Source organism: Carlito syrichta, unplaced genomic scaffold (assembly GCF_000164805.1).
Source record: "Carlito syrichta isolate Samal-C Ts95f unplaced genomic scaffold, Tarsius_syrichta-2.0.1 Scaffold54480, whole genome shotgun sequence".
Lineage (NCBI taxonomy): Eukaryota > Metazoa > Chordata > Mammalia > Primates > Tarsiidae > Carlito > Carlito syrichta.
Genome location: NW_006998576.1, coordinates 53,946 through 126,034, shown reverse-complemented (window position 1 = coordinate 126,034; position 72,089 = coordinate 53,946). Strand labels below are relative to the sequence as shown.

The 72,089-nt window shown below is 40.3% G+C and overlaps 1 pseudogene; it reads left to right on the top strand.

Annotated features, from left to right (window-relative positions):
- Positions 1-26,616: 26,616 nt before the first annotated feature.
- LOC103250923 lies at positions 26,617-68,008 on the top strand (annotated as a pseudogene).
- Positions 68,009-72,089: the final 4,081 nt, after the last annotated feature.

The following is a 72,089-nucleotide window of genomic DNA, read 5'->3' as shown; positions in this document are numbered from 1 at the left end:
AAGCACTGCTAAGAGGGAAGTTTATAATATTGTACAACATATCAAGAAAATAGATGTACTCAAGTAAACAGCTTAATGTCTCATGTAAGGGAGATGAAAAGACAAGAGCAATCCACTTCTAGAATTAATGGAAAAGTAGAAATTATTAAAATAAAATTACAGTTGAATAAAATAGAGACAAAAAATCATACAAAGTATTAACAAGAAGAAAAGCAGCTTCTTTGAAAGGATAAGTAAGATTGACAGACACCTGGCCAGATTAACAGAGAGAGAGAAAGAGAGAGAATTTGAAGTAACACAAATAGAAATGAAAAAGTGACATCACATCTGACCCTGAAGAAATACAAACAATGATCAAAGATTGCTACAAACACCTGTATGTAAATACAGTGGAAAATCTAGAAGAAATGGAGTTCCTGGTATCACATAAACTCCCAAGATAGAAACAGGAAACCCTAAACAGACTAATAACAATCTAAAAGATTGACTCAGTAATAAGAAACCTCCCTGCTGAAAAAAAGCCCTGGACCAGATAGTTTCTCAGCTGAATTCTATTAATACTATTTCTATTAATATCAGACTTACAAGAGAGAACTGATACCAATCCTATTGAAAGCATTCAATAAAACTCAACATCCTTTCTTGATAAAAACCCTCAAATACCTAGGGATTGAAGGAACATTTTTCAAAATAATAAGAGTAATCCATGACAAACCTGTAGCCAAGGTTATGCTTAACAAGTAAAGCTGAAAATATTCCCCCTAAGAACTGGAACAGTAAGGATGCCTACTCTCATTCTTCCCATTGAACATAGTACTGGAAGTTCTAGCTGGAGCAATCAGGCAGGAGAAAAAAATTAGGGGTATCCAAATAGGAAAAGAGGAAGTCAAAATATCCCTTTTTGCTGATTATATAATTCTGTGCCTAGAAATTGCTAGAGAGTCTGTTAAAAACCTCCTTCTACTGATTAAATGACTTCAGTCAAGTCTTAAAATACAAAATCAACATGCAAAAAACAGGTGCATTTCTATATACCAACAATAAACAAGCTGAGAATAAAGTAAGAAAACACAATCCTATTCATAATAGTATCAAAAAAAAAAAATACCTTGGCATCCATCTTACCAAAGAAGTGAAAGATCTTTACAGCAATAACTGCAAAACACTGCTCAGAGAAATCAAGGGCAACCCAAACAAATGGAAGACCATCTCATGTTCATGGATTGGAAGAATCAATAGCATCAAGATGCCCATTCTACGCAAGGCAATCCACAGATTCACAATCTCTATCAAACTACCAGCATCATTTTTTTTTTTTACTGACCTAGAAGAGACAATGCAGAAATTCATATGGGAGCAAAAAAAAAAAAAAAAAGGCCTGCATATCTAAAGCACTCCTTAGCAAAAAGAAAAGGCTGGAGACATCACAGTTCTAGATCTCAAACTTTACTACAAGGCCACAGTACCCAAGGCAGCATTGTACTTGTATGAAAATAAACAGACCAATGGAACAAGACAGAAAATTGGGGGGCGGGGGGGAACCACAGACCTTCAACCAACACATCTTTGACAAAGTGGACAAAAACAAACATTGGAGAAAAGATACCATATTTGGCAAATGGCGCTGAAAAAACTGGCTAACCACATGCAGAAGAATGAAACTAGTACCCTACCTATCACCATATACAAAAATTAACTCAAATGGATCAAGAACTTTAATGTGAAACCCCAAACTATAAGAATCTTAGAAGAAAACTTAAGGAATATCCTCCTGGACGTTGGAGTAGGAAATGAATTCATGGCCAAGTCCTCAAAAGCAAATGCAACAAAAGTTAAGATTGACACGTGGTACTTTATGAAGCTAAAAAGTTTTTGCACAGCAAAATAAACTATTAAGAGAGTAAATAAACAGTCCACAGAACAGGAAAAATATTTGCAAGCTATGCATCTGACAAAGGTCTAACATCCAGGATCTACAAGGAACTCAAATGAATCAACAAGAAAACAAATAATCCCATTTAAAAAGTGGGGAAAGAGCCGGGCTCGGTGGCTCAGCCTGTAATCACGCGCCTTTGGGAGGCTGAGGTGAGTGGATTGCCTGAGCCCGCGGGTTCGAGACCCACCTGGGCAGTGAGACCTCATCTCTACGATAAATCAAAAAACCAGCCCGGCATGGTAGCGCATGCCTGTAATTCCGGCTACTCGGAAGGCTGAGGCAGAAGGATTGCCGGAGCCCAGCAGGCGAGGCTGCGGTGGCTGGGAGCGGCCACTGCACTCCAGTCTGGGTGACCAAGTAAGACTCCAACTCAAAAAAAAAAAAAAAAGTGGGCAAAGGACAAGAATAAAGACTTCTCAAAAGAAGACATCCTAGCAGCCAACAAACATGAAAAAATGCTCAGCTTCACTAATGATCAGAGAACTGCATATGAAAACTATACTGAGATACCACCTCACACTGGTCAGGATGGCTATCATTAAAGTAAAAAGCAACAGGTGTTGGTGTGAATGAGGAGAAAAGGGAATGCTTCACTATTGGTGGGAATGTAAGCTAATTCAACCTGTGTGGAAAGCAGTGTGGAGTTTTCTCAAAGAACTAAAAATTGAGCTACCATGCAATCTAGCAATTTCACTTCTCAGAATACAACCAGAGGAACATAATTCGCTCTATCAAAAAGACATCTGCACACATATGTTCATTGCAGCATTATTTACAATAGCCAAGAACATAGAATCAACTCAGACGCCCATCAAAAGTGGACTGAATAAAGAAACCATAAAGAAGAACATATCATGGATGCAGCTGGACATCATCATTCAAAGTGAACTATCACGGAAATAAAAAACTGAAAACCACATGTTCTCACTCATTAGTGGGCCCTAAACACTGAGCACATGAGCACAAATGCAGGAACAACTGACATTGGGCACAGCTAATGAAGGAAGAGAGGGAGGGGGAATAAGGGTCACACAACCACACACTGGATACCATGTCCACTGCCAGGGAGAGAGAGGACTCACTAGAAGCCCAGACCTCACCTGCACACAATTTACTTATGTAGAAAATTCTCACATGTACCCTACAAAAGTAAAAATTGTTTAAAAAAAAAAAAATTGAGCTTAAGTTGTTAAAGAAAGAATATTTGTGTCAATCAGAAAAAGAATGAAATCTATAATCCTCAGTAGTGCCTTCATGCTTGCTCTAGCATGATCTAGCTCCTATCTACTTCTAAGTTCATTTTCTTTTCTTTCCAATATTCCTGCTGTTGTTGAAATAGGGTCTTTCTCTCTGTTGCCCAGGCTGACCTCAAACTACTGGCCTCAAGTGATTCTCCCACCTCAGCCTCCCAAAGCACTGGGATTACTTGCTCTCATCCACTTGGTCCGGCACAGTCCTAATTGCTGTGCCCAAAGCATACACAATGCTTGCTTCTGGCTCCGGATCCTTGCACCTCCATAAAGATAATTACAGGTCTTTTTTTTTTTTGGTCCTTTTGTCCCCTCTCATATGTTCTACGGGTTGGGACAAATGTATACTGTCATATGTGCACCATTTTAGTATCAAGCAGAGTATTTTCTTTTTTTTTTTTGAGTTGGAGTCTCACTCTGTTGGAGTCTCACTCACTCACAGACTGGAGTGCAGTGGCCACTCCCGGCCACCGCAGCCTCGACCTGCTGGGCTCCGGCGATCCTTCCACCTCAGCCTTCCAAGTAGCTGGAATTACAGGCGTGCGCTACCACAGCCAGCTAATTTTTTTTGATTTATTGTAGAGATGAAGTCTCGCCAAATTGCCCAGGCGGGTCTCGAACCCGCAGGCTCAGGCAATCCACTCACCTCAGCCTCCCAAGGCACGGGATTACAGGCTGAGTCACCCAGCCCGGCTGCAGAGTATTTTCATTGCCCTAAAAATTCCCTGTCATCTGCCTATTCATTTCTCCCTCTCCACCAACCTCTAGCAATCACCAATTTTTTATTGTTTCTATAGTTCTGCCTTTTAAAGAATTTCACATAATTCCAATAATACAGTTTGTAGCCTTTTCAGATTGACTTCTTTCACTTAGTGATATGCATTTAAGTTTTCTCCATGTCTTTTCATGACCTGATAGCTCATTTCTTTTTAGAGCTAAGGAATACTCCATTGTTTGGATGCACTACAGTGTATTTATCATTTACCTACTGAAGACGTCTTGGTTGCCTCCAAGTTTTAGGACATGTAATATATTTTGCTATTTTTTTATTCATTTGGTCTTTGTTTTATCCCCCAAGCATAAGGACTATACTTATTTGTTTACATCTCCAATGCCTAGAATACTGGCTGCACATAATAGGTGGTTAATAGATATTTTATTAAATAATTAGTAAAGTCAAAAATACAGAAAAAAATAAATTAATGAGCAGCAGAAATAACTGCAATGTACTCTACCAGGAAAAGTTGGTCCCTTGTCAAAGATGACTCCTGTCTAGTCTCAGGGGCAAGAACAGAGCCTAAAGAGGCCACTTCATTTAATGACTAAGTATGCAGGCAGGATTTCTGTTTAAAGAGGGACGCCATGTTCCAAGACAGAAAACAGCGGAAGAGAAGTATTTGCAATGTCTAAAATTAAGAATCAATGTCTAGAATAGCTAGGACTTTTGAATCAACAAGTTAAAAATAGTAACTACAATAGAAAAAAAAATGAACAAAGGGTATGAGCAAGCAATTTACAGAATAAGAATCTCAAAAGTCTAGAAAGTATGCAACATGTTTAAAACTACTACTAATCAGAGAAATGCAGATAAATCTATAGTGAAGTATCAATTTACAAGATTAGGCTTGAATAAATAAGCAGTGAGATGATGAGGTCTTGAAGGTAAATAAACCTTTATCTGGTGCTGGTGACAGGATAGATGGATACAGCATACACTGCATCCCAACAGGGACAGAGACAGGAGAATTTACCTCTGTGGGGAGGAGGTGAAGCAGCCCTGCAGCCATCAACAGAGATGAGGATAGGAGAAGTCTGGGGAAGCTTACTATGGATGATGTGCACAGACAGCCCTGCATCAATCTGAAAGGCAGTACTTGCTGAAAAAAAATAAGAAAAAGATTGAGATCTAAACCATAACACAAGTTTTATAAGAAATAGCATGTGGGTTTGGCCAATGGGAAGCTAAAAAGTAAAAATAAAAAAGAAATAGCATACCTGACCCATTTAATACCCAAAGCAGATCATTTTTAACATCTCTTCCCTCTGTAAAACTAAAATTATTTTCATTAATAATAGAAAAATAAAATGAATGCCAATGACCAGGAAAGAAACATAGATGGTAAATTTTTTCTTTTGCTGAATTTTACATAATCATGCAAATTGAAAATTAAAATATTATAGTACAAACAGGAAATATTAATAGATTAAGACATTTAAATTATTTTTTAAAAATTGAAACGTATCTGCATATTAGTCTATTACAATAATATATAATAACATTACAGTTTCTGTTTTTGAGTCAAAGCTTCTATCAACTTTTCATTGATTTCATCAAAATAGCAGTATTAGCAAGATTCACTCATGAAAGAACAATTTTTATTAATTTTATTTTTGAAAGTTTCTCTCACATGAAAACAGGTATATGCATAGATACGAAAGGTCTTAATCATGAGAATAAATTTAGCAATGAATAATAAACATTTCATTTCACAATAAATTCCACAAAGTTCAAAGGCAAATGGAACCTGTAAATGGTCACATAATAGAAGCAACTCCATTTTGTCTCTTCATTTTTACAATCACTGTGCTATTCTTGGTTAATTCAAATCTAGTGTCTGAACCTTTATGAATTTACTTTCTAAAGTATCGTGTGTAGCTAAATCTGTGTATGACGAGGGCTGCCTATAATAAGTTCTCCAAATTAACTTCAATGTATAATAAAATGTCTATTCAAGGATCAGTAATAGAAATGTGCTAATTTAAACTTGTAAGTACATTCTCAAATTCAACAGTCACTTCAGCAAGTGATAAGAACTTGGACCCAAAAAAGGTGTCTTTTATCAGGAGTATATCATCTCTGGTATTGCTTAGAGTTACCAAATGGTGATTTTAAAAAGCAAATCATCGTTTAGTGTCATTATTGTTTTAAAATTCTCCATGGGCAAGTTACTCCCTATTGCCTGCATCTGAGGCAGGTTGCTGCCATGGCTCCTCCCTAGATACAGGCTGTTTATGAGTAAAAAATAATCCACACAAGAACCACAAAGAAGCCAGCAGGGAGGGGTAGTGAGAAACAAAGTTGGGGAGAAGGCTGGGCCAGACAGACTAGGGGTGCAGTGGGTCTCAGCAACTGTCCTCCACTCCAATGCTATTAATTGTGAACAGTTGTGGAGTGCCAGCTTTGGCCAAGGCCTGTTCTACGGGCCTTTAAGTCAGTGAATAAGACAGCAACCACAACAGAAAACTGTTGGCAAAGGACATAAACGGAATTTTCAGAAGAGGAATCCCAAAAGGCTAGCAAATATGTAATTTGCTTAAAATCATTAGTAATCAGAAAAATGCAAAATAAATGTATAATGTGATGTCACTTTACAAGGTTAGACCTGGAAAAATTAAGAGGAGATCATGGGGCTTGAAGGTGACAGACGCATTTTCATTATGGCCATCTCTTCTTCCCACAACAAACCTGCAGAATGAGTACTCTACCTTATTCCACCTACAGGCAGGTCTGTTGAGGCACATATGCATTCTGCGAAAACAATTATACAAAGAAACACATTAAGCACGTTAAAATGGTTGCCTCTGGAGTGAGAAAAGAGTTGGATGGACTGGGACTCCAGGAAACGAAGGAACAAATGACACAAAGGGCCTGGCAGGGACCAGAAGTTCAGCTGAGCCTGAACTAAGGAGTGTTTAGGCCAGCCTGGAGTCTCCAAGAAAGAGAAAGAAAGGGGAGGAAAGAGGGAAGGAAAGAGGGAGGGAGGAAGGGAGGGACAGAAGAGAAACAAGGAAAGGGAGGAGAAGAAGGAGAAAAACAGAGGAGAAAAAGTCTGCAGACTCTAGAATTAGACTGCCCTGAAAAATCCAGGCTCTGCGACTCACAAGCTGGATCACCTAGAATAAGCTGATTGATGTATCTATGCCACAATTTGCCTGTCTATAGAGTAGTATCAGTAACTACTTCATGCTGCACAAAGCACATGGAACAATGATGTCTCAGTCAGTTTAGGCTGAGAAAAATTACCACAGACTGGGTGGTTTAAACAACAAACAGTTATTTTTCACAGTGCTGGAGGCTGGGAATTCCAAGTCAAGACACTGGCAGATCCTGTGTCTCGTGAGGGCCCACTTCCTGGTTGGCAGATGGCCTTCTTCTCACTTTTTCTCACTTGGCCATGAGAAAGGATGAAATCTCTCTAGTATTTTTTAATAAGGGCACTAATCCCATTAATGGGGCCTCCACCCTCATGACCAAAGTCTCCATCTCCTAATGCCATCACATTCGGGATTAAGATTTCAACAAATGAATTTGAGGGGGACACAGACATTCGGCCCAAAGCAAGTGCCTGGGCCTAAGTTGGCACTCTGTAATGGTTGGCTGACCCTCTTCCTGGCATGGACTAAGGGCGCTCAGGTTGTGGGGTCTCATCTAGCTGTAAGGACCCTGTCGATAGCAGGCACCAAACCCAGAGGCAAGGAGGCTGCAGGGCTTCCAGGAACCTCAAAGACTATCAGAAGGAGGAGTAGTGTCTTGAATTATTTTTAAAAATATTCCTGCCACTGTGTGGTATTTATTATTATCCCTATATTACATATGAGAAAATCAGAGAGTTAGTGGTGGTGGAACAGAAATGTGAATGTTGTACTTCAAAGCCACTACCTTTTAACTAGCATGACCAAGCCCCTAACAGATCATCTTTGGGATTTTGGAATTTCCTGATTTGTGTTATGCTTAAAATAATTTCAACACTCTTTATTCATTATTACAAGTATCTAAAAACTTGTCTCATAAAGAAACCATGTTTAGTTGTATTTGCAAAGAGTTGTCACCTATAGACTACCACAGTCCAGTACACATGTAATGTAAGACATGCGTGCAATTTAAATGTCCCTGTAGCCATGCTAAAAAAGTAAACAGAAAGAGTTGAAATTGGTTTTAGTAACATATTTTATTCAGAACAATGTAACTAAAATGTTATTTCAACATAAAGTTAACATAAAAACTATTAATGGTATACTTTTATACTCATTCTACAAAACCTAGCAAATTTCACTTTGAACTAACCAAATTTCAAGTATTCAGTAGATATGCATGACCATATCTATATATACTGGATATACTGGATTGTGTCTGTATAGAGAATATTCAAACACTGAAAACACTAGCAACCACTGGGTAACATTTGAATGATGCAACACTTGAATTTCCTAGCAAGGTTAATCATACTACACATAGTTGCTTTTGAAATTGCCAAAGAACTAATTTTACTCCTGAAGCTTATTTCTTGGAATGCCACTCCTAGAATTTTTATAAAGTATACAAAAGTTTCAGTATTTATTTTACCTACAAGAGTGACTCACCACAAGCAGCAGTCGAGCCATGAACACACACAACAGGCAACAGCTACAGGACGTTCTGACTGATGAGACCAGTGACCACTGTTCCTGTTTCAGTTTCCAGAAACGTCACCCTTAACCTTGGCCTCTCAAATCAGCCTTGCTTGACGTCAGTGGACTTCTTTGAACAAACACCATCATTAATGGATTGTTAAGTTTAATTATTGTGGGAGAAGTATAACACTTTTTTCCAGTTTTCCCAATTTCTTGACTGTTTTTTCTTGGGATTTGGAAATATATATACATTTCCCAAAAAATACCAAGAAGGAATTCCTAAACGGAAGCACCACCCTTATTTATCTTCTAGGTTTTCTATTATAGTGGTGACAACAAAGATGATTTATATCCGTGGATGGCTGTGCTGATGTGGACAAGATGTTGAAGACTATCAATATCTTCATCTTGCCTATCTTTGACAGAGTTGAAGTTTTTCTTTCCTTTCAGTTCAGCCTAGTAATGCTATCCCAAATACACTACACTTGTGTTAATAACTTAACTCCTTGAATATGGTGATAATTTAATAGGAAGGGGTGAAGAGAATTCTCCCACTAATAAGGGTAGAATATTGGAAAATTAAATCAATAACTAACCTTATTGCTGTTGTCCCATCCTTCTTGCATAGCAGCAAAGGCACTAAACTTGGAATCAACTTTAGGTGGTGTTCACGCACACACACCTGTCTTCTTGAATTGTATTATGTCTTATTCATGAAATCAATTTAAATCAGATATATATTGTGTATACCTATAATCCAAGTTTCTCTATCATAAGATGAAGGGTAAGATGTAGCAAAATAGTGTTGAGAAACTGTGTTCCAAAATAAAGATATCTCACGTAAATAGACTGTGAGTTTGATCGTTTACCAAAGTAAATAACTATAGTAAAAGGTTTCATAAAATTCTTATTCAATGACATCATGACCTGAGTTAAATGGTTTATCAAAATTTGTAGGGAATTATTAAAAAAAGATGGGAATACCCTATTTTAACTTAATATATAAACATGTATTCAGCAATCTTTTGATTCCTGAAGATCCTTTCTTCTTGTATGTTCTGTTGAATAGAGTCCCTCATTATTTTTCTTGAAGGAAACATTCCCATAATGTGTTTTTCATGATTATTTAAGTGTCTTTCAAGTGGAACTAGAGCTAAAAGTTGTTTCAAAAGAATGTGAATGGAGAAACTTTCTAGATTTGTAAGATTTAATATTTTTCTCTAATCTTTTATAGTTGGCTTGGCCACACATAATTTTTTTAAATATATTTTATTTAATTTAAAGATGTGGGGTACAATTCAGGATTAGGTACACAAATGGTCACTGTACAGGTAAAGTTTGGGCCTGACATTGGTCCCCACTTTGTCTGGTTTGAGGTCAGGTACCCTTACTGATGAAGTGTGTCCCTGTCTCCAGCGTTTTCCCACCTCTACTAGTCCCTTTCTTATAGTATAATTTTAAAAGTTTACTTTTAAATTATCATACAGTAAATTAGATTTTTGGTTTTGGCATACAGTTCTATAAATTTTAACATATGCATAGATTAATATACTCACCACCATAATCAGGATACAAAACAGTTCCTTCACCTTCCAAAATTCTCCCATGCTATTTCTTTATAGTGAGTCCTTCACTCCAACCCTTAACACTTAGCCACCTCTGATCTGATCTCCATCAGTATAGTTTTGTCTTTTCAAGAATGTTATAGAATAGAATTATAGAGTATGTAAACTTTGAGCATGATTTCTTTCACTCAGCACAATAATTTTGAGATTCATCCAAAATTATTACATGTGTCAGTAGTTCATTTCTTTTTACTGCTGGTTAATATTCCATTGCATAAGTGTATCATGGTTTAGTCATACATTCACCTAATGAAGGGTACTTAGGTTATTTCCTGTTTTGTCTATTGTGAGTAGAGTAGAGCTTCTATAGTGCTCATGAACAAACAATGAATCAATGAAGAAATTAAGAAAAAAAAATTTAAAAATTTCTTGAAACAAATGAAAATAGAGACACAACACACTAAAACCTATGGGATACAGCAAAAGCAATATTAAGAAGGAAGTGTATAGCAATAAATACCTAGGTTGAAAGAGTAGAAATATTTCAAATAACAAGCTAACAATCATTCCAAGAACCTAGAAAAGTAAGAACAAACCAAACACAAAATCAGTAGAAAAAAAGAAACAAAGACCAGAACAGAAACAAAATTGAAACCAAAAAAACACAAAAGATAAACAAAATAAAAAATTATTTTTTAAAAAGATAAAATGAATACGATTTTAGTCTAATTTAAAAGAGAGTGAGGATACCTGAATAAATAAAATCAGAAATGAAAAAGAGACATTACAACAGATACCACAGTAATACAAAGAAACATTAAAGACTGCTATGGAAAACTATATACAAACAATGGAAAAACACAGAAGAATTGAATACATTCCTGAACACACAGGACTTATTATGATAGAACTAAGAAGAAATAGAAAATCTAAAGATGCCAATAATGAGTAATTAGGTTAAATCAGTAATAAAAAGTCTCCCAACAACAAAAAAGTACAGAACCAGCTGCCTTCACTGCTAAATTCTACCAAAATTTTAAAGAACTAATACCAAATCTCAAACACTTCCAAAAAAATCAAAGAAAAGGGAATTCTTCAAAAAAGTATTCTATGAAACTAGCATTACTCTGATACCAAACTAGAAAAGGACAAAACAATAACAAAAAAGAAACCTACAGGCACAGTATATATATTCTTCTTATGAATGATGAATAAAACTAGATGCCTCTCTCTCACTATATACAAAAATCAGCTATGAATGGATTAATACATAAGTGTAAGAATCAAACTATGAAACTTCTAGGAGAAAATATTGAGGGAAATGCTCCAGACATTTAGTCTGGACAAAGATTTTGTGGATAAGACCTCAAAGCACAGGCAACAAAAGCAAAAATAGACAAATGGGGCTATATAAAACTAACAAATCTGTGCAGCAAAGAAAAAATTAACAAAGTGAAGAGACAATTAGTAGAATAAAAAATTGCAAACTGTTCATTTGACAAGAAAGTAACAACAAAAAATAACCAAACTTAAAAATGGGCAAATGATTTGAATAGACATCTCTCAAAACAGGAAATACAAATAGCCAACAAGAATATGAAAAAGTGCTTAACATTACCAATCATCAGGAAAATGCAAATTAAAACCACAATGAACTATTATCTCATTTGGTAATAGTTAGAATGGCTATTACCAAAAAGTTAAATAGATAAACAAAATAAATGCTAGTGAGAATACAGAAGAAGGAAACTTTTATACACTGTTGGTGGGAATCTACATGACAGCATTTTATTCTTTTTGATGGTAGAATAACTTTTCATTGTATGTGTACCACATTTTTTACCCATTCATTCATTCTTGGGCACTTAGATTAATTCCATATCTTGGCTATTGTGAATAGTTCTGCAATAAACATGGAAGCACAGATATCTCTTTTACTTACTGATTTCCTTTTATCTGGTGGTTTTCTGTCTAAATGATCTGTTACTGAGAGTTGGCTGTTTAAGTTCCCTCCTGTTATTGTAATGCAGTCTCTCTCTTCCATTATATCTACCAATGTTTTCTATATATATTTGGGAGTTCTGGTGCTGGAAGCATAGATATTTATAATTCTTATATCCTCTTGCTGAACTGACTCCTTTGTCATTATATATGACAATTTTTGTCTTTTTTTTTTACAATCTTTTATTTGTAGTTTATTCTATCTGATATAAGTATACCTATTCCTGCTTTTGTCTGTTTGAGTTCTTTTGGTTTCCAATTGCATGGAATTTTTTTTTCACCTCTTTACTTTCAGTCTATCCATATTTCAATAGGTGAAATGGGTTTCTTGTAGGCAGCATATAGTTGGATCTTGTTTCTTTATTCACTCAGTTACTCTATGCCTTTTAATTGGAGGATTCAGTACATTTATGTTCATTGTTTTTATTAATAAATAAGGACTTGTTTCTGTCATTGTATTACTTGTTTTCTGATTGTTTTGTAACTCTTCTTTTCCTTTTATTTCTGACTGTCTTCCTTTGTGGCTAAGTGATTTATCTCTGATAATATGATTTAATCTGTTGCTTTTTATTTTTAACAAATCTACTATAGGTTTTTTCATTTTTGTTATCACGAAGCTTACAAAAAATCTTATAATAGGTTATTTTGAAACTACGACAACTTACAAAGAGAAGAATAGAAACAACGAAAAACTGAAAACACTCTATACTTAATTCCATCTCCTCCACATTTTGACTTCATGTTGTGTCAATTTACATATTTTTATTTTTCCTATTACTTAACAGGTTGATGTAGAAATAATTATTTTGGATAGATTAGTATTTTGGGCTTTATATTAGAGTTATAAGTAAATTGCTTACCACAATTACAGCATTAGAGTATTCTTGGTTTGTCTGTGTACTTAATTTACCAGTGGGTTATATATCTTAAATTTGTTTTGGGGGGCATGGTAGTGGATTTATTTTTTCAGATTGAAGAACTCCCTTTTGCATTTCTTGTAAGATAAGTCAGCTGGTCGTGCGTTCTTTTGCCTGTCTAGGAAAGACTATGTCTCCTTCATATTTGAATGATAGTTTTGCTAAATGTAGTATTCTTGGATGACAGTCTTTCCAGTTTCAAAATGTCATCTCATTCCTCCCTGGCCTGCATGGTTTCCTTTGAGAAGTCTGTGTTCAGACAGATTGGAGCTCCTTTATATGTTATTAGCTTCTTTCATCTTGCCACTTTTAATATCCTCTCTTTATCTTTTACCTTTGAGAGTTTGATAATAATATGCTTGTATTCTTATTAGAGTCACTTTTTAAATGTTCTTTGATATTTCTGTGCCTGAATATTTATCTCTTTTACAAGTTTTGGAAAGTTTTTCTTTTACTATTTTTAAAAGAAGATTTCTACCCCTTGCTCTTACTCAACTCTCTCTTGAGCACCAATAATTCTTATATTTGGTATTTTGAGGTAATTTTCTGTATCTTGTTGGCAGTCTTTGTTCCTTTTCATTTTTTTTCTTTTTTCTTCTCTGACAGTGTACCTTCAAATAATCTGTCTTTGATCTCATTGATTCTTTCCTCTGCTTGATTTGCTCTGCTTTTGAGAGCATCCATTGAGTTTTTCAGTTTAGCAAATGAATTTCTCAGTTTTAAAATCTTTGATTTTTCAAAATTATTTTAATATTTTTGTTAATTTCTGATAAATGTCTGAATTACTTTTCTGTGTTATCCTGGAGATCACTGAATTTCCTTCAAACTGCACATTTCCGTTCATGGTCAGAGAATTCACATATTGATATCACATCAGGGTCAGTCACTGGTTCCTTGCTTTTAGCATTTGGTAAAGTCATGGTTCACTGTTTGCTGCTGTTTCTTGTGGATATATGTTTATATCTTTGCATTGAAGGATTAGTTATTAATTGTGGTCTTCTCTGTATGGCTTTTGCAGTTTTAAAAAAATTGAATATGTTTTCTTAGAAATTATTTGTAATTTATCTGTTGATTATTTTTCTTTTTTCCCCTACGAGGTTGCTGATTTCTTTTGGCAGTAGATGATATCTTATTTCCAGGTTTGCCTCTGTTTTAGCAAACAAGTAAAATGCCACCCATCTTAAATAGGGAAGGTCCCAGTGGAGAATATTCCAGTAGCGTGGGAAGGCTAGTCAGTGATCATACTCATGGAATCTGTAGAATGAACCTCCTACCATGTGGTACTGCTGCACAACCACTCTGATTTGGTGTCTCCTTTGGCTGAGCTGTAGAGCATAGTTTCCAGCCTCAAGCCCCTTTGTCTTTGGCTATTCTTAGAGATATTTCTCCTCTCAGACATTCCTGGTGCTTCCCATGAATTGAGACAGGGACAGATCTCCTGCCAGAAAACCCAAGATGGTGGAGAAGTTGATTGTCCACCTATATCTCACTTTTCCAAGTATAGTAATAATGAGTTGGGACAAATATTCTACACACTTGGGGCCAGACAGATTGGGGGAGGGGCCAGACTTACATGGATATGTAAGTCTAGTTCTCTTACCATCTGCTCAGAGTTTTTTCATTTCTTTGTTGCCCTGGGAACTATCTCATACTCATTTTTGAGTTCTGGGATATTGTTGGTGATAATCTTGATGTTGTATATTTGTTTTTGGTTTTCTGTCAGGGAAGAGTGAAGTCAGCTTGCCACAATTTTGGAACCAGAAGTCCTATCATACTGTCTTCATTACTGTAGCAGTATTTTTAATTCAATTTTATTCTTCTTTTTCAAAATGTTTTAGTTATCCTAATTCCTTTACCTTTCCATTTGAAGTTTAGAATTAGCTTGTGTATATATGATATGGCTGAAATTTTTATTGAAAGTGAAGTGAATCTATAGATCTATTTGGGGGAAATTGACGTCTTTACTAGCTGACTTTTTCAATCAATGAACATGGTGTAGCACTACTTTTAGTTAGATCTTTGATTTCTTTTATCTGTGTTTTGTAGTTTCACCATACAGATCCTGTATTTTATTAGATTTACACTTAAGCATTTCATTTTTTGTGAACTAATGTAAATGCTATTTTTTGAAAGTCTCAAATTATAGACTGCTAACATATAGAAGTGATTGATTTTTGCCCACACCTGTTTTTAAATAAAAATACTCTAAGTGACTTTCCCTTACAGACTATTTCCAAAGCAGTATACTTTATGTTCATGGAAATAACAACCCTTTCACCCAGAGATTTTATTGGCTTGTGTAATATATAATTAAGTTGTATAATTATTATTATTATTTTATTTAAATCACCTTTTTATTCTTTACTGTCAGCTATTCAGGCCTCTGTTTATTCAAACAGACATTTGTAAACCACCAAAAACAAAGTGAATAGAAGCATAGGAACTGAATATGAAAACTGCTGACCCCAGTTAAGTAAATCCATCTCCTTGACCATATTCGTGTCAGTCAGATCATGTACTACAGTTCTCTTTATGCTATATTTCTCTAAACATACATAGCATATATTTTCAATAGAACAATCATGAAATATCACTGATCAGAACAAGTGGTCTCTTATTATCTTGAAAAACATCGATTTTACAGAAATTTACTGTTATATTACTGATAAAAGCATTTTACTTAATAAACTGTTGACCAAAGAAATTTCCTACATGTTACATGACAATCAACAGAAATGAATTTGTTTAAAATCTGTGCAAAAATGAACCTACACAATTAAATTTCATCAAATGTATCATTCTCCTTCACTGAGAACTTTACTTTTCAAAAAACTTGGACAGTAACATTTTAAGGAAAGCCAACGTGTCTTACCAACAATGACCTTTCTCAATAATAAGCAAAATAGAAGTACTAAATATAAATAAATTTCATTCCATCCATTCACAAGTTGCCTTCCACCTCCAAGCTCTTTATTATCCAATCAGATAGTTCAGCATACTTAAATCTAGACACTTTTTAACCTGTTAGCCACTAAGCAGTTTACTATTACAAAGTTAAAACATTGACATATTCTATACAAGTTATTAACCCAATCATGTGAAACTTTGGTAAATAATACCAAATACCATAGTGAAGTTGATCTCTTATTCACATTTCACAAACATCTCTAATTCACAGAACTTCACTGATTTTATAATTTCCCACTCAGAGATGTGACAGCTACAGAGAATCAAAAACATCTTATAACTTTCTTTTTTGACTTGCCTTTTCACTTTTTATTGTGCCTTTTGCTAAATAGAATTTTTAAAACATCTTTCACGTAATTATTAGAATATGTGCAATTGGCATTAATAGGTTTAGGAATAAACCCAATCAACTCTTGGTAAGTATAGAAATCAACTGGTCAGAGCAAAAGTGTATCTGTCTATTACAGCAGTATATAGGTCACAAGGATTCAGCATGACCATGGATAAATAGTGTAAATATAAAGTCAGTCCATTAATCTGGAGGGTTAGTTAAGTGAAAGTAATTTAAGAGAGCTTCTGTTGAAAGGTCTACACAAATAAGTCAAGGAGGAAATAGGCCCAGTTTCAGTGGTTACATTTAAATATATATCTAATGGTATATCTTGAGAACATAGAAATATATTTTATACTCACCACAATATATCTATTGAAGGAGCATTTATAAGGAAGGAAAATAGCTATTATAATTGTGTTTTTGAATAATATTTCATAATAGTGAAAAAGACCCCAATTATGATACTAAGTGAAAAAAGCTTAGGATACAAAAAGTTACACAATATGATTCCCAAATAAGTAAAAAAATAAAGTATATAAGGAAAAATTTTTAAATGCATCAAACTATTTATTATAATTGTCTATGACTATTGGGATTATATTTGGCATTTATTTTCTTTTTTAAACTTTTAACATTTTTACAATAGCCGTGGGTTATTTTTACAGTCAGAATAAAGGTGTTTTTTTTAAAGACATTCTCCTTTTTATCTTTGAAAAAAATTTTATTTTTTATAAGAATGTGGAATACAAGTGAGGATTAACTACATAAGTAGGCTGCATTAAAGAGATCCTTTTCCTACTTTATTTGCCTCATCCAAATGTCTGACAACAATATCCTATTGTTCTCCTGGGTTATAATAAAAAACTGCGATGGGGTTTTGGCATTTCCTACCAATTCCCTATGCCTTTTAAGGAACCAAGCAAGCAGCTGCAGTAGTCTGCCATTTGGAAAATTACATTAATGATTATGACAGCCATAATTGTACTGTCTTTTCAAAGCTATTTATTTAATAGAATCATTACTATAGAGATTTTCAGGAATTACATATAGAGGTCAGGGCCTCCTTCATGTTTGTTCCCCTCTCAGTCATCCAGCTCTTCAGTTTAGCTAAGGTCACAAGTCCTACATGAAGTGTCAACCAGAAACAGTTAAATAAAGTTATTTCAGTCCTTCTCCTCATTTCCTTGCATGGGCTAACCTAAATTTGTTGATAGGTGACAGAATTGTACATAAAATTCCAGGTCAATAGCTGGGGCATTTAAAAAGAAACTGCAAAACATCACACAGTTTCTAAGGCAACTTTCTCTCCTGGTTAGTGGCTCTTTTTCTCATCATTTTCTTTATATGAGTTGGTCTTAATCTTCGCTGGATTACAATATCTCAGTCATTCAATGTAGACATTAAAATTGTCCTAAGTTCTTCATCACAAAATCTGTTCCCTCCTCCAAGTCTATCACCAATGCATTGATTCTATGACAGACAAGTCTTTCATTTGGTTTCCACAGGTGGCCTTAGCTTAAGTGCCATCTTCTCTTACTTTCTTGTGCCAGTTGCCTCCAAAGTGCCTCATCATCATGTGATGATGTTTTATTAACCTATAATATCACAGCTAGGAAGAGGGGGTCAAGGGTGAGAGGACAATTTCACACACTGAGTATGCCTTTCCTTTTATTCTCCCTGTTAGAGCAATGATAGTTTGCTTGAGCTCTGTTTCAAAGAGGAGAACCATTTGCCAGGAGTCATAAAGTGCTTCCACAAGGATCACTTTCCCTGGGACAGATCTATTGAGCTACTCAGGGCTCAGGCACAGAAAAATGAACTATGGTGATGTGGGCCACATCTGTGAGTGCACCAGAATGTCTCAGGAGCTGTGAGGAAAGCAAATGTCAGAAGCATGATAGGAGGAGGGTAAACTTTGGGGGAGGGGCAGATGACCAGAGAGGAGGGCAGAGGAACGTTCATGTTTTAACAATGGTTCTTAAACTTGGCTGCACATGAGAATTGCCTGAGGAGCTTGAAGAAGTCCCCACACCCAAGCCCAACCAACTCTATCAAAACAAAATCTCTGAGGTGAGACCAGGAATCTGAATTCTTTTAAATTCCCTAAGTGACAGCAACATGTGGCAGGTTTGAGAGTTAGTGTCTTAGAAGATCTGGATTTTCCAGGAAGTTTTCTGGATGGTGCTTGGGGAAGTAATCCCTTTACCCTAATGAGTGGGGATGAAACTTCAAACACCTGGTCCTAGAGCTTTTGGTGACATTTTTTAAGGAACTCGTTCCTCTCCCCATTTGGCAGAAGTACATTCATTCATTTTCTCTTTAACACCTATTACATTTTACAAAATTATCTAGCCCTATATGGAACAGTTTGAAGCAAGTCCAGCTTGCTCTGTCACTAGCCAAATGGGTGAGGAGAGAACAGACTACTGGGCCTCAGTTCTTCAAGGAAGTAGAAAAGTTAAGATAAGCCATCTTTAAGGCCCCTTTATCTTTATCTCTCTAAAGTCCATCCCCAGTTTCCTGAGGCTGCTCTGAGTCATCTCTAATCACTTTTTCTAGCTGACCTCTTGTCATGGATGCCTGCCTCATGGTCCCTACTTCCTGGTAGACATCCACTGGGCCTGGGTGGTGGGACAAGGAGGGAGAGTGAGGATAAAAAAAGAATTACCAGCATCTCCAAAATCCCTAAGGGTGGCATTTCTCTCTGAGGACAGGGTCACATGTCTACACAGCAACTGAAGTGCAGGGATGTGGGTGTGGATGACAGCTGGGATTGGCTGGCAACTTGTTTCATTATCTCCAGCCCTGCTGAGGGCTGTAAGGCAGGGTATGATCTGTCCTTACTGAAGAACACAGAATAGAAGGAAATGTCACCTACAAGGAGCACATTGATCACATTAGCTTGGAAAGCTGTTGTCTGGAATTCAAAGTCACATCTGTGAGCACAGCATGTCAAGGCAGCCCATTTAGACAGCCCTGCTGTCCATGAGGACCCAAAGTTTTTATTTTAGAAGACCTTGTCTACAGTAATACCACTCTGAAGCTCATTGTCCCCGAAAGGAAAACTTACATGATTATACATGGGTACATGCACACATAAACACATGTGCAGACATGCATACACATGCATAGCAAAACCAGGTGAGCTTAATTCATGCTGGCTAGACCAAAGTCAAGCTTCTGACAATGAAGAATGATTAGATTTCTGGGCAAGCACTAACACTGGAGGTGGCATATTTATTAGGCCAGTGATTCAACACACCATATTTTCTGATGAGGAAACACTTTATTTTTCTATAGAAAATGAAGCAGTTATACACTTGTTAAAATCATATTTGGACTTTGAGGCACAGTAAGAAAATATAGATTCTTGTATCTTCCCTGGTTCCTGACACAGAGTTCCTAAAACCCTTTAAATTTACTGAACAATGGGGGTGCTAGGAACATCTTTTTGCCCCCTAATATTTGGTTTTTGGCCTAGTTCCTAGCACAGAGCTCCTAAATCCTATGGAATTTCTGGGTGATAGAAGTGTCTTTTGTTATGAGGTAACTTTTAGTGGGCTCCTGGGTGGGGCTGGTTATCAGAAAAACTAAGCCATAATTAGAAGCCTGAAACTTTCAGTCCTACCCTCTGTCCTCTAGGGAGGGAAAAGGAACTGGAGACTGAGTTAATAATTGATCGTGCCTACATGATGAAGCCTCAGTAAAAATCCCTAAAGTACAGGGTTTGGAAATTTTCCAAGTTGCTGAACTCATTCATGGGCTGGGAGGGTGGTGCATCTCAATTCCATAGGGCCAGAATCGCCTGCATTTAAGACCCTTCCAGATTTCAATCTATGCACCTCTTTATCTAACTGCTTTCTGTAACGTTTGTTTTTGTTTTTGTTTTTTTTAGTTGGAGTCTTACTCTATTGCCTAGGCTAGAGTACAGTGGTATACTCATGGCCACCGTAGCCTTGATCTGCTGGGCTCTGATGATCTTTCTACCTCAGCCTTCCAAGTAACTGGAACTACAGGTGAATGCTGCCATATTCAGTTAATTTTTTTATTTATTGTAGAGATGAAGTCTCACCAAGTTGCCAAGCTAGTATCGAACCCCGGGCATAGGCAATCTTCTCACCTCTGCCTCCTAAAGTGCTAGAATTATAGGCATGAGCCACCATGTCTGACCTGTAAAATTCTTTATAGTAAACTGGTAGACACAATTAAGTAAACTGTTCTAGCAAATGATCCAAACTGGGGGTCATGGGAACCTTCAATTTGTAGTCAGACAGAAGATATGGGTCACCTAGAGATTATCACTTGTGATTGGCATCTGAATGGCAGGAAATCTTAAGGGACTGTGCCATTAAGTTGTGAAATGTGTGCTGACTTATGTACATAGCGTCAGAATTGAACTATTATAGACCATTCAGTTGGTGTCCACACAGAATTGGAGAATTGGTTGGTGTGGAAAAACCCCACATGCATTTGGATGCAGAAGTACTACAGCCTGACCAGGTTCTTATGCCCACTGACCAGCAAAATGGAGACCAACAGCAGCTGCTACAGTAGAGAAAGAGTTTTATATTTCAAAGCAGCTAAGTGAAATGGATAAGAGGCATTTCTCTGATAATTTTAAGCCAGGGTCTTTTAAAGGAATAATTTAGCAGGCTCGAGGCTAGGGAACAGACACTGCTGATCGATTAGGAATGAAGTCAGGAGGGTGTTGAAAGTGTCTTCATGCACAGAGCCAGTTTCTGGGAGGGAGTCACTGGACCAGTGAAGCCTGCTCCTTGCTATGTGTCCCAGGTCCAGGTGGGGTCATGGGTCCATCAGAGTTAAAGTCTGAAAAACATCTCAAACATCATTTTTAGGTTTAATCTATAAAGCAAGTTCTTCAACCATTGGTTCCTGACCCCTGAGTAGTGAGCTATTATAGAGATAGTTAGTAGAAAGGTGTATGGGAGGGGGGATTCCCAGAGATAAAAGTGTTCTCATGCCCTTCAACTGATCAAACTTAAGGATGCCATCAAGGAGATCTGTGCAACCTTGGGCTCATTGTTTAAGGGAAAATATATTTGTTGCCTCTCAGGCAGCTTTCCTCCTCCCCAAGGGTGAGAATATGAAGGTAATCAATTGCTCTCTGTTGAAGTGAAAGCAAATTTAGAAACAACAGATTTGTTCATTTCTATCCAGAGCTGCAACTTTGCAGAGCTCTCTTCCATAGCTTTTATCCTGTTGCTTTATATTAATGTTATATAGATGGTTTTAGAAGAGTTCCGTGTTGAGTATAAGGGAGGAAATGGGAATTTTTTTACAGGCTTACATTTAATGAATTATCTTTCTTGAAAAGATATGATCTTTCTTGAAATGACACTGAAGTCAGCACTGCCTGGGAAAGTCTGGAACTTATCGTGCTTTTGAGTCAAGTTTTGTGTATTATTAAAATTATATACTCTTTGGGGAATGCACTTTAAAATAAGGGCCTTAGGGATTTCATTTTAGAGTTATTTGTGGGCATGCAAACTCGACTTCCATATCTTTGGGCAGGAACAGCTCTTTGCTAGGGAATCACTGAATGAACCTCAAAGAAGGGTGAAGTTGAAGGTTTTTGGGCCACATCAAAGAAGTGGGGAGGACATAGAGCCTTCTCTTCTGGGAGACACAGGCACCAGGAGTCCTTCTGTAGTGATTTAATGATAGGCAACTATTTCATAAGGATTAAGAGAGAGTTTGCCATGGGAGATGCTAAAAATATACTTGTGAGAAAAAAAGATGAAAGGGAGAAAAAGAAAGATAGGATGAGGCTGGGAGTAGTGGCTCAAGCCTGTAATCCCAACACTTGGAGAGGTGGAGGTGAGAGGATTGCCTGAGCTTGGCAGGTTGAGACCCACCTGGGCAACTAGATGAGACCTCACCTCTACAATAAATAAAAAAAAAAAAAAATTAGCAGGGTATGGTGGTATGTGGCTGTAGTTTCAGCTACATGGAAGGCTGAGGTGAAAGGATTGCCTGAACCCAGAAGGTCAATGTTGTGGTACTGTGATCATGGGACTGCACTCCAGCTTGGATAACAGAGTGAGACTCTGCTGGGGAAAAAAAAAAAGATAGGATGAAAGGAAGGAGAGAAAAAGCACCTGAAATAGAAATTTTGGTCGGCTCAAAAAAGTGAAATAGAATATCTACTATAAAGAACTATACCACAAAAGAGTAAATAAGCAAATATTGCTGGCTTTTTCTTTGTAATTGCATTAATCCCTCTAAGTCCTAGTCTCTTCATTTGTAAAACGAGTCCTCCTTCACAAGAATTTCGTGAGGATCCACAAACAAAAAAAAGAGCTTCTGTCAATTTGTGATTATGCTAATGGCAAACACCATGTCACACTTAGCACAACCCAAGAACTTTCCTAAGAGCATCATACATATGATCTCATCTAGTCTTCACAACAATCCTCTATCATTTGAAAGAGGAGAAAGCTGAGGCACAGTCACTCAGATAATTTGTGGCAGAACTAGGATTTGAACTCCTAGTAGTCTGGTCCCTGGGTCCATGTTGGGTGCCTCCATTCCTCACCAGCCAATTTGGCAATGGCCCCTCTTTTGCCTATGTTCAGATGAAATGCTAATATTGAAAGTTTTAAAGGTTTTAAATCACACTTGAAATAAGTTTGGTTGACTAAATCAGGCTCTGTACAATTTGGGAATTACCAGTGTATTTGACTTATTCAGGCTGAGTTTGCTGTTAAACATAATCGAGACATACTTAGACCTTCTTATCTAAGCCTGAAACTACAGACATTAAATCCATGAATGTATTTCAAAGTTCAAATTTTGCATTAGTAAAAGAAGGAAATATAAGTGTCACAGCACAATAACAGTTTTCCAAGAATGAATACCTTTATCAGTGGGAAAAATGGGCCTTTTGGGTCTCTTCACTTTAGCTCTTCAAGGAAGCACAACTCTATAAAATTGACCTTATGTTGTGATATTGAACAGCTGGGCTATGGAATATTTTAAACCAATGTTTAAAAATAACCCTATGCAGTGGGAACTGATGCAATCCTAAGGAGAAAGAAAGCTTGGAGGAGTGTCTGGCTTTCTCTGGGCTTGGAACAGACGGGCAGATCTTGTCTACTCTGGTTGGTTTTCTGTCATTAGGACATTATGCAAATGGACTGCTGCCATCTATCTTGGGAGGGAAAGTGGTTCACTGGAAATGTTTGGGCAAGCACAGATTTTTCCAGGTGCCTGCCTAAGAATTATTTTTGTATATTGAGAGTCTTCTTCCAACTAGGCAGAGATGGGAAAAGTCTGGACTTGTTTGGAAACATGATCCTATCAGTTATCAGACACTTATACTTATTATACACTTACACTTATCAGAGTATCTACTTAACCCCAGTTCATCAGTACCCCTACAATGATCGTGTAGATTTTATACTTGTAAGTTTAAGATGGCAAAAATAGGAAGGACTTAAAACACGTAATGTGGTATTTACTCTCTATTCTTAGACTTGCAAATTAACATGGATTCTGAGAAGAATAATTAAAAGTGAGGTTTTTTTTCCTCAGAAGAGTATTTGTTTATCAGATCTGCTGCTAAATGTGTTTGATCTCACACAGATTCATTACTCTTTCTCTATATTCTTCTTTTCACTCACACACACATTTACTTACAAATTAGACTACCATGGCCTTTTGCCATTTTCATGTTATTGCTTTGCAACCCTAATAAAATAGTTTATTAGGTAGAATTTCTCTGGAATCAGTGCTGAGCTGAGAACTGACTTGAACATGAATCATGATAATGTGTCTTACTGTTTACGTAGCAATGAAGATTATCAAGACGAATGGAGAGGAGCCAATTATTCTCTTTATTCACCACAAAGTTGTTCAACCCTGTTATTTCTCATGCTGAGAGATGTATTGGTATTTATTGCTGCAGATAAACTGTATTGAAGGGAGCAAAAACTTTCAGGAATTGAGGTGTTTCTGAACCAGAGAGAACTAGGATATATCATTAACTCTGATACTGAATTACATGGAAGAAATGCAAAAGATTCATAAACATTTAGAAAAACAGTAATCAGTACATGTTCACTATCTCAACCAGAGTGTACAGTTTCATTTCACCACACATTTTCAGGATGATTTGCACTATATTTTCATGCTTTACATTGGGGGGGGGAGTATGTTGTAGGTGGCAGGGACACATATTACTATATCATAAGATAGTGTGTTTGGGTTTTTTTCCCTTTTAACCTAACAAATCCAATGTATGTACACACACACTACTCAACTTGCTGGTTTCAAAGTAGATTTCATTTTGATTTCATTTTGATTTCTTTATGCTAAAAAAAAATCAGCATAAAGAGTGAGTTCAGGAGAGGTTATTGCTATTTGTTTTTTTTAAACATTGATATCAGATCAGTGAGTAAGTAATAGAGATGCATTTGCTAATGAAGGTGAGAAGTTGACTGTCTGCTATAGTCATCCATGAGATGAACATGAACCATGATACATTTGAAATTGAGACACAGAACATTCCACCTCTATGCCTGTTTCTCCAGCAGACCTGTAGAGACCCATACGATGTTCTTGCACTATTCTATAAATGCTCAATTAATAGATGTCTATTAACAATCTATTATTCAACATTAATGGTCAAGCTGGGAATATAATGTGTAATTTCTATAGGCCACAATGAATAATTTGTGACAAGAGGTTGTTGTGCTGAGGGAGAACTGTCAAAGGAAATATTTCAGAACAATTAGTAGAAGTTACTTGGTTCCCAGATTGAGATTGTGAAATAATTTACTAAACTCTTTGTCTCGCTCCCTCTTTGTGAGCTAAATAAATAAATAAATAAACAAACAGTCAGAGAGTAGAGACAGAGCAAGAGAACTTCTTGAGAGTGTTCCCCCAGAGCCATTTATTGATTCCAAGTTGGTGGGAGGTCTATGTGCTTTGCACAATCAACTCAACCTTATACTGAGAAACAGGAACCAGAGGTTTGGCTAGGGTTTGCAAATTTCAGGGCTCAAGTGCTTAGCAGGCTGGATGTTCACTTTCTTTTGAGGTTGAAAGCACCCTGCTTAGGGAAGTGACCAAGTTGACTGCTCAATCTTGAGGACTGAGAATTAGTTGGAAAGACCATGGCAAATATTTGAGAAGCATCTCCTTCACAGTGGGTTGCAAAGATTCAAGCTGGATGTCATCTCCTATAATCTGATCATTTTACACACTTTCCTCCATGAATAGACATTTTAAAACAACATTTGCTACTTCCATGGCACAATTGTGTGAAGTCCTTGCTGCCAGCACTGAGCACAGGTGTGAGAGTTGAGAGAACAGAATTCTAGTCCCAGATCTGCCATTCATTCACCCTGACACCAGGCCAGTCCCTGACTGTTCTTGGCCTCATTTCTTCAACTGTAAAATGAGAAGACTGGACTAGAAAAGCTGTAATTTCTGCTCTTGCTCTGTGCTTCCAGCATTTCCTACCTTCTAGTTACACCAGTCAAGCATTCTCGACAAAAGCTCTCTGGCTCCCCTGTCTCTAGCAGCGTTTTTTGCCTATTCATTGGGAAGTCTTGGCTTCTAAACCTGAAACAAAATATCAGATCATAATGCTGCTTGATGCTCAGAACTCTTCACAGCTCCTACTACATGAAACAAACTTCCTCTATTGTCATCTAAAGTCCCAGAACTGACCTCACCCATTTTTCCAACTTTATCATTTATCCCTTGTTCCACCAGACTGGCCTGCTCATGTTTCCCCAAGTACATTATACCATCGCTGTTCCTGTACCTTTTATTTCACTATTCTCCAAGCCTAGATTTTTCCTCCTCTTTGCTCAATACAGTGGGGCAGCATTATGGGACCCAGCTCCACCTTAGCCTCCAGCAGAGCTGCTGTTGATGGGCTTATTCATAATCCAAATCCAGCTTTTATTCAAACAAAAAGATTCAAGACAAAATTAGTTTAGAATTCACTAATACAATGATCATGGGCAATGAGCACAGGATGCTGGCTCTTTCCCAGGAAGTCTGCCCAAGAAGCCAGATGATAGTTGATGATTCCCAGAATCAAGTGCAAAAATTGTGAGAAACCTTTGGGAAGATGGAAGTAGAGTAGTTCCAGGTGCAGAGGGAAACAGAGAGAAGGAGAGAGGCTGGTATTGGGGGATCAGGTTTTGAGAAAACTTACTAGTTATAGCTCACCAACTTGCCTTTTTCCCCCTCCCCCATTTCTCACACTTTTATGGGAGAAATGACTGGTAAGGAAAACAGCAGCAGCACCAGCTTAGAGCCAGTCAGAGGTGAGAGGAGAAAATTAGGGACGCCCCAGAGCCTGGTTGGGTAAGAGGTGAAAGAATAACTGCAGAGGGGAGGACCAGGAGGATTCTGAGTATCCTTTTTTCCTCCTTCCTGTGTGCCACTCATGGGCTAGCAGTTGCATTCCATGGAGCAAATCTTGAAAGATAAATTAACCCAGTGGCTCATTTACCTGTGGCAAATAAGTGGAGTTATTGAACCCAGAATGTAAAGCCAAAAGATCTTTCCAAGCTCCTACCCTTTCTACTCATTCTTAAATTTAGGGTATATTTAGTATAGAAATATTTAGCTAGGGCCATGGCTTTTTTTAATCAGCTTTTTTACATAAAATAAAATGTACTTAGTTGTTCAGTTAGGTGAGTTTTGACAAGTGGGTATATTCGTTAAACTACCAACATAATCAAGACATGGAACAATTTTTTTACTTCAAAATTTCACTTGTGACTCTTTACAGAATTTCCTTCCCCTACCTCATCTCTCTCCAAAAAGATAGATTTGCTCTCTATTATTATTGTTTTACATTTTCTACAATTTCATAAAAATAGGATCACATGGTATGTGTTCTTTTGGGTCTGACTTCTTTCATTGGGCATAATGCTTTTGAGATTCATCCATGTCATTGATTGTATTAGTAGTTTGTTCCTTTATGTTGCTGAGCAGTGTTATGTTGCATGGATATGCCAAAATTTGCTTAGCTATCCACTGGCTAATAGGAACAGAGTTGCTTACAGTTTTTGGTTATTATACATAAAGCTGTTATAAGCAATCATGCACAATGTTCTTCTTTTTCTTGGGTAAACACATAGGAGCAGTGCTGGGTCACATGGAAAATATAGGTTTAATTGTATTTGAAAATGTCAAATTGTTTGCCAAAATTACTGTACCATCTTGTAGTCTCAACAACATTTGAGAGTTCCAGTTGCTCCATATCCTAGTAAACACTTGATATGGTCACTTTTTTTTAACTTTAGGCATTCTAATAGCATGTATTAGTATCTTGCTGCAATTTTAATTTGCATTTCTCTAATAATTAATGATATTGTACATCTTTTGGGGGGGTGTTTTTTGCCATTGTATATTTGGTAAAATGTCTGTTCAGATATCTTGTTTCATCTATTCTAGCTAAATATTTTAACTTTTCCATCTAAATTTTAGAGTATCTTGTTAATTTATATCTAAAAAACTTGCTGGAATTATTATTGGAATCATATTAAATACATAGGTCAATTTGGGAAAGGATTGATATCATAACAACATTGAAGTCTTTCAATACATGTACATGGTATATTTCTCCATTTATATTAGCTCTTACTTAATTTCTCTCAGTAATGTTTTATAGTTTTTGTTGTTCAGATTTTTAACATATTTTGTCAAATTTATCCCCAAATATTTTATGTTTGGATGCCACTGAAAATGCCTTTTGAAATTTTTGATTTCTAACTTTTTGTTGCTAGAAGATAGAAATGCAGGCAAATAACCATTAGGGTCCTACTTTCAGTGTTTAAAGTGACTGACCACATAAGGTCTCAAGCATGCATTCTCCATGGTGGTATGATTGCTGTCAAGAAGGTGGAAAAGTTCTACTATTGTAATGCCTCAAGCATAAATATACATTTTCATAAGCCAATACATACAAAGTTGGACATTATATCTGTCATATTAAAATTTCTTGGTGATGGAGTGATTATGAAAAACTGTTTAAAAGCTTCCTTAGGGGAGTGATAATTTTTTTAAATGATTGAGAAACACTGGTTTAGAGTGTTGTTCATAGCTCCTGGATGTATGATACTTAAAATATACAGGTTTTATGACTATCTGGGTACTTAGTTTCTCTAAAATTATTATATATTGATTATATTCTGATGTGGTAAATAAGATTTAAATAAGACCTCACTCAAGACTGCATGATTCCAGGAAAGGTTAATTAATACAAATTATAAACACATTTTTAATGTTTAACAGCAAGAAGTTTAGGTTGGTGAATGCTAAATTTTCTTGTATTCCTTCAAGGAGTACTGGACTGTATTCTTCAAGTGGCTAAGTTACTTGCAGATCAGAATGGTCCTTTTGAAGCTTGCTTTTCTGGTTCATAAGGGTAGATCTAGAGCTGTCTTTACTCTAGGGCTAATAGCCTCACTACTAAGGTGTGGCCCTTCTAATGACTCTCTCTGTCCAAAGCCTTCTCTATTATAAAGTCTCCCATGATTGATGGGATCGTAAACTCCTCCCAGCCCCCTGAGAACCACAGAAATTGTTACATCTACTGCTTTTCAGCTGTTCTTTCCCTTGTGTTGTACCGTTTTCTTGCATGCGTGCTCAGTTTACTATTTGGCAAAAGACGCCAGGGAACTCCTTTGTCCTCTCAAGCTCTTACGCCATGTAACTACCTCTTCTACAGTCATCTGCCAAGCTCATTCTAGCTGCTTTTGTCTCCTCAAAATCTGATCTCTATCTCCTCCCTCAGTGAGACTGTTGGATTTCCCTCCATGCCCTGTAGCCTAAAAATTGCCACCAGGCAGTAAGCTGGTACAATTGTAGGGCTCACTTCATTTGTTTTCATTTTCTCTGGAATCACAGTCTTGTGCTGCCTATTGTTCAATGCCTGAAAGCAGTTGTGTCACAGATTTTGTTTTCCAGTTTTCTGATTATTTATGGTAGGAGGGCAATTACTAGAATTAATAGAATCAAGGAAATATGAGCTCAGAGGAAAAAACAATGACACATTTCAAGAGTACAAATATCATAAAGTAAAACAACAAACTAAATAAAGTACATCAGACAAATAAGAATTACTAGATCAAAAAGAGAGGGAAAATGTAAATAAGCTTACACATATCTTCAAGAAGCTAAGAAAAGATTTTCAAACCATGAAGGCAGAATAATTTGAAAAGAACCAACTGAGGTCATTGGGTTTGAAGAAAAAAAAAGTGTTTGACTACTTTTAGAAGTATTACAGGCCAGATATTTTGAAAAACTCCTTGTGGAAAACATCTAGATGCTGGGTACATTTTTAAAATTTTAAAAATACAATACTGAATCCATAAGCAAGTAAATCTAGTCTGTACTCTTCCTTCTTTCAACAATTAGAGAGTTAAAACAAATGTTGTCAATGATATTGGAAATGAAGGTGGTCCTCCCTAGGATGTAATCTCTATGAGGCAGGAATTTGTGACTGTTTTGTTTCCTGATGAAGCACAGTCCCTAGAACCAAACCTGGAGCAGAATAAGTCTTGAGTGTATGTATCGTTGAGCAAATGGATGAGTGAATGAATAAATGTCCTGGGCCAAATGAAGAACCCAAGTACCTAGAACTTTGAGTATTAATAGCTTGTCAAATAGGTAGTAGGAGACTAGGCCTGGGAAACTGGAAATGTTATAGGAGCCGCCCACCATACCTCTTCCTATGAAGATACCTCTCAAACTGGTCATGTTCTTAGAGGATTATTGGCTAAAAAAAAAAAAATCCACTTGCATGAGACAAAAAAGTCCTTTAGGAAAGGTATTTGCAACCACTAGCTAGGCTGTAGTAGAATCAAACACAGAATCTCTTTGGTGGCAACCATCCTAGATTCAGGTCCTTGAGGTCTCTTGAAGATTAGATTTAGTTCACAATTTAAACAAATATATAGATATACCAAAATCATAAGGAAATAAGCTTTCCTGAATGAGTTAGGGGAAACAACCCAAAATAGATTTAGACTCCAAAGCCTTCAGATATTTGGATTATCTGAAACAAAGTATAAAATAGCTTTGTATAATTTATTTAAAAACAAAAGTTCAGATAAAAAAATGAGCAAGAAAAAAAAAGACTATTAAATACAGTCAGATAGATTTGAGAAAGAAGCAAATAGAGATTCTAAACACAAAGGAAAAAGATCTTCAAATTTAGTATTTTACATGGAGCTAAACAATTTTAATATAAGGCTGGAACAAAAATATTCTCATTCAAGTCTTCATAATTTTAATGTACAATAAAAGTATTCTGTAAAGAACCCTGTAAAGAAAATAAATAAATCCACAAGGAAGCAATGAGATATGGAAAGAAAGGGCGAGCAAATAACTTAGATTTTATTGTTTTGGATATACTGAGTTAAATAAAATGTATTATTAAAATTAATTTCACCTTGATTTTGAATTTGTTTTTCTGTTTACTAGAACATGCAATAGGGCAAAACAGAAAACAAATATAAGAATTATAGTGGAAGGAAAAAAATCTCTCACTATTTCCAGATGATCTTTATAGAAAATCTACCAGACTCAGTAGACAAACTATAAGCATATTTAGAAAGTGCAGCAAGGTAGTTGAATACAAGGTCACATACACTATATCAGAACCATCTAGAAAATTTACTAGAAAATGAGACACATTTACAACAATAATAAGATAATAAAATATCTAGGAATTACTTAAGGAAGGTTAAAACATTTTTGAAAAAATATTTTAAACATTATTAAAGGACATGACTCAAGACCTAAATACATAAAAAGTTTCAACAAAACCTGACAACAGATTACAATGGCTTTAACCTAGGTGGTGAGAAGTAGTTTGATCCTGGACATATTTTGACAGTGAACCTACAGGACTCCCTGTTAGATTGGATGTGAGGTCTGAGAGGAATTTTTTTAAAAGTTAAGAAAGGATCCAAGATTTTTGTTCTGAACAATGGAAAGAATGTAATTGTCCTTTAGAGGAAAGATAATGTGGAGACTGTTAGAAGGAAAGACTGGAAGTTTGTTCATGGACATGTTAAGTTTGAGATGACTATTGAAAATCAAAATGGAGATGTGAGAAATGTAGTCGAATATATAAATCTGGAGTTCAGGAAAGAGGTACAGGCTAAATATACATATTAGGAAGTCATCAATGAATAAATGAATAAATTAGGCTGGCTGAGCTCCCAAAGAGAATGAATGCAGATAGAAAAAAAAGCATCCAAGGATTGAGCCTTGACTTCTCCAACATGGTCAGAAAGAAGAGAGGAAAACAAGAGAGTAAAACATCAAGTGAAAGTGTTCCATGGAGGAGAGTGAGAGCAATCATTTTAAATGATAGGTTAAGTAAAATAAGAACGAAAATTTGACCATTGGCTATAGGAATGTGAAGGTCATTTGTGACTTAAAAAGGAAAAACTGGCCGGGCTCAGTGGCCCAGCCTCTCAAGACTTTGGGAGACTGAGGCAAGAGGATTATCTGAGCTCACGGATTCAAGACCAGTCCTGGAAACTTGGTAAGACTTCGTCTCTACAATAAATCAAAAGTTAGTTGGGTGTAGTAGTGCATGCCTGTAGTTCAGCTACTTGGAAGGCTGAGGCGGAAGGATCACCGGAGCCCAGCAGGTTGAGGCTGCGGTGGCCAGGAGCACGCCACTGACCTCCAGTCCGGGCGACAGAGTGAGGCTCCAACTCAAAAAAAAAAAAAGGGGGAACAACTTACATCAGTAAATTCTGTCAGCTCTACACTCAAGGCATACTTGGTTGGGGCAAAACCATGTTTGAACCGGGTTCAAGGGACAATAAAAAAGGTAAATGGGAGACAGTGACTATAGACAATGTTTGGAGAAGTTTTGCTGCAAAAGGAGAAAAGTGAGGTATCAAGAGAAAAAAAGGAGGGTCCAAATGGGTTGTTGTAGATTTTAAAGAAGAATTGACAATGTTCTTGTAGAGTAATGAGTTAGATCCAGCAAAGAAGGAAAAGCTGATAATGAAAATGGGGAGATTAAGTAGATAAGGAAGATGGCATTGAGGGTTCAAATGGAGAAGTTTCCCTTGATGGAAACATAGATACTTCATTTATATGAACAGATTCTTAACCTAGGTGATAGTGAATACACAGGCACAGATGCAGGTAAGTGGGTAGATATAAGGGTGGCAGTTTGTGGACATTTTCATTTTATTGCATGTCTTTTCTCTTTGAAGTAGGAAACAGTATGGGAAAGAAATGGAGGAGGAAGTTTTGAGGACAGAGCAGAAAATATGAAAGTCTGCTAGGTGAGTGGAAACGTATCTTACCTAATATACACATTAACTGGATTAAGGGACTCATTCACTTCTTGGAAACAGGGAGGATGCAAGCTTTTGTCTATCATAGCAAGTTTACACTTATGTGTGCCTGCTGCATATCCCAGCAGTTATTCTGTCCTTAGTTCCTGTAAGACAGCTGTCAGTGTCTTTCTGGGGTAATAACATAAAATAGCGATGTTTCGTCAGCATTAGAGACTTGTTCTGCTGTCAGAATTTCATCAGAAATGATTCTGGCAAATTTGTCTATGAATTTCTCTGTTACTTCATGTGAAGACCAATCTCATAGCCAGTAAAAGAAAATATAAGAGAAAACTTTTGTCACTTTAAGGCAAGTATACATTTCTTAAATAAGAACTGAAAAGTATCAGGTTTAAGGGGAAAAATTGATAAATTTGACTACAAAACTCCTTCAAAGACATATCTATATTGAGTATTCCTTATCCAAAACACATGGGACCAAAAGATTTTCAGCTTTTAAATTTTTCTGAATTTTGGAATACTTGTATATGCATGAGATTTGGGGGAAGAGTCTAAGCATAAGGTGTATTTATGTTTCATATGCACCTTATACATGTAGCCTGAAGGTAATTTGATATAATATATTTAATATATTTTTGTGCATGAAACAAAGTTTGTATACATTGAACCATCAGAAAGCAAAGGTGTCACTGCCTCACCCACCTATGTTGTATGTGACCAGTCTGTGGTTGTTTGGCATCACAATTCTTCCTGACTCTGAATTTATATGCTAGTGATAAATAATTATTTGCTTACACTTATTTGCATATAAGTACTTAACAGTAAAAAAAATGACATACTGTTAATATAGTGAAAAAAACAATGTCTGCAGAGTAACTAAGGAGCATAGTAGTATCACCAGAACACCTGGGTAAGATGTTAAACAACAGCAGTAACCAACAATGCAGGCTTTCTATTTCCACCTATCATACTGCGTTTTGATTAAAAGGTTACTGGACACGATTTTAGTTTTTTAGGTGAAAAGAAACATCAGAAACAGTTGAGAGATCAGAAAGTGGTCCTCCAGGGATAAAGAGGTATTCTGCTGGATGACTTTTTAAAAAATGTATCCTCCAGATTTATCTGCCTCATAAATAATGAAAGGTTTTTATCTTAGAAGTCTCTCTTTGATTTTATAAACTGACATGATTTCTTGTTCTGTTATGAATACACACTGCTATTGTCCTTCAATAATTCACACATTTTCACCAAGTCATCTATAGGCATGCGTTCTGCAGTGTTAACAACAGCATCTTTATCATCATTATTATCACAATCACTTTGATTCAGAACCATTTTGGCTATTTCATCATCTGGTCAATGAATGAACAACTGGAACCTCATTATCTGTGTTTAAAATTCTTTGATATTCATTTATTCCAGCTTACTGACAGACATGAAGGTATATTTTTTGCATTTGGAAAGCGGTCAGACACATTTTTGTCTTACTGGACATACAGAATCCTCCCAAGTCATCACCTTGTTCATCATCAACATTGAACACAGTCACAAGTCAGAGGTTGACCCAGCATCCAAAACTGTCTGTAGTCACTGGCAACAGCCTGTACATCCTTCATGCTAAATTCCTTTTGAAGACTTTCCACACCCATGCCTCCATTCACTACTGCTAGCATGCTGTTCAAGAAGTGTTTTTATATTTGCTCCTTATTGATCTAACGATATCCTGGTCACATGACTGAATTAATAAAGTCACAATTTGGGGGAAAATATATGGTATAAACATTATTTTTATGAGAATTTCCGCTGGGGGATGAGTAGAACAGTTGTCAAGGAATAACAAAACCTTGTAGGTGTCTCCCAGTCCAGCTTCTCTGCAATGAACACAGGCCACTGGTACACAATGTAAGCAAAAACAATCAGAAAAGATATTCCTGGTGATCCATGCCTCTTTGTTAGCATAAAAATGAACTGGTAAAAATTCACTTCTTGGAAACAGGGAAGATGCAAGCTATCACAGCAAGTTTACACTTATGCATGCCTGCTGCATTAGCACATCCCAGCACAGTTATTCTGTCCTTGGCATCCTTAGTTCCTGAAAGGGTTGTCTCATCAGCCATCAGTGTCTTTCTGGGGTAATAACACCAAAACAGTGATGTCTCATCAGCATTATAGACTTGTTCTGCAGTCAGATTTTCATCAGCAATGATTCATTGGCAAATTTGTCAATGAATTTCTCTGCTACTTCATGATCAGCTAATGCTTTATCACCACAAATCTATAAAAATTGGATGTGTTTTTTCTTAAATTTCTGCAACCAGCTTGTTGAATAGTCATAGTTTCCTTCATTTATCAGTTTGTCGTGAAAGATCTTTGCTCGTTTCATAATCAGCACATGCTGATTCAGTGGCACATGCTCATTGCGATGCTGATGGATCCACTCTTTTCATACATGATCGAGATCTCCATTTTTAGTTTTATACAGTGTTCTTCTACTTTTTCATTAACTTCTGTTCATTATTTTCAGCAAAGAACTTCAATAGTTCATCCTGTTTCTTCAGTACAAATGTAGTTGTCTTCCCAACCCTACACTATTCTGTAATACGTTTCACACCTATACCTCTGTCCATTTTCTCCAAAAGCTTGACTTTCTGTGGTATAAACAAATACCACAGAACACTTCCTGTTTTTCTTGTCACTGATACCCATAGAATCATCTGCAGGCCTTTTTGACATTTGCAGCAATATCTTTACACTGCAGACGAGAAAATAAACCAAAAAAACAAAGCAAAACAAAAAAATCACAAACACAAACAAACAAAAACATAGTGAGTAATGCACATAGGTCTTGGTTCCATGTTTGGCATGGGGAAATTACCGCTGGTACATCCAGCCTGCACACATGCCATTGCATTACCCTTTGTGGGCATGCTTGTGTGAGAGAATCTGGGCATGTATGGGCATATATTGTAGCTGAAAGAGGTTAGAAGGATTTTTTCCTTGGGGACACTGCATAAACTGTGTTGTTCACCTGCATTTCAACAACAACCCATCACATGAGGTTACATGTGGAATTTTCTATTTGTATCATGTCAGTGCTCAAAATTTTCAGATTTTGGAGCATTTTGTATTTTGGATTTTAGAATTAAAAATATTCAGCCTCAGGGTGGAGCACACCTCATCAATAAGGGCATCTGCATAGTGAGTATTTGTGTACTTAACTCTGAATTGTACCCCACATCTTTAAAATTAAAAAAAGAAATGTTCCAGCCGATCTCGGTGGCTCAGTCTGTAATCCTGCACTTTGGGAGGCTGAGGTGAGTGGATTGCCTGAGCCCGCGGGTCTGAGACCCACCTGGGCAACTTGGCGAGATTTCATCTCTACGATAAATCAAAAAATAGCTGGACGTGGTAGCGTGTGCCTGTAGTCCCAGCTACTTGGAAGATTGAGGCGGAAGGATCACCAGAGCCCAGCAGGTCCAGGCTGCAGTGGCCGGGAGTGGCCACTGCACTCCAGTCTGGGCGACAAAATGAGACTCCAACTCAAAAAAAAAAAAAAAAAAGAAAAAGAAGTGTTCAACCTGTACTTACTGTTTCTCTTCCCTCAACACTCATTTTCTTTCCAGTACCCACTCTAAATAGTCTTCTGACCCCATCACTCCATTAAGATGACATCTTTAAGGTCAACAATGCCCTCCACAGGGGAAATCTAATGGGTAATTCTCAGTTCTAATTTATCTCCACCTGGCAAAAGCTTCATATGCAATGGACCATGCCCTTCTGTTGAAATATTTCTTTCACCTGGCTTGTGGAATCCCATTGCCTCTTGGTTTTTCTTTTATATTCTCAGCTTCCTTTACAGGATCCTCCTCCATTTTCAGACCTTAAAATATAGAAAGTTTCCCAGTGATAAGTCCTCAGACTCTTTCTCCAGGAACGTTTACTTCTTAACTGATCTCATCTAGTTCCACAATTTTAAAAATATTATCTGTACTCTAATGAGTCCCAAATTTATGACTAGTCACAGTCCCTCCCTCTGAATTCCAGATTTATACATACAATTGTCTCTTTGAAATCTCTACTTCTATCAATAATAGGCATCTCAAACTGAAACTGTCCAAAACTAACCCTTGCATTCTTCTCTCAAAGCTACCCCTTCTTGAATATGCCACATTTCATTAAATGCCACCATTTTAAAAGAAGTTTCAGTATTATCCTTGACTCCTCATCTCCTTCACCTCACATTACTTAATCCATCAGCAAACTTCATCAACTCTATTTTCAAAGTCTATCAGGATTTGACTACTTCTTAGTAAATCCATGACTCCCACCCTAGCCCACACTCTCTCTCATGTGCTTATGGAGATTGTCTCCTTACTTGCTCTCTCAGCTTTCATTCTTGCCCCTAACCCATTCTTCTTACATTATCAGTGTAGTTTAAACATACACATAAGATCATGTAATTCTCCTGCTCAAAACTCTCCAGTGGAATTTTAGCCTTCTTATGATAAAATCCACTGTCTTACCTTGACATGTTAGGGTCCTACATGATTTGGTCCTTGACCTCATGTACGCTCATCCCTTCATCCCCTGTCTTCTGGACCCTCTGGTCTTTTAGCTCTTCCAGAAGCATTTACTCACCTCAGGGTAAACCCATGGCTCATGCCCTTACTTCATTCAGCTCTCTGCTCAAATGTCACCTTCGGAAGAGAGATTTCCTGACCCATCACCTATTTAAATCTCTTTCTGTTTATCTTGCTTTATTCTTCCTTACAGCTCTTAGCATATTCTCTCTCTCTCTGTCTCTCTCTCTCTCACTCTCATTCCGTAATTGTTTTGGCCAACATCTCTCACTAGATCATAAATTTCATAAGACTAAAACTGTTTTCTTCATTTCTGTACCTCTATTTATTGAATGACTAAATGAATGAGTGATGAATCAACAAATGACTGACTATAACAATATGGATAGATCATATAAACATTGTGTTAAGTGGAAGAACTAAGAAACGTAATGGAAATTGTAGCACAATACTCTTTATGTAAATTGAAAGCACACGCATCAAGGAAATTCAATGGGGAAAGGAAAGTCTTTTCAACAAATGGTGCTGGAACAACTGGGTAAATATATGGAAAGAAAAATGAACCTCAGCCTTTATTTTTACTATACATAAAAATTAATTTTACATGAGTCATAGGTTTAAACACAAAGTTTAAACTATAAATCTTCTGAAAGAAAATATAGAATATCTTCATGAAATTAGAAGAATGTAGGCAAAGATATCTTAGCCAGTACCAAAAAAAGCACTAACCAGAAGGCGAACAAATGAACAACAACAACAAAATTCTCATGAAATGAGGAAAGTAACTATATACAAAATTTGCACCCGAGATGAGAAAGAAAAGCAGACAAATAGGAAGAAGAGGAGGAAGACAGGAAGGAAGAAAGAAGGGCAGGGAGGCAAGGAGAGAAGAATGGAAAAGGAAGTATGTAGGGACGACAGGTAATGGGAAGAAGGGAGGGAAAAGAGGGGAGAGGGAGAGAGGAGGGCCACAGAGAGGGCAGGAAGGAGAAGATGGGAGGGAGGAAGAATTAACGGAATACCATATTGCCTTTTCTTTCATTCAATTTGTCCTCCCCACTTAACCAGGTCATAAGCTCTTGGGAGAGAGGGACTGTTTTTTATGTCTTTGCACCTGCCAGTGGGCAGAATGTGTTTGCGGGCTGGTTGGTTAACAGGCAGCAAGAGATTGCATATCAAATGCCAGGTGTGCATTTTGTAGCACAGACAGCCCTTTCATCCAGATTCAGGGAAGAAATACCATGGTAGCATTTTATTGGAAATACTTGAAAGGCAAGGGGCCTCTGTGATTCCATCAACTGGGGCTCCCACAGGCCTTGGAGGCCCTTTAATTATGGAGAAGGTCCTCTAGGAGGCCTCAGTGTGGCTCCCTATAGATGCAGGGGATGCTGGTTTTAACACACAGTGTGCCTATTTCTTCAGCAGTATTCATCACACTGAGCCACCACCTGGCTCTCACCCTCACTAGCTCTCAACCAGGCTTGCCGGCTTCCTGCACTGGGTAATCACAGTTGTCCTTGGACTCTGACAGCTCTGTGCTCCTGTTCTGCACCAGGAATTGCCTTTGCTCACCCCTGCTGCAGTTCACTCAGCTCAGTAGTCACTTAGCGAGTTCCCTCCTGCTGCACCTGAGCTAGATGCTGGGGGTACCAGATGACTGTCCTCAAGAAGCTTGGGTCTGGAGTGGAAGACACAAATGAACAGAGAGAATTTCAAAATGAGGCAGCAAACACAAAGAGAGTCATAGGGTCCCGGAGTTAGGCACTGGGCCAAGGTTGTGGTTCTAGGAAAGACTTCCCAGAGCTGATAGCTGAGCTGGATATCCAAGCTCATGCAGTTCTAAACTTGGCTGCTCTTCCTTCCTGGACAGCCTGGTAGGGTCAGTCGTGCTTATGAAAGCCCCTGCACAGTTATCACAAAGTCTTTCATGACAGAGTAGAGTGTTGTTCCCCAAATACTCCAGACTTCACATCAAGCCCAGCATGAGCTACTGGGAGCCACAGAATCAAAAGACCCAAGTTCAAGTTCCAGCTCCTCTTCCTACTAGCTGAGTGACTCTGGCAAGTTAGTCAACCTCTATCATCATGAATTTCTCCATCTCTAAAATGAGGTCAGTGACACCCTCCTCAGAAAACTGTCATGAGGATTAAGGAGATAATGTTTTTACAGCTTATAGCCCTGGGAGTGGGGTGTGGTGTGTAGTAACAAATATCTTCTCATCTTCTTCCTCAGCAGGGCAGTAGGAGTTTTCAAACTGTGCTTCACAGAAACCACAGTAGCAGTTGGTTTGCTTGCTAGCAGTCACAAGAAATTTACAAGGGGAACTAGGCTCCCACACCTTTGTGAAAGTAGTATTTTTGTCTCTTAGGCATCTGTGAAGACATTATTTATGGATCCAATTTCTCTTTTTATTCTATCTGCAAATTACATTCTTATCATCCTGTAGAGGTAAATTTATTCCCAAACATAATCACAGATTGCCAAAAATTAAAATAAAAAAACTACAAGTATCATCACCTATGGATAGGGAATTGATTACATTTGTTTTACAATGACCCAGATAAATGTAATGAGAAAGGACAGATGATGTCCTGTCTCCCAAGCCTCTATCTCAGCCACCTACTACCTTGATACTTCCTCACATCAATCTCAACATATCTCAGTATAAATGCTTTCTAAAATTCTGGTCCTATGATTCTAAAATATAAAAGCACTCTAGGTATTCCAGCTCTAGGTTTGTTATTCACAGAAAATCAATTCACTGAAAGTCAATTCATCTAAGGTTCAATTTCCATAATGACCAATTCATCAAATTTTCCAACTTATAAAATTTATATGTGTTCCTTTGAACTGCTTGTGCAGCTTACAGTAATTTGTTACAGATGAATGGACTGGACCCAAGAGAGCTATGGGAACTCAGGACTTCAGGGATCTAGGGCTCTCAAATTTGCCTTTGCTTCTCAGACTTCTCCTCTGTCTACAGAATCAATTATCCCCAGACTTAATGGCTTAAAAATAACAACAAACATTTGTTATCGCATATGACTTCTGCAAGTCAAGAGTTCAGGAGCAGATTAGCTAGGTGGTTCTGGCTTGGGGTCTCTTGTCAGGTTAAGACAAGTTAAGATAATTTGTGATTTGACATTGGAACTGGACATCTAATCCCCATATGGCTCACTCATATGGCTATGGGCATGAGGCTTCAGTTCCTTGCCATGTGCACCTCTCCCTAGGACTGGTTGCATACTCACAACATGGCATCTGGCTAGTCCCCTAGAGCTAGTGATTCAAGAGAGAGCAAGGGGGAAATGGCAATGTCATTTCTGCACCATCCTCTTGGTTACGCAGGTCATCCTATCTAACATATGACAGGATCACACAAGGGAGAGAGGACCAAAAGGTGGGGCTCATTGAAGGCTGGCTCCCAATCTGCCCCTCTTTGACCCTCAGACTCCTCTTCTCTCCATCTCTTAGTCTCTCCATCCTCAGCCACAGCCTTGCTCTCCTGTTTCTCAGGCCCTCCCTTTTTCTGCCTTTCAGCTCTCCCTTCTCTGAGATCAGCAACCTGGCAGAACCTTGTGCTCATTCTCCATCTCCTCACCTTTGCCCCCTCCACCCTAAGCTCAGGGCTTCTTCCTTGTCCCTCTTACTTCCAACTACAGTAGCAGGGAACTGAGGCAGCAAACTGACAACCCTCACAAAAAAAAAACTAGTTACTTAAAGCCTATAAGAAATTGCCCAATCTCTTGAAGCCATTCAAAATTTTATATGCTAGAAATTTTATAAAAAGCTAAAACAAACTTTTTTTTTTTGGTAAATCAGCCAATTCAGTAAAACTGGGGAAAGGGTTTTTAAAAACCTAAAATGTTGGCAAGACAGAATATGGCTTTACCAAAGACTAGAAAGAAATTGGTAAAAAAAATTTAAAAATTCCCATGCAAAGCATTGAAATGTTGATAATACACATAAGAGGAATGTATTCAAATTCACTGAGTGTGTCCAAGAAGATTCTCCCTTTAAACAGGCTTTTTATAAACAGGTACATTGGGCAATGGTCATTCCAAGAATTTATCCTTTTGCAAGTTGGCTTCAGAGAATTGGCCTGCTGCAGAAAGTCCTTCCCTCTTGGCTGTGAAATCTGTGTCAACTGCCAGGTGCCTTTCTTAGGCTTCTAACAGGGGAAATGGGGGCACCTGAAACACACCAGCTCTCCAGCCAGGCTTCAGTTTCTGACCTCCCAGCCCTCAAATATGCTGCCACTGGTTCCCTCAGACTAAGCTGTTCACTTTCCTGACTAGTTTCCAGCCCCAAGATAAAGCAACCTGCACCCATGGGTCCCACTGATAATATCAAAGCAGCTTTCACTTGCCTCAGCAATCCTATTACATTGGCATTACCTTTCTTCTCACAGAGGTCAGGAGAGGCAGGGGGACTTGTCATACAGGCCACACAAGAAGGGACTGAGGAAGAATTCAAATCTTGCTCTATCTGATTCCAGACTGAATCTGGCCATCTGAACATCCCTTCCACTTCTGACTATGAGTGGGAGAGTTGCTTCCTCCTTAACGCCTTCAATCACCTGCTGCATTTCAGCCATGGAATTCTGGACACTATTCCCTGAGAGGAGTCGTGTGACTCCCTGTGGGGGCTTCCGATCAGGCTGGAAGTGGTAGGCCTGCCTTGGAGAGGACACCTCTTCATCCCTTCCTCACTGTGTGTGCTTAGCCTGCAAGTCCCAGGCCTACCCTGAAGCATTTATCAGCTGTGCCCAGGGAGCCCTCAGGGTCACACACTGGCCCAGGGAACCCCAAACAGCACCGTCTTTCCACCTGCCCAGAGGCTTTTCCACTCCCTGAGACAGAGTCCAGGGTTCCCCTGAGAGGTTTTCTCTTCTGATGCTGCAAATGCACATAGGTGAATTGATTCATCACTTCATCATGTCAGCTGCTCTCTGGAGAGGAAAGAGAAGGAATCATTTCAAAGGACTTCAAGCTTCCAGAGAGAGAAAGAAAAAAATCCTTTTTGAACTGCTCTCTTTCCCTCCTCTTTATTTTACCTCTTTCTCTTTTCTGCTTCCTCTTTATATCTTTCTCTCCTGACTCTCCATTTTGCTATCTTGCTGTTTCTCATCTGTGTGGCTCTGTCTCTTTCTCTGTTTCTCTTGTGTCTCTGTCCTCTTGCCTAGGTTTCTCTTTGAGGTCAGGGACTAGTATGATTCTTCCTTTGGGTCTCTGAGGTATTGTCTGGCATCAGGACCACCAGCAGGTGGTAGCTGAGGGAAGGAGTAATCATAGGAGTGACAGAAAACTGCCCCTAGTGGTTTTAGGGTGCAGACCCACTTCACCCACCAACAGAATAGGGTGACATCTTGAATTTGTGTGCCACTGCTGTGCTGATCCTTAGGGTCATCTGGAGCAGAGAGAAGGAATTGTGAGCATGACGAAAGACTGAAGGAATCCATCTGTAGGCTTACTTTCTTTCAGAAAACCATAGTACTGGCTTTGGTTTTCCAACAGGCTTGGTTGTTCTAGGGTTTCACTAATGTTACTCCTGTGGCTGCTCTGTGTGTAGTGCATAGGAACATGGGCCCCAGATGTCCTGGGGGCCTGTCTCATGAACCAGGACCACTGTACAGGGCTCTGTAGCCATGGGACACTCATTCTGTGTTCCTTTTATTTTCCAATGCATTAGCTTTATTTTTCCCTCAAAGTACAACTATCTTCTCTATAATACCCTGACAGTGCATTTTAAGTCACAATAGCTATTTTGAATAAGGCAATCATCAAACTTCCACTCTGAAGGTTATTTCTAGAATCTGTTCTTTCATGAAGAGAGCTCATTCCTTCCTGAGGTGACTCTGGCTCTCTTTCAATTCCCTCTTTGTTTTATTTATTTATTTTTTTGAAGGAGAACAAGTAACCACCTCATTATCTCTATTTCTGCAAAATTAGGAAGAGTACTGCCCTTTCATTTTAAAGAGATGTATTTTGCAGTGATGACCAAAACTAGGGTTGACCAGAGAGCAGAGAGAGTGGGAGGGCTGTGAGAAATCTCAGCAGAAGAGGAAGTGGTCTGTAGAAGATGAGATGGAATTGGCAGAACATCACTTTCAAACTCAGTGACCTGGGCCCCATCATGGGCCCAAAGCTTGCCCAGGACACAACCATGGAGCAGCATGTTTTGCTGTGAGTCTTGCCAAGCCCCTCCTCTCCCCAGCCCCTGATTTTGGCATCTCTTGCTTGCTTTATTCCTGAGGAGATATTGACTACCTACTGTTTAAATATTACTGAGGCTTCTTAAAGATTATTTTGAAAACAAAGTATGAACCTTCATATTGTGATAAGTTGGAAAATGCCTCTGCTAAGGTCTGTTCTTACAATACACAGGGCTATTTGTTGTAGCTCTCCTGTGTGAGTAGAATGGCAGGCCACCCACAGAGGGGAAGACCAGTCTCACTTCTTCACTGTGTGGTAGTAGGAGCACATGATGAAGTCCTCTGTGTTTGCTGGTGGAGGGGGCCATGCATCAACCTGGCATTGGCATTGCACTCAATGCTCCCTTATTGATAGAGAAAGTTAATTTAACTCTACTAGACTATGTGTCAATGTCATTGATGTGGTGACACAATGTACCATTAGGAAAACTGCACTGAAAGGATGAACGCGGTTTTGTGCCAACCCTCAGGAGTTGTCCAAAGAAGGGGATAAAGCTTGTGCATGTGGGAGACACAGGCATAAAATAGTAGGTGCCATAGAAAGGCTCAAAAGCAATGGGACTTAGAGAAAAGACAAGGGAAAGCTTTAAGAAGGAGGAGGCTTTTGCCTTGAGAACTGCATAGCATTCAACAGGCAGAGTGACATATTATGGATGACCTTGAACAGCAGACTTTAGAGTTTGGCTCTCTCAAATAGCGTAAGAGAAGGGATGCCAAATGCACTGTTCATGTGGCACAGTTATCCACCCCTAAACCCACCCATTTCCTACACAAGATAAGGAAATACCGGTGGTGATTGATTGTGGCACTCTTTCTTGGCCTAAACGTGGCTCCAGACTCCAGGGGCTTCTTGCTATATAAAGGCAAAGAGACCAAGTGTTGTGTGGAAGCCATGGAGGTGCCTACTCAGATCTCCCTGCAAGAGAATCTTCTGTGGGGAACACAACTTGCTGACCCCACAGGCAGCTGCGCTTCTGGGTCCATCATGGTGTTCACATTTGACCACACTTCAGCCTGCTGCCCACAGCCAGTGACTGAGCCTGCCAGAGGTACTAGAACTGGGTCACTCTTGCCCTCTTGTCGATTCCTCTTATGGGCAGCTGTGACTCAAGAACTTGTAGTCAGTCTGTGTGGGAATTGCTCAGTACTGCTGTGAGATCTGAGGTCTTCTTACTCAATCCTCCCTCCCGCCCTGTCTACTTCTGCTCCCACTCCCTTCCCCTTCACAGGTGTCTCTTCCTAAAAACCTCTTGTACCTTGAGTTCCATCTTGCTGTCTCCATCTTGCAACACACACACCCATTAATTGATTGCATTGTATTTAAGTCAAAAACTTTTTGCCATTTCTTGAAAATGGGAAACTATATTCCTGAAAATGGGAAACTATGGACAATTTGGAGGCAAGAGAGTGGCATGCTATCCAGCAGCAGCATGTACAGAATCCATTCAGTCAGGGTCCAGGAGACCAATCCAGGCGGTGAAGTTTTGGACGAGGGCAGTGGTAGTGGGACTGGAAACAGGGAGTGGCCACAAGTGACACAGCACCATCTGCCTCAACTGACGGTCCTTGACACTTCTGTCTCACTATCAGCATGGAAAAATTACAAATAGTGAGGTTTTGAGGAAAGGGCACTGGCATAGAAGTCAGGAAACCTGGCCCAGCTCCAGCAATAACTAGCCGCGCACCCCAGGAAATGACGGCAGCTCTCTGAGCTCAGCCCCCACCACCCGGAAATGGACAGGGTGGGAGGGACGAACTGATCTTGAAATCCACTCCTGTCCTAGCATGCAGCCCCCCTTTTAACTTGAAGTATAATACATATAACACAAAACTGATGATCTTAACTTTTTTAAAGTGTGCATTTCCATGACATTAAGTATATTCTCATTATTGTGCAACCATCACCACCACCCATCTCCAGAATGTTTTCATTTTCCCCAGCTAAAACTCTGTCCCCATTAGACACCAACTCCCCATTTCTCTCTCCTACCCCCTATCAACCACCACACTACTTTCTGTTTTTAAGACTTTAGCTACTCTAGTATTTCATGTAAGTAGAATTATAGTGTTTGACCTTTTGTGTCTGGCTTGTTTTGCTGAGCATATTGTCCTCCAGGTTCAACGATGTTGTAGCCTGTGTTAGCATTTCCTTCCTTTTTAAATCTGAATTATTTCCATGGTATGGACAGACACATTTTGCTGATCCATTCAGCACTGATGGACACTTGGACTACTTCCACATTTTGGCTATTATGAATAATGCTGCAATGAACATGGATGGACAAGTATCTCTTCAGACACCTACTTTCAGTCCCAGAGGTGGGACTGCTGGGCCACACGGTAGCTTGTTCTTTTACTTATTGATTATTATTTTTTTAAAGCTTGTTCTTTTATAAGCCATGCCTTCTCAAACTTCCCAACCCAGCACGCACGCAGCCACTGAGTGAATCCAGACCCCAATGTCCGTCCCAAATTGGCCAACATATCACAATCTGTTTTAAAAATCCACCCAAATTCAGCATTCTGCACCGTATTACATCCTTGTTTGTTTTAATATAAAAATAAAGTTTAGGGGCCGGGCGCAGTGGTTCATGCCTATAATCCCAGCACTTTGGGAGGTCGAGGTGAGAGGATTTCCTGAGCCCACAGGTTCAAGACCAGCCCAGGCAACTTGGTGAGACCTCATCTCTACAATAAATCAAAGATTTGACCAGGCATGTTGGCGTGTGCCTGTAGTTCCAGCCACTTGGAAGACTGAGGTGGAAGGATCGCCTAAGCCAAGCAGGTCAAGGCTGCTGTGGCTGTGAGCATGCCACTGCACTCCAGCTCGGGCAACAGAGTGAGACTCCAACTCAAAAAAAAAAAATGACATTTTAAGCTACATTCTAATTTAAGGAAAATTTTACTTGGCAGAGTTCAGGAAAGTCCCCATTTATCCTGTGTCTCCCCTGGGCTCAGCTGCACCCAGCTTGACAAGCACACTGGATGAGGCTGTACTGAAGATCCCATCAATCTTTGACACTCTGATTTTAAGCAATGTTCTCTCAGGGGAATCTTCATTTTAAAAAACAAAGATGAAGTGAGAAAAGCACTCTTGTTCCCAAGCCAGGAGGAGTGAGTCACTAGAGATGGGAATTTCAGGCGTGTGGGTGTGCAGGGAAGGCTGGAAATGAGGGTGTGTGGGGGGGGGGAATCATTTTGAGGGCTGAAAAGTCATAGAAGCACAGCCCCGGGTAGGTCTGGCACAAGACAGTGTTTTACCAGTGGAGAATTAGTGAAAACTCACAGTGTCCACTCAAGTGGATTTCACGTTGTCTGAATGTATGGGTTCTCCTTGGGGCTGCCAATGGGCAGGATGGGAGGAATGTGGCAGAGGTGCTGTCACAGGCCACCAGACTCTCTTTATGATGCTGTAGCCATCATGCTGGGAAGACTCCCCAAGAAGATCCTGTGTCTGTCCATGTAGCAACCACAGGAGTAAAGTCTACTGGAAACCTTTCCCAGCTCACTTAGCCAAGACTGCAGCTGCCACTCCGCCTCTGGCTGAGTCTTCAGCCAGAGGCTGCTGTGGACTGGTTTGCATTTCCCTGCTCTTGATTTCCCCTGACAGCTCATGGTGGAAGTGCCAACAGGTAGGGGCGGAAGAGAAAGCAAAGGAGATGGGAAAAGCTGAGAAAATTTCCTACTGGAATAAATAGTCCTTGGATGTGTAAACAGTCCCTCTAACATGAGCACACTCCCTCGAGAAAGAGGTATGAGGCTGAAGACCAGAATTCACCTTACCATTAGTTCCGTATTCCTCCGCAGAGGATCATGATGCCAACACTCCTGACAATTGCCCACAAACACACTCCAGCTAGGAATCTCCTACCCAGCTTCCCCTTCAGGAATATAGTGCTTATTCCACAGCCATAGTGAATGTTACTGACAGACAGGCTTCAGTAGCCAGCTCTATTCTGGAAATAGTTCAACCGAAGACAGTTGGCTCTGCCCAAGCTGCCCGGCCCCTTTGAGGCAGGCTGCATATGCCACATGATGCAAAAGGTAACTCGCAAGTGGAGAGAGAGGGAAGACAGACCAGAGGCGGCCTTGGGTTCATGGCCTGTGATGGGTGGCATGAGCCATCAGAAGTGGCAGCTGAGACAGAGGCTGCTGCCCCAGGCCCACTGACCTGCAAACACCTCCAATGAAGCTGGGAGGGTGGGGATGGTGGTGATGGGGGGAATGTGCTGGGCACCCTCCTCCTCTAGTGCTGTGATGACAGGTGAGACCCAAAATGTGTGTGTCACTCAGAGAAAGCCAGAAGCAGGAACACCTGCATTCACTAAGCTAACTCCCAATTGGCAGACAAACCTTGAGCTGGCAGAGAAATTACTTAATTGCCTAAAAAAATCATCAAATTTATTTTTTGCACACCTGAGGCCTGTGACTCTGAACTTCATGACTGCTCCAAGGTGTTTGCAGTTTGAACAATCTTTTCCTGATTTCCATTGCCTGGGCTCAGGTGTGCCAGGGCGTGCTCAGTAAGATGGGGGCTGGGACGAGGATGGCAGAGGTATGCTTGCCGGAGGCCCTGCTTCCTCCTGTGACAGAAGGCTAGCTGTGTTTGCTGATGAGAATCTAACACATCTTAGTGAGCCATCAAACAAGATTTTATCTACAAGGATGTGACTTCCACATCAAATCTCCCTCCAAGAGAACTTCGTGAGGGGAACACAGCTGACTGATAGTCTCTAGCTGTTATGCCCTGGGCCCACCATGATGGCCCTGCCAGGTCACACCTTCCCAGGATATCCAAGAGGAAGCTGGAGCCAGTCCTCTCACTAGGGGATTCCTCTCTGGGCTACTTGGGTTCAGCTCTTTCCTAATGACCCAGCTGAAACTGCCAGGACTGCTATGAGCTGAGGCTTCTCCTGGCCAGTCCTCCTTTCCTCTCTCCCTTCACAGGGATAGACCTGCAAGCAGTCTGCGGGCTCTTTCTGCCTTCCACTGTTCCCTCCTCTTTATCACAAATGTCTCTTCCAATAAGTCTTTGGCACATCCACTCTGGTCTTAACATCTGCTCTCAGAGACCATCAGCTGACAGAGGAGAATGAAGAAATCCCCTGGAAAGAACTCAGTATAGGGAAATAAGAGATGGCCTGAGGATCTTGACTCAGGAAAAAACTATGTTAGAGAGAAGCAGGGATTCTGAGTGTGGCATGTCATCCTGTGTTTGAATCCATCCTTGGCCAAGTTCCTTGGACTCTTGTTTGGTTTCTGAAGTCAGAAGACAGGACAAAAACTTTCATCAAACTTTGTGACATGACCAGTCACGGTGGCTCATGCCCTTAATCCCAGCACTTTGAAGGACTGAGACAGGAGGATTACTTGAGTTCAGGAGTTTAGGTCAACATGGGCAACATAGCAAGATTCTCATCTCTAAAAAAAGAAAATAATTAGCTGGGTGTGGTGGTGCACCTGTAGTCTCAGTTATTCAAGAGGCTGAGGTGGCAGGATTGCTTGAACCCAGGGTTTGGAGGTTGCAGTAAGCTACGACTGAGCCAGTGCACTCCAGCCTGTCTCTAAAAAGTAAATTAATAATTGTTGTGACACATTAGGGGGTACCCCTCCACCAGAGTGTAACCCAAAGGGGGCATTCTGTCCACCTGTGACACTAAACCCAGCTTAGATACCCCGGGTTTCCAGGTGTTCCCAGTGGGGGGCTTCTCCGGGGCCTACAGCAGCCTTGCTGGGCAGGGCAGCTTCCTGTGAGAGGGATTTGTGTGGAACAGCACTGGAGCAGCATCTGCAACAATGAGCACTTGTTTGGTGGTAGTTGTTTTATTTTCTCTAACTGCACCCCTTCAATCTCAAAATACAATGGTTTTATTCTGTGTAGGTCTTGCCATTCTGACCAGACTGTAAGATCCTTGATGTCAGGGATTATATTTTCTGCATCCTCATCCATTTCTAGGGACATAGTACATATTCATGATATCTTGGTTGGCTACTAGTATTTATATAATTGTCTGAATTTTATTTTAGACCTATTCTCATAAACTCTTTTATGGTTTCATGCCCGAGGTCACTTTATCAATACTGTTTAAGGATGGTGTTGTCCAATTGCTATTTCTCTTCATAATGAAGACCCCAATAACCAAGACATTCAGAGACAGAAAAAGAAATTGCTTCTTCAAAAGATTAATTTATCAAGTCATGATTACATACCAGTCATAGTGATGGTGATAGTGACGGGTTTGGGGGAATGATGACACAAAGATGAGTAAGACATAGTTCCTGCCTGTGCTCAAGCCTGATGGGAAAGACAAACACAAATCAATACGTCTGATATAATTGGATGAGAGCTACAGACTGTGCAGGAAGGGGGATGACTAACTTTACCTTGGAGTGCTCAGGAAAGCTCTGGAGATGAGTAGTCATCAAACTGGATCTTATGGACTGAGTAGGTGTTTGCCAGCTGACAGTAGGATGCAGGTTTATGAAAGGAGAGAAGGGTTGACAAGGGCAGTGAGGCCAGGAAGTCACAGACTCTCAAAATGTCCTGGAGGATAGAGACCTCAGGGGTATGGCCTGTTGTGGGCAGGGAAGCAACTCAGTCTCACATTTTCAAGGCCCTTAGACACCACCCTCAGGAACCCAGACTTTGTCCTGGAGTTAATGGGAAGCCCTCCGGAATTCTTTTTGGGGGGGAGGGTGGTCATATATTGTATTAATTGTAGAAACATTACTGCATTATTAAAAGAAAAATGTCAGCCATTGGCTTTTTGCGTACCTCCCGTAATCACTTGAAGATGTAAGTTTATAGAGATGGCCAATCACCTCTAACTTTCAACGTAAAGTCAAGGTCACCAGTTTGCTCCCCTTAAAAACATTATCTAGAATATGGGATATCTTTTTCCCAGATGAAAGAGGTCATTTTTCTTTTTTCAAGTTTATGAAGAGCCTCTTATTTAAACGATGTGTACTCTTGAACTTCCCAGGCTTCACATCTAGGCAATAAGGGCAGTTTTACAAGAATAGAAACAAAACAGTGTTTCCTTTGCTTTCCTTTCACCTGTGTGAGGGAAACTCAGAATTCTCAGGTTCCTCTCACACACCTTGTAAATCCGACTCCACAGAGATTTCCATGTACTTGGCGCCCCTGATTCACCTGCCATTGTCTGGAGTTCTTGCCCCAAATCACCCCGTGATTTGCTGCATGCTGCCAACACCAGAGTACGGAACTCGGCCAGGGAGGCACCTGTGGACCATGCTGACCACACCAACCCCAGGGTGCGCCCAGTGGCACAGATTTGTAATCAACAGCATGGATGGTTAGAAAGGCATCTGGCTAGGGACAGAAAAGAGGGTTGTCAGAACTGGGGGTAGTTTGTGACCAGAAATGGCAAACCTCCACAGTCAGCCATGAATTCATGGTTTTCTTCCTTTCCGCTTGCTTTATATGAGCAAAAGCAGAGAAAAGCAGATGGGTCCAGGGTTGGAGGTTGGTTGGTGATCACTGCTGGACCAGGGAGAGAGGGAAGTCCCAGTATAACACTGTGCTAAAAGAGTCAAAGGACCCAGATGCAGCAGGAAGAAAGAAAGGGAAGGTGGGATGATTGTGTCAGAATGAAGCTGGGATGATTGTGTCAGAATGAAAACACTGTGAGGGAGTGAGCTCAGAGTTGAATAACTGGTTTAGCGAGGAGGGTGTGAGAGAGGTGAAGAGGCCCTTGGGGTCAGAGATTTTATTTGTCTTGGTGTAGATGCCCTACATCAGAGAGATGAATTTCATCAATGAAGCAATGAGGTTTTAAGATGTAAAGTCCGTACATCAATACATACCTTTTATTCCCTTAGATATGTTTACTCTTTTGAGGTGTGCTTCAAAATTCACATCCAGTCTTTCAGACTTTGGTTGAGCACCGCTCACCTGAGACCATCTCTAAGTCTGCTCAGATTCATATGGTCAAACTGACCTCTTATTTGCAACGCTGTTACTGGAAAGGAGATCCTTTTGCTAATTTCCAAACAGGGGCTTCTTCTGGATGGGCTCCAACTCTGGCACAGGCCAACAGCAGGAGTGTTCAGGGACTGGGCACACATGGCTGGGGTAGGTAAGGGGAGCCTGTAGCCACGCCGCCTTCCTCAGCCTCCTTTTTTGTTTGTTTATTTAGTCTAGGTCTCACTCTGTCACCCAGGCTGGAATGCAGTGGCGTGATCATGGCTCACTTCAGTCTCAAACTCCTAGATTCAAGGGATCCTCCCACCTCAGCCTCCCAAGTAGCTGGGAATAGAGGTGCATGCCACCACACTTGGCTAATTTTTTGTCAAGACAAGGTCTTGCTGTGTTGCTTAGGCTGGTCTGGAACTCCTGGGCTCAAGGAATCCTCCTGTCTCAGCATCCCAAAGTGCTAGAAATAAAGGTATAGGCCACCGTGAGCGGTCCTCCTCAGCCTCTTTTGATGGGCAGGGCCTGGCAAAGACCTGTCTTCTTGGCACTTGCCTTAGTGATCCTGAGGTAGAGTCCACAGCCCAGGACAGGCCTGTGGTGGTGGGGGGGGATGATCATTTTGCATCGCATTCCATGTCACCGTGAATGCTGAGTCACCGTGGATGCAAAGTGAGAGTATGCTGTGGCTGCTGGCTGGGAAAGTCTAAACTGGAAGGTCCTTTCCATTGAATGGGGGTGGGATGCACCCTCTCCAATCCTGGACTTAGTCACTAGGGTCACCGGATCATGTGTGTTGTGCTGGGGAGGGGAATGGGGTGGGCTGGGGGCAGGGAAAAGAGACAAGAAGGAGTATGCTGTGTTTCACATTTCAGATTTCCTTAGCTAAGGGAACTTCAGTTCTTCTAAGCCCTTTCTACTATTCTTAAGTATTCCTATCTCCCCTTAAGATGATTTTGTAGTCAATCAGGCATGAATCCTCACGGGCTCTTCTTTCTACAGGCTAAAGTTTCAGCCCTTAGCCTGGCATTTAAGAACCTACAATGTCGGGACCAACCACAGATCCATCATGTCTTGGGAAAAGCTCTGGCCTGGGAGGGGATGCCTCTCGAGGCTGTCACAGTTTGGTTCTTCTTTCCCAGGACAATCCTCCCCTGCTCTCCCGGCCAGCCACCCACTCCAGCCAACTGGCTTTCTTCTTCCTTCTACTTCCTGAGTCCTAGGCTCAACGTGCAGCTCCAATTACTCCTTTCCGAGAGCCTTTCCAGATGGGCAGCCTCCAAGGGCCTCTTTCCTTTCTGGAAGCCTTTGAGAGTACTTAGTAGCAAAGTAGAGAAGAAAGAACTGGGATTTCGAAATCTACAAACCTGAGCTCAAACTCCAGATTCTTTTCTGACTCACTGTGTGATCTTGTACAAGACACAGAAAAACCTTCTTTGCCCTTCGATTTCTCCTTCTGAAACAATGGTCATGCGAGAAATTAAACTCGGATAACATTTGAGAGCTGATCGTGTAGCAGGGACTCAGTGGATACTGACGCCATTCCTCTTAATCCTTTGATCACCCCTTTAACATCTATTATTTCCATAAATGCTTCTATATGTTTCTAATTAGTTTATTATGCGTAAGTCCCAACCCCCTAATTGAATTGACTGTGTATTTTTCATTCGTTCTTTGAAAGAATTTTTTATGAGGGCCGATTACATCTTATGCTAAGCACTGGGGAGTCAAAGAGAAAAAAAAAGTATCCAAACAAAACATTATCTTCTACTTCCTCGTAGATTCTCCATCAATAATTGTTAGACACAGGTAGAGTAAAAATAAACAAAATATTTCTCCACATTGTGATAAGCATAATAGGTGCCAAATAAATATTTATTGAGTTCTTAGCGTTGGAGTTTTAGATGAAAGATGTGACAGGTCTTCATGATATTCTTATTATTTTATGTCTGAGCTTCACATATTCCAGGTGTGACCAAATAGGAAAGTCTGGAAATTCAAAACAGAAATGCTAGGAAATTATTGCTCAAGACCTAGAAGGATTTGTCACAGGCTTCCTCTAAAAGCCACCAGTCTCTTATGGCTCCGTGTGTATGCACATGCATGCATCTGTGCGTGCACGTGTGTGTGTGTGTGTGTGTGTGTGTGCGTGTGCTGCAGGCTACCAAGAGAAGCAAAGGATGCAGAGAATGCTCTAACAATCCATTCAAAGGGAAAAATCAATCAGGAACAAACTGACTATAGCTCTGGGATTATGATGTACATCAATGGGAAGATATGATTCAATCTGCAAAATATTGAATGATATGCAAAATTTAAGTCACAAATCTGTCACCTAAAGTCAGGGTTACCCCCGATACCCCAGCCTTGTCATCCAAGCAGGGACTTACACCGTTTGAGAGAACTGGTTCTGTGATAACCATAGAAATGATTTGATCCATTATTTCTAAATCAATGTCAGTGCATAATGCTTTTCTAGTTTTTTTTTAAATGTCCAGCTACAAGAGTTCACGTAGCAAAAGGCGTAGCCCTTCGTCCATCATTCCTCAGGTCTCACGTCTGTGTCCATTCTCCTGACAGAATCCCACACTTCATCCTCTCTGTGTAGATTCTTGCAGAGTTTCCCTGAAGTGGAACAGCCCCATCCATAAGCCACCCTGCATATCCTTTTGACGACCACTGTGTGGTGTGGATTTTATTGTGCTAAAATATACATAACTTAAAATTTGCTATTGTACAATTTTTAAGTGTGCAGTTCAGTGGCATCAAGTACATTTGCACTGTTGTGCAACCATCACCACCACCATCCATCTCCAGGACTTTATTATCTTCCCAAACTGAAACTGTGTATCCATTTATATGTCTACTAGGTCTTCCATAACAAAGTACTACACCGCTTAAACAACAGGTGTTTATTTTCTCACAGTTCTGGAGGCTGAAAGTCCAAGATCAAGGTGTCAGCAGGGTTGATACCTGGTGAGACTTCTCTTCCTGGCTTGTAGTGAGCCAGCTTGCCCTGTGTCCTCATGTGCCTTTCTTCTCTTGGAGAGAGAAGGCTCCAGTGTCTTTTCCTCTTCTTAAAAGACATCAGTCATATTGGATTAGGGCTCTACCCTTATTTAGCCTTAATTACCTGACAAAGGCTCAATCTTCAAATACAGTCATATTAGGGATTAGGACTTCAACATATGAATTTTGAGGGAGGGTACAACTCAGTCCATAACACCTGAAAGGGTAAAAAGCTAAAATGGAGTAACTTTAGTCAGCAGTTTATTTTAACCCACCTTCTAATCATTAACAAGGAATAAAACTGGTTTCCCAGAAGTAGTTACTGATAATTGTCTTGCAACACTCAAACATTCTTTGTACGCACTACCCTTTTATCCAAAGTACTTGTCTTCCTGCCATAAAGAGAGGAGCTGACCTAATCTATTGTAATCAGCCTTTCTTGACCTATATGACACAGACCACCACCCCATCACCATGGCAACAGTTCCTGTATAATGACGTTCCAACATTCCTTTGTAATGACGTAAAACAGACTACCATCCCATCACCATGGCAACCTACCCCACCAAATGGAAGCTTTAAAAGCATTCAACCTCCAGCACTCGCTGTCATGCTTGTTTTAAGTTTTGACCCCCTCTCCAATCTTGGAGAAGTGGATTCTCTCTCTCTCTTTCTCTCACACATCCACTTTCTAAATAAACTATCTTTCTCAATCTAATTTCTGTGCAATTCTTTGCATATTCTTGGCACAGGCACGTCAACCTAACAACACTGCTAAACAATAACTCCCAATTTCTTTCCCTAGTCCATAGAAGTCACCATTTTACCTTCTGTGTCTAAGAATTTGATTACTTAGGTGCCTAATACAAGTGGAATCACATACTATTTGTCCTTTTGTATCTGGCTTATTTCGCTGAGCATAATGTTTTTGAAGTTCATCCATGTTGTAGCATGTGTCAGGTTTTCCTTCTTAAACTGTTTCAGGCTGAATGATATTCCACTGTCTGCATATAGCATATTTTGTTTAGCCACAGTTCATCAGTGAAACTGCTATTTCACTGGTTCGACAGTATTTGACAGTTATTTGTGTTTATCTCTGTTCTTGAACTCCAGGTCTCAAGCAATCCTCCCACCTCAGTCTCACAAAGTGTTAGGATTACAGGCATGAGCCACTGTGCCTGGCCTGTTTGTCTCTATTCTGAGGTTGGACACTTTGTCTGATACTTCTCTGCATTCTACAAGTCAAACCCAGTGCCTGGAATATTATAGTCTCAATAAATGTTTAATGAATTATTGAGTCAATCAACTAACATACTGAAACACAACAGCCATGACAGTTAGATAGGCTTCCCTTATTATTACTTTCCATTGTCCTCAGTTGCCTTTTTATCGCACTTATAATTACACTGAGTAGAAATCATTTTGCTTTGTTCCACCTGCAGATATTATACCCTATTTTGGACAACAATCATATTGTTTCATTTCTGTAATGCTGACTAAACTTTCTGAGAAAGAGCTAGTGCAGCTCTTGAAATGATGCAGAAGTAAAACTGGGACATTCTGAGGCTATGGGTAGGAGATGGTCAAAGTTCAGAGTCTGTGATTGGGTAAGGTCCTCACACAGCAGTCTTCAACCAAGGGTGATCCAGTCTCCCAGGGGGCATTTGGCAATGTCTGGAGACATTTTTGTCTGTCACAACTTGGGAGTAGGTATTTCTGGCATCTTGTGGGTAGAGGCCAGAAGTGCAACTGAACATTCCATCATGAACAGGACAGTCCCTGAGGAGCTCTTTTCTAAAAAGGATCATCAGGAGTGAAGTGGTCTCAGCAAGAAGAGAAGCAAACAGAGGAGAACGTGGAGGAACATAAGGCCAAATTAGGTCAGCATCAATAGAGTAAAATTAGTAAATTATACTAAAGAAAGGGACAAGATTAAAAAAATCACATAGAAATTTACTGAAAGCAGCAAGGAGCTGCAAAGACTGGTTAGACAACTGCAAAACATTTGCTGTTGGTGGCAGCCAACAAAGGAAGCAATTAGCAACTTATTGTTAGTTCTGGTTCCTCAGCAAACAAAAAGGCAGTCAACTATTGCTGTTAACTAGCCTTATCTTCAAGAAACAAGATACCACCATCAATTGGCCACTTCACAAACCTCTGGAAATATTTTTGCAGATCACCCCCAAAGACAATTTTCCCAGGCCCACACTGAACAGCCAGTATAGTCTTATACATACCATTATCTAGCCCCTGCCTCTTGGCAAACAGCATTCTCTGTTGCCTCTGCCTGTTGTGCCCTTCACAACATATCTTCCCTTTAATAAATCCACCTTTCTTTCATAGCTGTCTTGGTGAATACTTCCTTCCCCCATAACTCCTGCATTCCCGGTCTGCCACGCATGGCAGAGAATGTGGGGTCTCCTTCAGGGAACGAAAGGGCAGACTTCTGAGAGATTAAGCCTGGCTGGCTGATGAAGGTACTGAGTGACTTGCTAACAGGTTTTGCCTAATAATTTGGTGAATCCTGGAGCCCCAGGGTTTTTTTCACAAATATTAATATAATGTGTCAGTTTCATCTTCAACTTCTTATAATATTCTTATGTGTTGCCTTAAGGGATAAAAATATGAAAATGATATATACAGACTATGCCAAAACATAGGTACGTGTATGCAAAATAATACTGAATAGGGAAAAAAACATAATGAAAAATGCCATGTGTATACAAGGACATCTATGTTCAAAAATACATTAATGCACAGGGACAAAGATCAGGAAAGTTTGAAATAATACAGAGTTCGTTCTCAATTGTGATCTTTGTTAACTTTTTACTTGTAAGGTGTTTTATATAAATATCCAAGTAGAGTTCCAAAAAGCAGGAGTATAGCTCTTCTTTCAGATTAATAGCTACCATTTTTTGAGATTTTATACTCAACCAAAGTACTGAGTGCTTTCTGGACATCATTGCATTACACCCTAAATTACTCAGTGACGTAGACATTGTTGTGCCTGTTTTATGGATGAAAAATCTGAAACTTAGCATCACGTAATTGACCAGGGTCACAAAATCAGCAAATGTTGGGGTTGGGATGTTCATTGACTGTGCTGTTTCTGTTCCAGATTGTGGGTGACATGCGTGATGCCTGTAGGATTTGGTGATCTAATACCATGGCTAGTTTTATAAACAAACTATATGGTGTTTTCAATCTGACTCATTAAATAGCTAACTCTCTGTGTGTGTATGCGTGTGATTTATTTTGGGAATTGCCTTACTCGATTAGGGAGGCTGAGAAGTCCCACAATCTGCCATATGCTAGCTGGAGATCTAGGGTGTAACTCAGTTTGAATCCAAAGACCTGAGAACCAGGAGCCCCAAAGTCTGAAGGCAAGAGAAGACAGATGTTCCAGCTCAAGCAGAGAGAATGAATTCAGTCTTCCTCTGTCAGTGGGTTGGATGAAGCCTATGTACATTGGTGAGGGTGATCTTCTCTACTCAGTCTATTTATTCACATGCTAATCTCTTCTAAAAAGTACTCTCACTATAAAAAATGTTTTACCAGCTATCTGAACATTCTTTATCCCAGTCAAGGTGACAGAAAATTAACCATCACACTCCCTATTTTGCAATTTGGCGGCTATACAATGAGTTGGTACTGACTCTGGGCTTCTTATGTGGTCATAATTCTTTACATTTCAACTTTTACATGATAAATATGACAATTGTCTTTAACACACGGATATTATGACCTATATTGGGTCTTGTTAGGGTCCAGATAGGGTGAGGGTGGAATGGACGAATGGAGAGAGGCACAGGGAGAGAGGCGCAGCACCGCTGGAGCTGGCGTGCCAGGGTGCGCACTGGCAACCCAGAGATCCGAGTAAATGCAAAGAACTGCAACACACAGAGGCGAAAGAAGATAAGATTTATTTAAGAAAACTTCGTCCCCTACAGATAGGGAGCGGGCCTACACTCTAGGTGAGTGTGACGATGTAGCCCCCCAAAGCCCTGGCTTAAATCCTTTTCCTTGGAGATGTTGCAATCAGGTAGATGTGACTGCTGAGACTTCCTTATCGACCACCTTTGAATGTCTTGGAGAACCTGTGACACAGAGACCCACTAATGTCCACCCACATTATCATAGCCCCTAGAGAAGGGCGTGACAAGGATTCTAATTCCCCTGCACCTTCCCCAGTGACATTCCTTAGAGCTAATGGAGGGTGCACTTCCCCTTATCTTCTAGGCATTCCCAGTGGGTAGCTTCAGGGGATACTTGGCTTTCCTGTAGATAGTGCCCAATTTACTGGAAGATCCAATCCCCACCTGCTCTCCCTCCCAGCGGTCATAACTTTTGTAATTACTAGTTCCATGGCTTTTACAATCCTTGCCCAATGCATGATGTCTTAGGCCTTATAAATTCCCTTTACTCTAGGCAAGCTTGATTGCCACTATGAGATATCTCTGACACCTGGCACCAGGAAGTCTGTTTCTGAATAGATGAAGTTGGCAAAGTTAATTTTACCTAAAGTGTGCATTTCTCTAAAAACATAGCTTCTATTTTCTCATCATTGTGTCAGGGTTTAAAAACAAGATGAAAATGGCTTCCCACTCTCGGTCTGTCCTTTTAGGTCTCACTCATTTCATAAAACCCATAAAATTCGAAGTGGTATACATATTAATGACCACAAAAACAGAAGTAGCTGAATATGTTCCCCCAAAACATGATCTAGCCATCACTACAAATTATTCAAATGGTCTATTGCCATGTAAAAAAATGGTTTATTTTTAAAATTTCAGGAAATGTACACATTTTATTCCTTCCCAAGTTTTTCATTGGTGATCTAATATTTCAGGTTTTTGAAACATAAGTGACACAGCGCTATCATTTTACAGGACTCTGATTGCAAAGTCAGGGCTCAAAAGTCATGCATTTTCTGGGAGGAGAATGTGGCCAGGCCATGGGCATGACTGTGAGCCTGGGGAGCATGTAGTTTGCTCTGAGGCTATTGTCTCAGATCAGGGTGTCTGGAAGTGGGGATTTGGTACAAATTACTTATTGTGGATTTGCTTTCTAAGAAGACCTATAAGCCAGTGAGGGACCAGGATAGAGAGAATAGGGATGTTACTCCCACCATCGTAAGAAGCTATCGGGCACAAACTACTACCAGTCTTATTTCTCACTTAAGGAATCATTCAAGTAGCCAAGATGTAGGCTGACCACCCCTAGGGGGTGGTGTGAGGTGTGACCTCCCCAGTGACGGGCCCAGTGACCTATGAGCCTAGAACAACTAGGAACTAAACTCACAGTACCCCAGGAAGGGGTGGGGGACTAGAGTCGAAGGGAAGGGGGCATGAGTGCACCAAGGCAGTGAAGGAAATTGATATGGGGGTGCCAAGAATATCTACTAGTGTTCTTCTTTCTATGATCAAGTGTTTCAAAGAACACTGTATTATGAAAGATTTATGTATACAGCAATGATTAAATAAAATATACAGCAAGACAATTAAGATACTTTTCTTACTACCCTTCTACCGTAATAATTTTTATCATCTTTATGACAACATAATTCTGTAGCTTATCTCAATAGGAAACCCAAAGTCATGGAGAAGACCCCTGGCCTCAAGTGTCTGGAGGCCTCACTACCATATTGATAACTGCCAATTTGAACTTTCTTAGTTAGAGAAACTAGATTTCCCTGGTCTGCCCCTTCCACCAGTGGTTTCTGGGACCTCTGTCATACAGCCAAGGTTGTAGCTTTTCCTACAAATGCAGTGAAAGAGAGAGCTTGTTTCTATCAGACGTCTATACCCAGTGGTGAGATTCATTCGGGCATCCATCAGAGGAAGTTTCCTCCACACCCAACCTCCTCCTCCTCTGTACCTTTTCTATTCTACTTTAGTCAGGAAAATCATTCCCCTTGGCCTCTTGCCTCTGGCCAAACTAGTAAGGCCCTAGTAGGAACCAAAGTTTGCCTTTGATGGTCCCCATAGCAACAAGCAGCCTAGCAGCCTCTTCCCCGACACCAAGGGCTTTCAATTCCAAAAACCTCACTTTGTAGCAGAACATTACTTTTTAAAACACATCTAAATAGAATGTGACAAGGATTTTATTCAGAGCTATAAAGCAGTTTCACCACAATGATTCATAAATACCTCAATGCAGTTTATGATTATTGTCCTTAATTTACTCCATAATCATCATCAACAGCTTAACAATTTGATAAATGACACAGAGGTCTGTGTGAGAATTTATATGTTAAAGATGTAAAAACATTTAGAGAAAACAATAGCGCTTGAAGAATCTTCATGGATAAAGATTTGAAGAGTGTATTGCTGTGTCAGGACCTGAATGATAAGTTTGCAATGGGCTTGTCTGTTTCCCACTTGCACTATGGTGTGAGTCTTACAGAGTGTGAAAATGCAGCTGCAAGATTTTTATCTACTGAAATGACAGAGCACTTTTGTCAGGTAATGAGTCTCTATCATCTGCTCTTCTGCTGGAGGGCCATCTGTAAATTCCACTTGGACACCGTCACCATCCATCACACTGTAGTTGAAAATGTACCAATCACAGATAGCTCATGAGTGAGAGAGATATTGGCGACAGCTGATCTGGACCAGGCTGCCCAGCAGAGAGCAACTTCTACCCTCTCGGTCACTCATTTTGTGCACTTTGTTCATTTGGATGACCTGCAGTTACGGCTGCCAAGCTTGCCCATGGGAGAAAGCATGTAGTGTAGAGAGGCCAAGTGGTTGATTTCATGTTTAGTAAGTGAAATCTCAGCTAATTTGCATCCACTGCACAGAAGATGGTCTCCCAGATCCTGGAGATCTTTTCGTGTACAAAATTCATCAATAGAATTCAGAGCAATGGATGATGGATGTAATTTAGGGCAAACCAAGAGGCATTTTATAAAAGCCAGAGCCCACCAGTCAAGGAGACTGGATTCCTGTCGGGAGTCTAAGCAGTTTCTCTCCAAAACCAACATTCACACTTGCCCGATGCCTGCATCTAACCAAACAGGAGTTTAATTATCCTGTAGGGGTTCATGAAAGCTTAAAAGCATGCTCTGTCAGGCAGTCACAGAGGCAAGTTAGGAAATTGTCTGCAGGGACACTGTGTATCAGTGGGAAGAGGCCCTTCCCTCCTGTACTTGAAAAATGAGCCCACAGATGAAATCCAGCATCCTAGGCTGGAAAATCTCCATAGCAACGCATCCTGCTCTAACCCTGTTGATCTCAAACTTCCAAATCATACCTTTTAGCAGAACAGTGATGCAGGAGGATGTGCATATTACAGAGAGATAGTCTTTCCCTTTTTCTTTCTCCTCAAATCCTACTACCTGCCCACTCCAATCTAAATATACAAGCAGACAACCATAGGCACTCATATACTCAAGGACTTTAAGAGAGGAAAAACTGCTTCCATGCCTCTATCTCCCAGGGCAAACACTTTTATCCCAAGAGTCTTCTTCTGATGAGAAAAGAAAATCAAAAATATATAATTTATAAACACCATAGTCATTTAAAAAGCAAAACAGGAAAGCAATTTCTTTCCAGAACAGTGGCCCTGGATAGCTTGGAAGAAGACACTCCACCATTTCACTATGTCTGCCCTCTATCTTCTTTTCATGAGTGATAAACCTGTATTCTCATGCTCAGGAAAACCAAATAACCCTTGCAGAGTTGGTAGAAGGTGAGGATAGCAGGGGTAGTCTTGAGCTGTATGGTAAGAATATAAGGCCTGGAGTGCCTGTGGAGTGGGAGTCCAGTCAGCCAAAGGAAAAGACCTGAGCCTAAGAGGGGAGAACAGTGTAGCTAGTCATTCCAGAAGTCACTAGCAGGTAAAGAGAGGAACCTCTAGACCACTGGGTCTCAGACTCTGCATGCATCAGAATCATAAGGAAGATTTGTTAAAACACCAACTGCTAGGCTCCATCCTAGTTTCTGAAGCAGTAGGTCTGGAGGATCTGGGTTTCTAGCAAGTTCCCAGGTGATGCTAATGTTCTGGTCCATAAATAGCCCAACACAGTGACCCGCTTTGTCTTCTCTGTCCTCAGGGGCTGCTGAAGGGATGGAGGTGGGAAAATGATGGATGAGTGTGCTAATGCAAAATACTGTTCACTACTCATGCAATCCTTCCAGCAGTCCTATGAGATTTTCCTGTCTTTCTCATGAGCAAAATAACTTAGAGAGGTTATTTCTCAAGTTCACACAGTTAGGGTCTATCAGAATCTGATTTACTTGGCTTGGGAAGCCCAAGTATTCAATTTTCTGTAGTTTCCAGGTGACCATAATAGGCAATATGAGTTGACAGCCCCTGGTTTGAGACTTCCACACTCTGAACAGCTGCCAAAACAAGAGACTCTTGATTCCAAATTGTGGAGACTCTTCTCCAGAATCTGCAGTAGAATGTGAGGGTTTCCAAAGTCATCTTTTTGAAAAGGGATTTTTTTAAATATGTTCTAGGATTAGAGGAGTTATAGGAATAAGCAGACATTAGTAAGAAAAGACATTGAGGAAAAGTTGCTTTTACAACAGAGCATTTGGACATCATTCCAGGCTACTGATTTTTTCTGGCTCTCTTGATGCAGTAGACTCAAGTTCTGGAACCATCATACTTAGAGGCATGAGTGGCCATGTCATCCTACACCCAGGTATGAACTGGACAGTGACTACGACTCATCTGCTCTCCACTGTATCAGCCATGGTCTCTGCAGGCAACAAATGGCCCTTTCAAAGCAAGTTAATCTGAGCGTTGTTTCATAAGAGGGCTACCTTCAGAACTGGAGGTAAGTTGGAAAACCACAAGATATGGTACAGTGTCCAGAAGGAGAGAAGCATGTCTAGATGCCTACTTTGAGAAGAACAGTGAAGGTCAAGGTTGGCCCAAAGCAACTCCACAAGGAGGGAACCAGCAGAATAAATACCCTAACACAATGATATGCTGGTCAATGTTGAATAGTTGGCTCGCTGGGGAAACAAAGCAAAACAAAACAAAAACTATTTGTAGCATTTGTCCATTTCTTCATGTAAATACTCTCCCCCTGGCCTATTTCAAGCTACCAACATGAGGTCTCTAGATACAGAATTGGAAATAAATGTGTACAATTAATTCTCATGATCCAACCACTTTTGTCCCCTTATACCCCAATCTCCTGCCACACTCAGTTGAAATCAGAATGGCAGGAAGCCCAGTGAAGTTGTCCTTGTGGACAGCTATCCAGTCAGCCAGGATGGTAGAGCATCAACAAAGGGAGGAGGAGAAAAGCTTTGCAGAATGCCCCAGGGGAAGTGGTTCAGTCTTTTCCTCCAGGCTCCTTAGGCTTTGATGACCCCACTTGCCCACTTCATATGCCCTGGATTGCCCCCTGGATTGCCCTGGATTGCCTGTGTGCTGCTGACATGACCCAAGTCATACCGAAATAGATCTGTCATGAGCTGAAATTTGAAAACTAAGAGAACATTCCACTTGATGACTTGAATCTTCTGGGGTTTTTTTCTTTATCTCATCATGTGAAGAAGAGGATCAGCAGAGACAGTCTGGTTGTGGAAAGCCCAGATCCTGGAAACCCAGGTACTGAGCTGCCTGTTAGCATAGGCCTGGCTCACTGCATAAAGCATTCACTGGGTTCCTAGCATGTGCAGAGCTACAATCAGTTATTCCCCATAGTAGCAATGAGTTTTCAGGAACTCCTCTGCCACATTTCCTTTCCCACTTTGTCCTTTGTTGGTGAGGTCTGTCAGGAAATAAGAACCGCTTTAGGTCTTTCAAACTGAGGGGAGTTAATTTAGGGAACTGGTGGCATAGAGATGGAAGAGCTGGGAAGCAGATAAGGGATAGTTTAGAAACAGAGGAAGCTGCTGTCACCCTTAGAGCTATGGGGAGGAGGTAGAGTTACTAGAGTCTGGAAGTTTATTGAGGGCAGTCTCACAAAAAAGTTGTGGTTACTGACAGAAATGCCATGGGAAGTAGAGAGAGTGGGTGAATATGAGATATGACAATTAAGTTCACGAACTCACCCTAGACGTGCTATATACCTCATTGCTGACTACCACTACAGTCACCTTCAAAGTACTCCCCTTATGAAGCTATGCACCAATGCCAGCGACTAGTTCACCCATCAAAGCAATTTTGGAACTCTTTCTGGAATGGCCATCAGAGCTGTCGCATGAGAACATTGGAATTTGAATTAGAGCAACAAACAAACATTAGATTTCTTGTTAAACTTGGCAAGAGTGGAAGTGAAATCAGGAACATGTTAGTCCCAGTTTGTGGGGATAATGCCATGAAGAAAACAGCAGTGCACAAATGGATTAAATGTTTTTCTGAGGGGACAGAAAGTATCACTGGTGAGGAGAGGTCAGGATAGCTAATAATGAGCAGAACTGATGAAAACATTTCAAAATTCATCAAATTGTGCATCAAAAGCATCAACTGACTGTGAGAAGTATAGCAGACCAAATAAATATCGATAGAAAAACAGTTAGGAAAATCTTAATTGAAAATCTTGGCATGAGTAAGATGTGTGCAAAAATGGTCCCGAAGGAGCGCTTGCATCATGACAATGCACCAGCTCACACATCCCTGTCTGTGAGGGAGTTTTTAGCCAGTAGGCAAATAACTATATTGGAATAGCCTCCCTACTCATCTGATCTGGCCCCCAGTGACCTTTTTCTTTACCTGATAATAAAGGAAATATTGAAGGGAAGACATTTTGATGACATTCAAGATATCAAGGGTAATATAATGATAGCGCTGATGGCCATTCCAGAAAAAGAGTTCCAAAATTGCTTTGACAGGTGGACGAGGCACTGGTGTCGGTGTATAGCTTCCCAAGGGGAGTACTTAGAAGGTCATCATAGTGATATTCAGCAATGAGGTATGTAGCAACTGTGTGTCAGGGTTCTCCCTGAAAAATGAAACCAATAAGAGAGATTTTTAAAAGGGGGGGATGAGAGAGAGAGAGAGGATTTTATTAAAGAAATTGCCTCACATGTATATGGAGACCAAGAAGCCCCATCTCCAAGTTGGAGATCTAGGAAAACTAATAGTGTTGTTCAATCTGCGTTTGAAGTCCTGGGAACCAGGAGTACCAGTGTCTGAGGCCAGGAGAAGATGGATGTCCTGGCTCAAGCAGAGAGAGTAAAAGCATACTTTCCCTGCCTTTTTGTCTAATCCCAGCCCTCAATGGATTGTATGATGCCTGTCCACATTAGTGAGGACAAACTTCCATACTCAGTTCACTGATTCAAATGTTAATCTCTTCCAAAAAAAACCTCCTCATAGACACACCTGGTAATGCTTTACCAGCCATTTGAGTAGCCCTTAGCCCAGCCAAGTTGACACCTAAAATAAGCCATTACTCTGTGTCACCCTCTCTCTACATTCCTTCCTCCTCACCCCCCCTTTCTTTGTTGCATGTCCCCTTCACCGCCTTTTCCCACGCAAGAAATAGACCACCAAGTAACCTCCAGGTCCCCACCTGGTATACCCTTCCAGCTGGGCTCTGATAGTTGACTCTTGCCTAAGCAGATTGTTTGATGTTGCTTTTACATCTTATTCTCTAAGCTCTCTGGTATCTTTTGTGAGTGTTGGTGTCTGCTTTGCTGGAAAGGAAACTGATCCAGAGTGGATTGTTGACTTGCCCAAGGTCACCCAACACGTTAGCAGAAGTTCCCGAATTGAAATCGAAAGCTCCTGAGTCATGGCCCAGTGACAAGCACCATTGCACCATGTGGTTCTTTGTGGCTATAAAAATATCCATCTCTGGAGACAGCCACCTCCAAGGTTTGCTGAGATAAGCTGGATGCTGGCGCTGTGCTTGTGACTTAACTGGGCAGTGAGCCATCAGTCACCTGATAGGAGGGGTGACTCTCTGGGGGAGAGGAAGGGAAAGAGTGCCTCAAGGAGTTGGAGGAGGCAGCCTCTTGCCTTGGACAGCCCAAGCTCAGCTCAGTTCAAGACATGACAGTTATTGTGTCTATAGTGTAACTTGATCTGCCACAAGTGGAGAGAGCTCTCCTTGTCAGCTGCATAACTGCTTGTAGCATTTGCCAATTTTCTTGGTGTAAACACTTTCTCCATGGCCTATTTTAATCTACCAATGGAAGGTCGCTGAACACAGAACTGGAAAGAGATGTGCACAGTTAATACTAGTGAGCTAGTTTTAGTAGGCTCCAGCCCACCATGTCCCTAACCTCACTCCTCCCACCTCCGCCAATGCCCCAATTTCCAGGTAAAAATAATCAAAACTACTAATCAGTAATTTTTCATCCACATTTATCATGTGCAGTATCAATCACAATTAAGTAGGATTCTGATGCCATGTACATGAAGTGGGCTTGGATATTATTTTTATGTCATGTCATGTCCGGAAATAAGCTGGCCCATCCTGATAGGCACTAAGTGCACCATGACAACATCTGCTGCAAAGTTTCGAGGTTAAGGGCATGGTCCTGGCTGGGTTCAAATCCTCACTTTGATTCTTACTAGCCTTATAACCTCAGGTAATTACCTACTCTCTCTGTGCCTTAGTTTCCCCATCTAACTAATGGAAATTCTAGTAATATGGATCTCACAGGTGGTTATGAAGATTAAATTATTTAGAAGATCTATAGCAGCCCAGAGCCCCAGAGTCAAAGCCGGTTCCTGGCCCAGTCCCATCCCACGGTCACCTACCTCCTCTTTCCTTTCAACATGACAGATGCACTGTGTCCTTCATCAAGGACTTCCTGGCAGGTGGAGTGGCCACGGCCATCTCCAAGACTGTGGTAGTGCCCACTGAGTGGGTCAAGCTATTGATGCAGGTGCAGCACACCAGCAAGCAAATGACTGCAGATAAGCAATACAAGGGCATTATAGACTGCGTGGTCTGTATCCCCAAGGAGCAGGGAGTCCTGTTCTTCTGGCATGGTAACCTAGCCAATTTCATCAGATACTTCCCCACCCAGGCTCTCAACTTTGCCTTCAAAGATAAATGCAAGTAGATCTTCCTGGGTGATGTGGACAAGAGGACCCCGTTTTGGTGCTACTTTGTAGGGAATTTGGCATCAGGCAGTACCACTGGGACCACATCCTTGTGTTTTGTGTGCCCTCTTGATTTTGCCTGTACCTGTCTAGCAGCTGACATGGGTAAAGCCAGAGCTGAAAGGAAATTCAGAGGCCTCAGTGACTGCCTGGTTAAGATCTACACATCTGATGGGATTAAGGGCCTGTACCAAGGCTTTAACATGTCTGTGCAGGGTATTATTATCTACCGAGCTGCCTACTTTGGTATCTAAGATACTGCGAAAGGAATGCTTCCAGATCCCAAGAATACTCACATCATCATCAGCTGGATAATCACACAGTCTGTCACTGCCATTGCTGGGTTGACTTTCTATCCATTTGACACTGTCCGCTACTGCATGATGTTGCAGTCAGGGTGCAAAGGAACTGATACCATGTACATGGGCACACTTGACTGCCGGAGGAAGTTTGCTCATGACGAAGGAGGCAAAGCTTTTTTCAAGGGTGCATGGTTCAACGTTCTCAGAGGTATGGGTGGTGCTTTTGTGCTTGTCTTGTATGATGAAATCAAGAAGCACACATAAGTTATTTCCAAGTTTTCCCCTCTGTGAACAGGCATGCTGTATTATGTAACATAGCTTGAGCACTCTTGACAGACCCATGGCAGTCTATCAATGGCATCTATTTACTGGTTGAAAATGGAAAGCAATAATATTCATTTGACCCGTTTTCTCTTAAAGCCATTTCCATGATGATGATGATGATGGGATTCAAGTATATTTTTTATTTCAGTCACTCCTAATAAATAACATATTTGAAAAAATAAAAAGATCAAAAATACAAAAAAAAAAAAGATCTATAGCAATTAAAATAGTACTTGGTAAAAGTAGCCTCCAATAAATGATATTGTTATTGCTACATACCAATAGGTCAAAGGTACACTTGTTAATAGATGGTGAAGATACAAAAACACTTAGGCTTGCACTTAGGCCACTCTCAAGTGTAGACAGAATCAGTAAAGAACATGTAGAATGATAGGAAGCTGAGAGCACTTGGTTCAAGCTCTCACCCAAAGGGCAAATCCCTTCTACTGCACCAGTTTCTGTTTGAACACCTCTAATAACAGGAATATCATTACTTCTCATGGCCATTTTTTTCATTTTCAGTTCTAATTTCTAGACTGGTCTCCGCTGCTCCTCACTTTCTGAATCAGAACCAGACTCCCAGCAATGCATAGCTCATGGGTCCCAGTTGCTCCTGCTGCATCCACACAGAAAAGTTCGATGCCTGTTCTGCCAGAGGAAACATCTGCTGGCATTCTGAGCTTATCTGCAGCACCCACCAACTCTGACAACCAACACTAATACAAGCTATGTTAGCTCACAGAATTGAATGGCTGAAATCTGACACTTCGGGAAACCTGATGCTCTGAGGACCTCAACACCCCAAGACCCAGATGCGAGGTTCAACTAGGTACTGTCTTGTGTCACTTGCCCCATTCACCGCTGGGAGTTGCACAGAGAAAGCCCGAGTAGCCAGCTCAGCTGGAGTACCACCTCGTGGCTCAGAGAGGGGCTAGCACCATCATTATCGGTCCTACTGGGATTGCACAAAGTGAGAACAAAGTAGGTCCCCCAAAAATAAGAAAATGAAAAAAAAAACCCTACAACTCAACTCTTACCCAAAAGTAAGGTTAATGTCTTCTATGATAAATCTTCAAATGGTTGGAGATACTACCCTGGCCCATGTAAAGTCTTTCTTCCACATGCTTAATATTCCAAATGGCTCCTATAGAAAAAAGTACAGCACTTCAGTGACAGGTTTGGTTCAGGTATCAAACTGGGTTCAAATTCTTGGATCCCCCATTTACAGTCTGTCATGTGGGCAAGTCATGTAACCTCGGAGGGCTAGATTCCTCAACTGTGAAGTGGAGATAACAATAGTACCACATAGGAGTTGTTGGGAAAATGAAAGGTATGCATCAGAACAGTGTTTGTGGACAGTAAGTTCTCAAAACAACCTGTCTCTACAGTGCTCACATTCTATCCTTAGATACACATTACCTCTGCCCTAACTTTATCACTAATACTACATGAATATGTACATATATGTTTTGCCTGGCTGCTTCCAGTTCTTCTGGTCATTTTGTTCACTTTGATTCCTATTCAACACATTTAATGGACTCATGGATAATTACATGGATGGTGGAATGAATAAACAAACCCATGTATTCACAACATTGCTTGCATCTAGTATGCAATGTTAGATTTACTAAAACAAAATCTTGCCCTATGGACGAATAGTAAATGGCTATGCTGAAGTACGGAGAAACCCACCTGCAGCTGTGTTTCCTTCTGAAAGATCACATAGAAAGGAAGTGAAGTGAGAGCCCACGTGGAGAGTAAACTACAAGCAGTTTCTCCAAAATACCTGAGGGGGAGCCCAGGGACACCACTGATGGAAATGTAACTCCTGCCTCAGGATGGGTCCCCCTAGTGATGCTGGGACGCAGGAGCCGCCACCAGTTACTCCCAAGATGCCCCAGCGAGTATGAGAAATACAACGATTCCTGGCATTCCCCCCCCCCAAAACAGACCTTCACAATGGCTTTGATGAACCCCATCACTGCACTTTTAGAGATTTTCCTACAGTGAACTCTTCTTTAAGTTGAAAAGCAGGGCCAAAGTGTGGAATAACTCAGAATTGAGACAATGTTCACCCAAATACATCAGAAAAAAAAAATGCTTTCCATGTGACAGGACTTGGGGAACTGAAGCAAGAGAAATTTTATTTTTGCCAACAGTATCCACTCAGTCCAATTCTGTGAACATTTGCTGTACACTCTGAGTCCCCAGCACCGGATTCAGTACCCTGAGGATCACAGAAATGGGAAGCAGGTCCCCTCCATGCAGCTGGTAGTCCCAGGGTTGATTTGGGTGACTCCTCCATCCCAGTTAACTCTGAGATAGAAACCAGCTCCCCAGGCTCCCCACATCACCATCTCTGAATTCTCCACTGGCCACCTGCTCAACCCACTTCAGCTGTATACTAACCTGTCTCTTAGATGGAGTGCCATCAAATAGTGTCTGACACCTACTTAATTTAGCATCCTCCCAGCTTCCCTGCAGATTTTCTTTTGGTGGTGCTCAGGGAATGCACTGCAGATGGCTCACCATGACGCTGTTTCTCACCAGCTGTTGTACTCTGGGAGCTGAACTGAATCCCATTCCGGGAATTCTGACCAGATTCCTGTGCTTGTGAGAACTTCCCCAGCAGAAGCCTGCCAGGATCACTGTGCATCTGTCCTCAGGCTGCCCAGCTGCTGTGAGCATGCCCAGTCCCTGACCCACAGCCCCAGGTGCTCACACAATCATGAAGACAAGCTGAAGGCCCATCCATAGCTCTGAAGCCTAACTCACAGCTCATTACCCACATTCTGTCCTGGCTCACCTCTCCTCGTATCCTTTGGTGACTGCAGTCACTTTATTATCTTCAATCCCTACAGCCTGATCATTCCTAACTCTATGTCTGTAGCCCCCTCTCCTGGCTCCGGATGTGGGTATCCACTGCCCCTTGATGGCCAGCAGTGCCAAGGGATTGCAGACAGCACATGGTCCTTATGCATCCCACAGTGGTGCAGATCATAATCCTGAAAGACACAATGCTGACTGCCATAATCCTGAAGGTTGAAATCCCCAAAGATCAAAATCCCTAAAGTCTAAAATCCCCAAAATCACAATCTTGGGAGATTAAAATTCTGAACACTGAAATCCTGAAGGCTGAATTCTGGAGAAGTGATGAGTGTGTTTTGGTAGTATTCGTGTGTTTTTGGCAGTTGCACCATGTTAGTTCCATCATGTTAGGTGGAACTTTTACCTTGATATTGTCTTTATGTGGAAATTAAGTAAAGTTTAAGGAGATGTGTATGGGTGTCAAGTTGACAAGGGGTAGACTTGTGGACTTCATTTTAGGTGCCTAGTTGACTAAGCTAAGAAATACCTAGAAATACTGGTAAGGCATTAAGTCTTTGGGGATTATGGCTCAACCGCCTTATAGACCCCCTTCTCTTCCCAAACATCCACAATTTGCTCACCAGAGTCGGATCACCAGTATCCCTCAACTCTTTCCCCTATTAGGGTGCCCCCCAGCCACAGGTCCCCAAGGCCTGCTGAACAACCTTTATATTTCAGGGTTTTTTTATCCCATCCACTGCCATAGGGCCCTTTCCCCTTTTCATCAAGAGAGTTATAATAACTTTCTGTAAGAATATCTCTATGCTTAGCCAGAGCACCCTTGCCCCAACCTATTCTCCAGTATAACCAGATCAAGATGTAGATTTAATCACAATATCCCCTGCTTTGAGCCCCATAATGCCCCATCATGTATAGCGGTGATGACCATCATAATTAGCAATTAGTCCGGTTTTTCTGGGTGCCAGGACCCCCAAGGTAGTCCATCCTTAATAGCTCATTCAATCCTCACAACACCTGAAGAAGAAAGTACTGTTATTATTCTCATTTTAGAGATAAATAAACTGAGGCACAGAGAGTTCACTTGGCTATTAAGTGTTAGAGTCAGAATTCAAATACTTGTCCATTTCATCATCGCTGGGCTACACAGCCTCTCAAACGGTTGTTATTTCTTTTAACAGAAGGGCCCTTTTGA